Raw genomic sequence first — 72089 nt, forward strand, 5'->3', positions numbered from 1 at the left:
TTACATGCTCACAGATTGGAAGAATCAGTATCATTAAAATGGTCATACTGCCCAAAACAATCTATAGAAGCAACACTATTCCTATCAAACTACCAATGTCATTTTTCACAGAACTAGAAAAACTTCTAAACTTTATATAAAACCAAAAAAAAAAAAAAAGAGCCCAAATAACCAAAGCAATCCTAAGCAAAAAGAACAAAGTTGGAAGCATCACATTACCAGACTTCAAACTATACTGTAAGGCTATAGTGACCAAAACAGCATGGTACTGAAACAACAGCAGGCACATAGATTAATGGAACAGAATAGAGAACCCATAAATAAAGCTGCAAACTTAAAATAATCTGATCTTCAACAAAGTCAACAAAAACAGGCAAGGGGGAAAGGACTCTCTGTTCAATAAGTGGTGCTGGGATAGCAAGTTAGATATATGCACAGAAGAATAAAACTGGACCTGTATCTTTCACCATATACAAAATTAACTCAAAATGGATTAAAAGATTTAAATATTTTCCTTTTTGAAACACCTTCTATGGTTGACTTGCAGGACATCAAATTCACCTGGTTTTATTCCACCCCATAGTTTCTTCAGTCAGATTTCCCGGTTCCTCCTAGTCTTCTTAAACTCTATTGCAGTGTTTGGGCTCAGCATTTAGGGTTTTTCTCTATTACACTCACTTTTTTGATGATCTCTTTAAGTCTCATAGCTTTAAGTATTTATAAGTCTGGACCTCTCCCAAGAACTCTAGGCTCCTACATCCAATATCCTACTAAACTTCTCCACTGGGTGCCAAATAGGCATTAGAATTTAATATATCCTAAAATTAAACATCTATATTTTGCCCCACCCAAACTTTCCTTTTTCACATTCTTCTCCATTTTCAGTACATGTCCATTACACCTTTTCAGTTGTTCAGATTAAAAACACAACAACAAAAACAAAAAAAAACCTGCAGTCATTCTTGACTTCTCTGTTTCTACATCCCTCTCTTCATACTCCATATTTAACCTATTGACGAATTATATCTGCTCTTCCTTCAGATTAAGAGAAACTGGGCTGAGTGTGGTAGCTCATGCCTGTAATCCTAGCACTTTGCGGGGCTGAAGAGGGTGGATGGCTTGAGTCCAGCATTTTGAGTTCAGCCTGGGCAACATGGTGAAATCCTGTCTCTACAAAAAAAAAAAAAAAAAAAAGCCAGATGTGATGGTACGTGCCTGTATTTACCTGTAGTGCGAGCTACTTGGGAGGCTGAGGTAGCAGGATAGCCTGAGCCTGGGAAGTTGAGGCTACAGTGAGCCATGATAGTTCACCTCACTCCAGTCTAGGCCAGACCCTGTTTCGAGAGAGAGAGACAGAGAGAGAGAGAGAGAAATAAAGAGAGAGAGAGAAAAACGGAATAGTTATCGTCATGTCTATAGCTGCCACAGATTCAGATATCTTCCACTAGCCCTCCACCCTTCCTCATGGTGATCTCCATATCCACTCCCTTCCTGACTATCTTTCAGTTAGGTTCAACCATGAGAAGCTCTCCCATTGAGGTAATGGAGAGAGTTAATTCAGAGGAGTTATATTCCTTGCTCCCATCACACAGTCCCCATAGTCCCCTTTATACTGGCATGTCTCCATTGAAACTTCCTAGTCCTCTCAAGTCAGCCTGCTTAACGCAACTTCCTTCTTCTGGATTCTAGGAAATATGACTCACTGTCCCTCTGGCCTAGAGGTGATTAGAAATCCCTTACAGTTCCTCTGTACTTCCTCTACATCTTTGTAAATAGTCACTTTGTACATAAAGCTTGTTTAAATTATGCTGATTTGAATATGAGACCTGTTTCCCGATTGAGAACATAAATGAGAGAAATTGCTACTGAAAGTAACCTCAAAAACCTGACTCTTCAAGTGAAATGCTATGATTGGGTTGCACGTATATCAAACAGAGAAATGGGACAAGAGATATCTCAAGCACACAGTGGCAACATGATTACTCCGCTTAGAACAGGATACAGGGCAAGTACAAGCAAGGTACTGGGACATCAAGTGACTGTGCTACTATGTAATCATGGCAACATTAGTGATTGTAAGGACTGTGAAGTCACCTTTCTTATTATTATGACCCTAGAAAATAAACGCAAGGAAAATAAACATTTTAAATTATGTGCGTAAAATTAAGGAAACATGGAGAATCAGAAGATCTTTACAGCAGATTTGAAAGAGTCCCTTATCTTCTGTAGTCACAAAACAGATATGGTTTAGGATTTAAAGTTTGTAGAGCTGCAGTGCTTTTCAAATATTCAGCCCAACCAGGCATCCTATGCTAAAGTAAGAGCAATATTGGAAGAGAATTGAAACCCTGAGATAGGATATGGGGATATTCGGGTAGTGCACCATCTTGCCTCCGCTCATCCAAACACTCTTGAAATTCTAAATTCCACTGGATTTTCTTTCCAATAAAGGCAAAATAATAGGCCAAAATATTTACCATATTTCTGAGCAAATTATAGAAGTGTGTCCCCATTAGCCTGGGCATGTTGGCTCACATCTGTAATCCCAGCATTTTGGGAGGACAAGGCAGGCAGATCACTTACAACCAGGAATTCGAGACCAGCCTGGCCAACATAGTGGGTGTCTCTACTAAAAATCAAAATAAATAAATAAATAAATAAATAAATAAATAAATAAATAGCTGGGCATGGTGGCACGCCCCTGTAATCCCAGTTAGTTTGGAGGCTGAGACATGAGAATTGCTTGAACCTGGGGAAAGGAGGTTGCAATGAGCCAAGATCATGCCACTGCACTCTAGCCTGGGTGACAGAGGGAAACTCTGTCTCAGAAAATAATAAGTATGGCCCCATTAAAGCCTTGAGAAATACAAGAGAAATCATTTCTGGTACATACTTTTTAATTTACCCCTTTTTGGCATGTGAAAACAATAATAACAAAAGTTGACTCACGCAGAATGACAGTAGATTACCAGAAACTTAATTCTAAGGTATACAGTTAAAGAATAGTCAGTCTCCACTACATAAAGTCAACACAAACTCTATCACCTGGTGTGCAGCTATTGACCTGATAAATATTTCCTTCCCTTTACAATTAAGAAAGAAAACCTTTTTCTCAGGGACAAGTCAACCCTACTGTTGTCTATCATAATAGGGAACATAATCAACTTGAAATTCCATAGAACATAATGTTAGTCTAATTCATTGATGACAATGGACTTGGTAAGCATGAAATATCATGTTCCTTACATACCTTAGTAAGGTATATGCATTCCAGATTGTGAGAGAGAGAGTGTGCAGAAGTTCAACAGCCAGCCACACTGGGGCTTATGGGGACCCAGCAGTGTGGGTTATGCCAGGCTATTCCTTCTAAAGTGAGAGTCCCACTGGAAGGTTGGCTCTTCAATCTGAAGGCTCCTGTGCATACACATTAAATTTGCATGTTTTTTCTCCTATTAAAAAATAAAGAACAAAGTGAGTATGATTTATGCAACTTACACCGCTCATCTCAAAGAGACTCAAATTTGGGAGATCTCTTTGGGTTTTGGAAACAATACATAACACATTTGGGTGTGTTGCTCTGTACCATATATTTGATAACCCATAAGACTGCCAGTTTTGAATGGGATTCAGAGTACAAAAGATATTCTATAGTAGTAGAGGTTTTGGTATAAGCTTCTGTGTCTATGACACAGAAGAATCAATAATGATTGATTTGTCTGTGGTGGGCAGCATTGCTGAATGGCTTGTCTGGCATGCCCCAAGTAGAAAATCATCTACAGATGTCTAGCATTTGGCAGGATATACTCTCCTTTGCTGATAATTATTTTCTATTTGGAATGCTGCATTTGGATTGCTAGTAGGTCCACATACAAATTGAATATGGAGGCTGTGAATCAACAGCATAGTTTTTCTCTCATCAAGGCTGACCTGGCTACTACTATTGCTGTATGCAGCCAACAACAGAAGCAAATGCTGATAATCCCAGATTGTACAATTTCCTGCCAACCCCGGTCAGCCATCTGGTGGCAGTTGACTACATTGAGGAAAGAGATAACAGCCTCAAAATATACTATACTCATATAGACATATATTCAGGATACTGGTTTTACTTTCCTGCCCACAGTGCTTCCCCCTGTGTATATTTTTGTCGACTTTTCTGTAGCAGTATTCAAAAATAGCAAAGTCATGGAATCCAAGTGTCCACCAACAGAGGAGTGGATAAAGAAAATGTGATATATATATATATGTGTGTGTGGAATATTACTCAGTCATAAAAATGAATGAAATCATGTCTTTTGCAGCAACATAGATGGAGCTGGAGGCCATTATCCTAAGTGAAATGAATCAGAAGCAGAAAGTCAAATACCTCATATTCTTGCTTATAAGTGGAAGCTAAACAATGGGTACACGTGGACTTAGAAAAGGGAATAATGGATACTGGAGACTAAAAAATGTGAGAGGTAGGAGTTGAAAAATTACCTGTAGGGTACAATGTTCACTATTTGAGTGATGAGTACACTAAAAACCCAGACTTCCCTGCGATGCTATATATCCATGTAAAAAAACACTGCACTTGTATCCCCTACATCTTTAAAAATAAATAAATCACATATAACATAACACAACACAACATCAATGTGATCACAACACTTGCTTATTAAAACTCTTCCAAAAGCTAAAGGCTTCCTAATTTACTCAGACTAAAGACCAAAGTCCTTTCTGATCACGTAGGCCCATAAGGCCCTACGTGATCCCCCTCCCTTCCTCCTACTCTTCTCACCTTCTTTCACTCTGCCCAGATTGTGGGAGTTCTTGCATATGCCAGCTGCTTTCACATGGAAATCTTGTCCCCCAGAATCTGCATGGCCCCTCCCTCACTTCTTCATGCCCTGACTCAAATACCTGGTTCATTCTTCTCTCTGTGACCTTTCTTGACCACAGTATCTAAAATTGCAATACTTCTCTAATGTGACCTATCCTCTCTTCCCACATTTTCTCCTAATTTATTCTTTTATGGTATTTATTTATCCTATTTATCTGTTTTCCTCTTTCCCTCTAGGATGCAAACATGTAACATGCAAAGAACATTTTTGTGCTCAACATCTGGAAGTGTGCCTGTCACATATTAGGCACTCAGCCAGTATTTGTTGAATTCATTTATTCATTCATTCCCAGTTCACTCAGAGTAAAAGCCAACTTTTTTTGCTCAACTATTGATTGAACACCTAATCAATCTAAATTAGTTTGTCAAGCATCCTAGTTGTGAGCCATGGAAGAAACACACAGACACTTACCTCTTTTTTAAAGAAAATTAGCCTTACCCAATTTGATAACCTACATTAGGGACCAGACTTCACATTCAATCATCTATCTGTTTTTCAAAGGTCAAATCTGCCTCCCAGAAGATGATTTGCGTCAAGTTTAGGCTGAGACAAATAATCACGTTTAGGCTGAGATAAATAATCACACCTGAGACAAAATATGGTTTCATAAAAGGAAGCCAAGATTGTTTTAAGCAATGGCAACATCCTCTACATTTATGTAAAGTCCCTATACCATCAACTTTGAATGAAAACACAAGTTTATAAGTGAAATGAAAAAATAAGACTCATAATTCTACTATAAAGTATTTTAAATACCCAAATCTTATAAGTTAATTTGAAGTATATGTCTTTAATCTATTCTTGAATTAAACTTGAAGTATTTGGAGAGAGATGAAGACTTGTACTGTCATGAAGACTTCCCTTGTTCTATTAAAGAAAAACTGCAAAAAATTCTCACAAAAATAAATTGATTTTCAGAAGATGTGTAGCTAGCAAATATCCAAAACTGAAAGGTTTAATTTAAAAACACCATTTTATAGTCTATTCCTGTTATTAAAAGACCTATCATTAATAAAATATATAATGGCAGCAAAGGTTTATGACATCAAGGTTGTTGAATATTTCATGTTTGCATAAGACTAGCTGCAGAAGGAAAAATATACTTTTGCAAGAACTAGATAGTTGGGCTAGTGATCATGACTTTATGAAAACAATACATGTATAAAGTGAAGGCTGTAATTTTACCCACAACTTTCTCCCTCTTTGACTGAATTCACATCATTGGGAACTTTTTGTTAAAAAAAAGAATAACTTATCTTTATACTCAGAAGAAAACCATGAAGTAAATATATCAGCCCATCAAACACTTCCTGAAAGTGTAATACATTAGAAATAGAGCGCATTTTAAATACTGAACTCATGACATTTACTCTATTATGTGGGCCATATCCTTTTGCTGTTTAGTGTTTTCCTAGCATTATGAGAGAGTTATGTGTATTTTCAATGGCCTTTTTCAACTAAATGGTTTTATTTACAAGGTGACCTTTAGAATAGGGAAATGACCATACCACAGATTGAACTATTCACATGTCACAGATATTCAGTGAGCCTGGGAGAGTTGACAGTTCCAGGGGACTTTAAGAAAGGATTTCAGTCTAACAAATAGAAATATATTCTTTGCTAAAAACACATCACAGCACGTATCAGGAATTTTGTCAGTGTAATATGGAAAGTGCTAATGTCTGAGATATTACATTCAATTCAGTTATAATTCACAGCAAATTGTCAGTTTTAAAAGGTAGCAGTCATCCATGAAGCGTTTGTTAAAAATGGATAAACTTTTGACTTTGTGATTCAGAAATGATAAAAGAATTTTATATAGAGTTGGTTGTATAAGTCCCTGAACCATTAATCAATGCTTTTCAACACAACATCATTGTACTTAAGGTATAGATTTCTAAGACCCCTACAAAGAGGACATAGACATCTAACAGTGCTTTGTTGTTGAAGGCACATTGGATTTTCAATTTGATGTAACAATATGATTATCCTAGACTTTATAGCTGGTGACGCAGTGCCAAATGTAATACAGTGTAAAGATGGGCCAAGTACTAAACATTCTTTCAATTGCCATTAAAGCACTCTACCAGTTAAGTCACATGTCAGTACTCATTACTAGAGCCACTATAATGAGAAAGTTTATTGGCAAGCACTTTGGAAATCTATAGTACTTTAGAAAAATAAGATACTTCACAGGTTTTTAAAAATCCTTTGCCTTAATAATATTGTACATTTACAGTTCTGGATTTTCCTTTTCAGGCACTTTCCAATACTCAACTCAAACCCTTTATAGCTGTCACACGGTGGTAGGTTAGGCTTTGGGATAAGAGGCCCTGGAGGTGTGGGGAGGAGAGGGAGGAGAGATGACTCCCCAGAAGACCCTATGGTGGCATTTGTCCAAAAAAAGGTGGAGAAGAAAAAGAAATGCTTCCTTTGAAAACTAAAGATAAGAAACTTAATGTTGTGACTAAACAGAGCTCTATTTTAAAATATCTACTGTCGATACCTTGTACAAAGATGAAACAATGCTTAGGCGTTCTCAGGAAGTTGGATAAAGGGGTTTTCCCAACTCCTCCCCCATGACCCTGCCCCATATTTAGATATTAACAGTACCTTTGTTTCCCAAATCCAAACTACAGACCTTAATATTTATGCTTTATTTACTATCAATCTCTGGTTCAAAGGTCTTTTTAACTTTCTCACACACATAAAAAAATTCTCAAAGGATTTCACAACTGTTAAATTGATCTTTAAAATGACAATTTTCAATTTAGTGTAAAGAAATCAGAAGCAGATGGATTAATTTTGCCTTCAAATATATATGGTTTAAAATACTCTAGGAAAAAATAACCTATTTGTTCAAATGTATTTACGTTTTGCTAAAAGATGTATACTTGATAAATATTTGAAAACCTGATGTCTTTCCATACCAGATAATTACCCCCTCCCTCTACCACGGAAAATAATTTTTAAAAGAAACTACAGAAAATGCTAATATTTTACAGCTTTTTATGTTTTAAAATTAAAAATATAAGTTTTAATCAAATATATTATATCTACATTGTACAGTAAAAACTGGTAGACATCCATGTTGAACCCAGGTTTAAGAGATATAAATCAAGAGATAAGCACTACACTACTCACTGTATATCAATATGGCTAGAACTCAAATCCTACCTTTGAGGCAATTTTAATTTCACAGATTTTAAAAATACAGTGCATGTCTAAATCTTATCCATCTCTCAACCCCTAACTGTCAGACGCATTTACAAACCAATTACTCCAAAATGTTGATATGATTATGATTGTTAATTATTTCAAATTAGAAAAGTCATTAGAATTACTCAAGGCAACTATTGTCATAGGAAAATAAAGAATTGATGCTCTCTCTGGATAATTCAGTCTAAGAACCACTTTTTAAAATATATATATTCAAGAACTGAGGCAAATATGGTCGTCTCTGTGTAAGTAGGTCTGGGGCTCAGTAAGACTTTGAAGACTGGCTTCAGGGCTCCAACTACATTCAGGTATTCACAATAGCAAAAAAAAAAAAAAAATTAAAATCTGAAAGCACCAAGAGCAGTGGTTCTCCAACTTCCATGAGTAACAGAATTACCTCAAGAGCTACTACAGAAGACAGAGAACCAGGGTCTCTGAAATGAGATGAAACCTAGGTCTTTAAGAATCACTGACCTAGGCCGGGCGCGGTGGCTCAAGCCTGTAATCCCAGCACTTTGGGAGGCCGAGATGGGCGGATCACGAGGTCAGGAGATGGAGACCATCCTGGCTAACCCGGTGAAACCCCGTCTCTACTAAAAAATACAAAAAACTAGCCAGGCGAGGTGGCGGGCGCCTGTAGTCCCAGCTACTCGGGAGGCTGAGGCAGGAGAATGGCGTAAACCTGGGAGGCGGAGCTTGCAGTGAGCTGAGATTCGGCCACTGCACTCCAGCCTGGGCGACAGAGCGAGACGACGTCCCCAAAAAAAAAAAAAAAAAAAAGATTCACTGACCTAGAGCTGAAATTTATCCCCAGGTTTAAATCAGGGTCAAATATTTTATACGTATTATCTGTAATGATATCCATATAAGAATTGAATATAAGAAATGAAAAATTGTATGTATACTGATATCCACATGAGAACTGAATAATTGAAATAATTAATTTAGAAACAACCTGGGGATTTAACTGATCACAAACTTAGCAGGAGGTAATACTGCAGCATCTCTGCTCAGGAGAAGACAAAAATAATGGAGTTGTCTACCACAGTAAAAAACATCCAATGTATATAAGAACTTAAAATCTGATACAGGAAATGGCTCATAACATTAAGGGATAGAATAGTCAATAAACAATCTTGAGGAAACTAGCTTTTAGTGGAAGAAAATATCACTTTAGAGCCACACTTTCCAGTATTACATAACATAAATTCCAGATGTATTTTTTTAAATATATAAAAGAAATAAAGAAAAAAAGTCAAAGGAATAGAAATATGGAAATACATGTGAATAAGATTGCGATGAAAAATAACCGCAAAAACTCAAAAGACATGACGTTGAAAGAATTAAAACTTTAGTGAATTTTTTTAAAAACACCATTAGAAAAATTAAAGACTGTCAATAAATAAAGTAGGTGATGGGTTCCTATGCTTCCTTAATACCACCCCCTCCCCAAACTATCATTTTGTACTTTTTTTTTTTCTGACAAACTTTCTGAAAGGGCAAGCTACTCTTTTTGACTTTATTTCTTTCAAACCCAAGCCTCAGAAAAGCCTTCTTTCTTCTTAGTCACACTCAAGAAGTGGTTCTTAAATATCAGCTTGTATAACAATCTCCAGGAGGGTTTCTACAACAGATCTTGGGCCCCAATTCCTGAATTTTTGACACGGTAAGTCTGGAATGGGCTTAAGATTCTGCATTTTTAACAGGCTTCTGGACGATGTTGACACATGTGTCACACTTTGAAAATCACTGTCTTACAGAATATTCTATCACTATTGTAACAGAGCTTTAGTCACTGATAAATCCTGTGGTCCAATTCCAATTTTCATTTTATTTATTCTCTCAGCATAATTTGTCATACTTTTCTACCCCCTCCTTTTTGAAACTCTCTCCTCCCTGGGTTTCCATGGCACTGATTTTGAATTGTGTTGTATGCACCTCAAAACTCTCACTTATATACCTGGTATAGAATTCCTTCTGGGATCTAAGCCCTGATTATTACATAGCCTTAGCTTTTATCACTTTCGATTCCCAATCTTTATGTTATACCCACACTAGCTTTCCTCCAAAACTCGACAATTGATGTGGTATTATATCTCTGTTCCTTTGGATAGCTTATTTTTCCCCCTTCTCTACCTAACACATTTTTTTATTTACCCTTCAAACTCTGCTTACATGACAGTCCCATTGAGAGGGATCCTGCCAGATGAGGTTTGGTTTCTCTGACTTTTCCCAGCATTTTATAGAAAACTTACAATAACATTCAATGCATTTAAGTCTAATTTTTTGTTGTTGATCAATGCCCTTAAAATATGAACTCATCCCAGCACTATTTCATATGCAAGAGCCTAGCACAGGGTTGACTCAAGGACATGCCAATGTTTATGGAATAAATCAATGGGCCAAAAGCACCAAGGCAGTAGTGGTAAGGATACATTGCTTAGATCCAATGTTTAGGGCAGAACTGTTTTCAGACTTACCCTGTTGCTGTGCTACAAAACACATTTCTGTAAACTGATTATAGGATCTGATCATCAGGCCATGACTGATTAACTCATTTTGCAATGTACCTGACACAGCAATGCCCATAAGAAGGTATTTAATGAATTCATATGAGATGAGAATGAGACAATCTTTTCCTCTTAATTTGTTACCATATTCACACTATTAAATTCACATCAATATTAATTTCTAACAGGCCAAAATGAGAAACTAGGAGGGTAAAATTAAGAGATACTTATAACTCAGATACATTACAGATTTTGGAAAAGAAATTAATCTGATACAATTTTGTAGAAGAGCAATTCTATTTAATTTTACAAAATGTTCAAAAAGTTGTTTTAAACATCCTAACCTTGAAGGAATTGAAGCATATTTAATGGTTCCACAGAAGTATATAAAATAATAATAATTTTAAAATCTCAAATTTCTTCATAACTGATCTGTCTAAATTTTAAAAACATTTCTGGAAGTGTCAGCTTAAAATACATGACATTAATAAGAGAAGTTAATGAAAACTATTATATTGAAAAAATGAAAAAATTTCTGGGAAAACAGTAAAACAACATTTGAAGTTATACTGCAGATATAGAAATGAATAATTGTCTTTTAAAATGCAGACAAAAACTGTCTCCAAAATTTGGTTAGAGGAGTATTCTTGTAAACTATCACTTTTTTCCAAATATTTTTGTGTTTATTGTGTTTTTTTAAAAAATAACTTTATGTATTAGACAAAAATGTTGATTCAAAAGCTCACATTTAAAGCTATTTTCATTTCGGTTAGGATCCAGTTTGTAGCATTTGTTCTTTGGCATTCATTATTTACAAGATTTCAGAAAGATATCAGCATAGATAAATGAGAAAATATTTTCATACCAACATGTTTAGAAGAAGTTAATTTAGTTGGGAAACTTTGGGCTACTTCTATTATCAGGGAAACACATTCCTAATTTCAAAATAAGGATTTGAAAAGAACCCATCAGACAACCAGCAAAGGATAGTTACACTCTGACGAATGACATATGGTCATAGCTACTCACTTTTTTAAATATGGTGACATCTTCAATTTTTAATTCAAACGTTTTGGGTAGGGAGTTCCACACTGACTTCTCACACTGTACAAAATATCTTGCTGTGGTTACCTAGATATAAATGGAGAATACTTCTGTTCCTGTTCTTAATACTTGCTTCTATTTTCACAAGCTTAATGAACTTATTGAACAAAACTGACTTTTCTTAGTTATATTCCAGCATGCGGTAACTGAAGTTTATTTCCTGATTGTTTTTACATTTTTGTGGATCCATGAATCGTTTAGATGCCATAACCCTAATTTTATGTTTGCTTTTAAATTTTTTTATTTATATTTTAAGTTCTGGGATACATGTGAAGAACTTGCAGGTTTGTTACATAGGTATATACGTGCTATGGTGGTTTGCTGCACCCATCAACCCATCATCTACATTAGTTATTTCTCCTAATGCTATCCCTCTCCTATCCCCTCACCCACAAACAGGCCCTGGTGTGTGATGTTCCTCTCCCTGTGTCCATGTGTTCTCATTGTTCCACTCCCAGTTACGAATGAGAACATGTGGTGTTTGGTTTTCTGTTCCTGTGTTAGTTTGCTGAGAATGATGGTTTCCAGCATCATCCTTGTCCCTGCAAAGGACGTGAACTCATCCCTTTTATGGCTGCATAGTATTTCATGGTGTATATGTGCCACATTTTCTTTATCCAGTCTATCATTGATGGATATTTGGGTTGGTTCCAAGTCTTTGCTATTGTGAATAGTGCTGCAATAAACATATGTGTGCATGTGTCTTTATAGTAGAATGATTTATAATCCTTTGGGTATATACCCAGTAATGGGATGGCAGGGTCAAATGGTATTTCTAGTTCTAGATCCTTGAGGAATTACCACACTGTCTTCCACAATGGTTGGACTAATTTATACTCCCACCAACAGTATAAAAGTGTTCCTATTTCTCCACATCCTCTCCAGCATCTGTTGTTTTCTGACTCTTTCATGATAGCCATTCTAACTGGCATGAGCTGGTATCTCATTGTGGTTTTGATTTGCATTTCTCTAATGATCAGTGATGAGGAGCTTGTTTTCATATGTTCATTGGCCACATAAATGTCTTCCTCTGAGAAGTGTCTGTTCTTATCATTCACCTACTTTTTGATGGGGCTGTTTTTTTCTTGTAAATTTGTTAAAGTTCCTTATAGATTCTAGATATTAGCCCTTTGTCAGATGGATAGATTACAAAAATTTTCTCCCATTCTGTAGGTTGCCTGTTCATTCTGATGATAGTTTCTTTTGCTGTGCAGAAGCTCTTTCGTTTAATTAGATCCCATTTGTCAATTTTGGCTTTTGTTGCCATTGCTTTATTCATGAAGTCTTCACCCATGCCTATGTCCTGAATGGTATTGCCTAGGTTTTCTTCTAGGGTTTTTATGGTTTTAGGTCTTAGGTTTAAATCTTTAATCCATTTTGAGTTAATTTTTGTAAAAGGTGTAAGGAAGGGGTTCAGTTTCAGTTTTCTGCATACCGCTAGCCAGTTTTCCCAAAACCATTTATTAAATAGGGAATCCTTTCCCCATTGTTTGTTTTTGTCAGGTTTGTCAAAGATCTTATGGTTGTAGATGTGTGGCATTATTTCTGAGGCCTCTGTTCTGTTCCTTTGGTCTATACAGCTGTTTAAATTCTTTTAGTGTTGTCTTTCTCTCCATTGTATTTTTTTCTTCAGTTCTGTTTATTGATTATCTTTTCTTTTTTTCTTTTTCTTTTTTTTTTTTTAATAAAATTTTTATTTAGTCACAAATGAGCCTAACTTGCTTTCGTGAGATGACTTTTTTTTTTTTTTTTTTTTTATACTTTAAGTTCTAGGGTACATGTGCATAACGTGCAGGTTTGGTACGTATGTATACTTGTGCCATGTTGGTGTGCTGCACCCATCAACTCGTTAGCACCCCTCAATTCATCATTTATATCAGGTATAACCCCCAATGCAATCCCTACCCCTTCCCCCCTCCCCATGATAGGCCCCGGTGTGTGATGTTCCCCTTCTTGAGTCCAAGTGATCTCATTGTTCAGTTCCCACCTATGAGTGAGAACATGCAGTGTTTGGTTTTCTGTTCTTGTGATAGTTTGCTAAGAATGATGGTTTCCAGCTGCATCCATGTCCTTACAAAGGACACAAACTCATCCTTTTTTATGGCTGCATAATATTCCATAGTGTATATGTGCCACATTTTCTTAATCCAGTCTGTCACAGATGGACATTTGGGTTGATTCCAAGTCTTTGCTGTTGTGAATAGTGCCGCAATAAACATACGTGTGCATGTGTCTTTATAGCAGCATAATTTATAATCCTTTGGGTATATACCCAGTAATGGGATGGCTGGGTCATATGGTGCATCTAGTTCTAGATCCTTGAGGAATCGCCATACTGTTTTCCCAATGGTTGAACTAGTTTACAATCCCACCAACAGTGTAAAAGTGTTCCTATTTCTCCACATCCTCTCCAGCACCTGTTTTGCCTGACTTTTGAATGATTGCCATTCTAACTGGTGTGAGATGGTATCTCATTGTGGTTTTGATTTGCATTTCTCTGATGGCCAGTGATGATGAGCATTTTTTCATGTGTCTGTTGGCTGTATGAATGTCTTCTTTTGAGAAATGTCTGTTCATATCCTTTGCCCACTTTTTGATGGGGTTGTTTTCTTCTTGTATATTTGTTTGAGTTCTTTGTAGATTCTGGATATTAGCCCTTTGTCAGATGAGTAGGTTGCAAAAATTTTCTCCCATTCTGTAGGTTGCCTGTTCACTCTGATGGTAGTATCTTTTGCTGTGCAGAAGCTCTTTAGCTTAATTAGATCCCATTTGTCAATTTTGGCTTTTGCTGCCGTTGCTTTTGGTGTTTTAGACATGAAGTCCTTGCCCATGCCTATGTCCTGAATGGTATTACCTAGGTTTTCTTCTAGGGTTTTTATGGTATTAGGTCTAACATTTAAGTCTCTAATCCATCTTGAATTAATCTTCGTATAAGGAGTAAGGAAAGCATCCAGTTTCAGCTTTCTACTTATGGCTAGCCAATTTTCCCAGCACCATTTATTAAATAGGAAGTCCTTTCCCCATTTCTTGTTTCTCTCGGGTTTGTCAAAGATCAGATGGCTGTAGATGTGTGGTATTATTTCTGAGGACTCTGTTCTGTTCCATTGGTCTATATCTCTGTTGTGGTACCAGTACCATGCTGTTTTGGTTACTGTGGCCTTGTAGTATAGTTTGAAGTCAGGTAGCGTGATGCCTCCAGCTTTGTTCTTTTGACTTAGAATTGTCTTGGCAATGTGGGCTCTTTTTTGGTTCCATATGAACTTTAAAGCCGTTTTTTTCCAGTTCTGTGAAGAAACTCATTGGTAGCTTGATGGGGATGGCATTGAATCTATAAATACCCTTGGGCAGTATGGCCATTTTCACGATATTCTTCCTATCCATGAGCATGGTATGTTCTTCCATTTGTTTGTGTCCTCTTTGATTTCACTGAGCAGTGGTTTGTAGTTCTCCTTGAAGAGGTCCTTTACATCCCTTGTAAGTTGGATTCCTATTTTATTCTCTTTGAAGCAATTGTGAATGGAAGTTCATTCATGATTTGGCTCTCTGTTTGTCTGTTACTGATGTATAAGAATGCTTGTGATTTTTGCACATTGATTTTGTATCCTGAGACTTTGCTGAAGTTGCTTATCAGCTTAAGGAGATTTTGGGCTGAGACAATGGGGTTTTCTAAATATACAATCATGTCAGCTGCAAACAGGGACAATTTGACTTCTTCTTTTGCTAACTGGATACCCTTGATTTCTTTCTCTCTTGCCTGATTGCCCTAGCCAGAACTTCCAAGACTATGTTGAATAGGAGTGGTGAGAGAGGGCATCCCTGTCTTGTGCCAGTTTTCAAGGGAATTTTTCCAGTTTTTGCCCATTCAGTATGATATTGGCTGTGGGTTTCATAAATAGCTCTTATTATTTTGAGGTACGTTCCATGAATACCGAATTTATTGTGCGTTTTTAGCATGAAGGGCTGTTGAATTTTGTCAAAAGCCTTTCCTGCATCTATTGAGATAATCATGTGGTTCTTGTCTTTGGTTCTGTTTATATGCTGGATTACGTTTATTGATTTGCGAATGTTGAACCAGCCTTGCATCCCAGGGATGAAGCCCACTTGATCATGGTGGATAAGCTTTTTGATGTGCTGCTGAATCTGGTTTGCCAATATTTGATTGAGGATTTTTGCATCGATGTTCATCAGGGATATTGGTCTAAAATTTTCTTTTTTTGTTGTGTTTCTGCCAGGCTTTGGTATCAGGATGATATTGGCCTCATGAAATGAGTTAGGAAGGATTCCCTCTTTTTCTATTGATTGGAATAGTTTCAGAAGGAATGGTACCAGCTCCTCTTTGTACCTCTGGTAGAATTCAGCTGTGAATCCATCTGGTCCTGGACTTTTTGGTTGGTAGGCTATTAATTATTGCCTCAATTTCAGAGCCTGCTATTGGTCTATTCAGGATTCAACTTCTTCCTGGTTTAGTCTTGGAAGAGTGTAAGTGTCCAGAAATTATCCATTTCTTCTAGATTTTCCATTTATTTGTGTAGAGGTGTTTATAGTATTCTCTGATGGTAGTTGGTATTTCTGTGGGGTCGGTGGTGATGTCCCCTTTATCATTTTTTATTGCATCTATTTGATTCTTCTCTCTTTTCTTTTTTATTAGTCTTGCTAGTGGTCTGTCAATTTTGTTGATCTTTTCAAAAAACCAACTCCTGGATTCATGGATTTTTTGGAGGGTTTTTTGTGTCTCTATCTCCTTCAGTTCTGCTCTGATCTTAGTTATTTCTTGCCTTCTGCTAGCTTTTGAATGTGTTTGCTCTTGCTTCTCCAGTTTTTTTAATTGTGATGTTAGAGTGTCAATTTTAGATCTTTCCAGCTTTCTCTTGTGGGCATTTAGTGCTATAAATTTCCCTCTACACACTGCTTTAATGTGTCCCAGAGATTCTGGTATGTTGTATCTTTGTTCTCATTGGTTTCAAAGAACATCTTTATTTCTGCCTTCATTTCGTTATGTACCCAGTAGTCATTCAGGAGCAGTTGTTCAGTTTCCATGTAGAGCGGTTTTTGATTGAGTTTCTTAGTCCCGAGTTCTAGTTTGATTGCACTGTGGTCTGAGAGACAGTTTGTTATAATTTCTGTTCTTTTACATATCCTAAGTAGTGCTTTACTTCCAATTATGTGGTCAATTTTGGAATAAGTGCGATGTGGTGCTGAGAAGAATGTATATTCTGTTGATTTGGGGTGGAGAGTTCTATAGATGTCTATTAGGTCCGCTTGGTGCAGAGATGAGTTCAATTCCTGGATATCCTTGTTAACTTTCTGTCTCGTTGATCTGTCTAATGTTGACAGTGGAGTGTTGAAGTCTCCCATTATTATTGTATGGGAGTCTAAGTCTCTTTGTAAGTCTCTAAGGCCTTGCTTTATGAATCTGGGTGCTCCTGTATTGGGTGCATATATATTTAGGAGAGTTAGCTCTTCCTGTTGAATTGATCCCTTTATCATTATGTAATGGCCTTCTTTGTCTCTTTTGATCTTTGATGGTTAAAGTCTATTTTATCAGAGACTAAGATTGCAACCCTGCGCTCTTTTTTGTTCTCCATTTACTTGGTAGATCTTCCTCCATCCCTTTATTTTGAGCCTATGTATGTCTCTGCATGTGAGATGGGTCTCCTGAATACAGCAGACTGATGGGTCTTGACTCTTTATCCAGTTTGCCAGTCTGTGTCTTTTAATTGGAGCATTTAGTCCATTAACATTTAAGGTTAATATTGTTATGTGTGAACTTGATCCTGTCATTATGATATTAACTGGTTATTTTGCTCGTTAGTTGATGCAGTTTCTTCCTAGCCTCGATGGTCTTTACATTTTGGCATGTTTTTGCAATGGCTGGTACTGGTTGTTCCTTTCCACGTTTAGGGCTTCCTTCAGGGCCTCTTGTAAGGCAGGCCTGGTGGTGACAAAATCTCGAAGCATTTGCTTATCTGTAAAGGATTTTATTTCTCCTTCACTTATGAAACTTAGTGTGGCTGGATATGAAATTCTGGGTTTAAAATTATTTTCTTTAAGAATGTTGAATATTGGCCCCCACTCTCTTCTGGCTTGTAGAGTTTCTGCCGAGAGGTCTGCTGTTAATCTGATGGGCTTCCCTTTGTGGGTAACCTGACCTTTCTCTCTGGCTGCCCTTAAGATTTTTTCCTTCATTTCAACTTTGGTGAATCTGGCAATTATGTGTCTTGGAGTTGCTCTTCTCGAGGAGTATCTTTGTGGTGTTCTCTGTATTTCCTGAATTTGAATGTTGGCCTGCCCTACTAGGTTGGGGAAGTTCTCCTGGATGATATCCTGAAGAGTGTTTTCCAACTTGGTTCCATTTTCCCCCTCACTTTCAGGCACCCCAATCAGACGTAGATTTGGTCTTTTTACATACTCCCATACTTCTTGCAGGCTTTGTTCATTTCTTTTTCTTCTTTTTTTTCTTTTGGTTTCTCTTCTCGCTTCATTTCATTCATTTGATCCTCAATCGCTGATACTCTTTCTTCCAGTTGATCGAGTCGGTTACTGAAGCTTGTGGATTTGTCACGTATTTCTCGTGTCATGGTTTTTATCTCTGTCATTTCGTTTATGATCTTCTCTGCATTAATTATTCTAGCTATCAATTCTTCCACTCTTTTTTCAAGATTTTTAGTTTCTTTGCGCTGGGTACGTAATTCCTCCTTTAGCTCTGAGAAGTTTGATGGACTGAAGCCTTCTTCTCTCATCTCGTCAAAGTCATTCTCTGACCAGCTTTGATCCGTTGCTGGTGATGAGCTGCGCTCCTTTGCAGGGGGAGATGCGCTCTTATTTTTTGAATTTCCAGCTTTTCTGCCCTGCTTCTTCCCCATCTTTGTGGTTTTATCTGCCTCTGGTCTTTGAAGATGGTGACGTACTGATGGGGTTTTGGTATAGGTGTTCTTCCTGTTTGATAGTTTTCCTTCTAATAGTCAGGACCCTCAGCTGTAGGTCTGTTGGAGATTGCTTGAGGTCCACTCCAGACCCTGTTTGCCTGGGTATCAGCAGCAGAGGTTGCAGAAGATAGAATATTGCTGAACAGCGAGTGTACCTGTCTGATTCTTACTTTGGGAGCTTCCTTTCAGGGGTGTACTCCACCCTGTGAGGTGTGGGGTGTCAGACTGCCCCTAGTGGGGGATGTCTCCCAGTTAGGCTACTCAGGGGTCAGGGACCCACTTGAGCAGGCAGTCTGTCCATTCTCAGATCTCAACCTCCGTGTTGGGAGATCCACTGCTCTCTTCAAAGCTGTCAGACAGAGTCGTTCGGGTCTGCACAGGCCTCTGCTGCTTTCCCTGTTGTTTTTTTAGCTGTGCCCTGTCCCCAGAGGTGGAGTCTACAGAGACAGGCAGGTTTCCTTGAGCTGCACCCAGTTCGAGCTTCCCAGCGGCTTTGTTTACCTACTTAAGCCTCAGCAATGGCGGGCGCCCCTCCCCCAGTCTCGCTGCTGCCTTGCAGTTAGATTGCAGACTGCTGTGCTAGCAATGAGGGAGGCTCCGTGGCCGTGGGACCCTCCCGGCCAGGTGTGGGTATAATCTCCTGGTGTGCCCGTTTGCTTAAAGCGCAGTATTGGGGTGGGAATTACCCGATTTTCCAGGTGTTGTGTGTCTCAGTTCACCTGGCTAGGAAAAGGGATTCCCTTTCCCCTTTTGCTTCCCAGGTGAGGCAATGCCTCGCCCTGCTTCAGCTCTCGCTGGTCGGGCTGCAGCAGCTGACCAGCACCGATTGTCCGGCACTCCCCAGTGAGATGACCCCAGTACCTCAGTTGAAAATGCAGAAATCATCGGTCTTCTGTGTCGCTCGCACCGGGAATTGGAGACTGGAGCTGTTCCTATTCGGCCATCTTGCTCCACCGAGATGATTATCTTTTCTTAATGGTCCTAGTTGTTTTTACTGGTTTCACCCACTGTCTATCCCAGACTCACCCACCTCTGCATGTTTATTTGGTTAGACTCTCAAAAAGACCAAATAATCAAGCAAGAAAACTGAATTCTCTCACTTTCACTTCTTTGAGGGATTGCCATAATTTGGATGTTTGTTCCCCTAAACCTCATGTTTAAATTTGGTCTCCAGTGTTGGAAGTGAGGCTTACATGAGGCGGGGGAGGATTTGGGTCATGGGGGAGGATCCCTCATGAATGGCTTGTTGCTGTCCTCTGGATATTGAGTGAGTTCTCACTCTATTCGTTCCTAAGAGAGTTGGTTGTAAACAAGAGCCTGGCACCTCCCCCTTTCTCTTGCTTTCTCTTTTGTTATGTTATCTCTGCACACACATGGGCTCCCCTGTACCTTCCGCCATGAGTGCAAGCAGCTTGAGGTTCTCATCAGATGTGAGTGCAGGGTGCCATGCTTATTGCATAGTTTGCAGAACCATGAGCCAAATAATCTTCTTTTCTGTATAAATTTCCCAGCTTCAGGTACCCCTTTATAGCAACACCAATGAACTAAGACAATCAGTATCTCTTAAGACATTCACCTATAGAAAACCAAGTCTTTCCATGGGCTTCTTGTTTCCCAAGTAAGAAATTGAGTAAGAGTTCCATTGATTCTGTGGGGAACTTTGTTCTCTGTTAACTCTCTTATGACTCTACAGACCTCAGGATCCCCTTTCTATCCACGTTAGCTGGGAAACACTAGAGATTTGTGTTTGCTCCTTCCCCCCATCACACCCATATTTTATTGATCTGTGGCAGCTAAACCAGAAAAAGGGATTGCCAGAGGGAAAGGCCTGGAGGCTGTGTTCTATCTAGTGACTTTCAATAAGTGCTAATTTGTCAAAAATTACCCCTACCTTTATCTGGCATCGGCTACACACATATTGCCCTGTCTACACTCCAAGACCATCTGCACTGACTTTGATCATTAAGTCACTCTTTAGCCTTGTCTCTTGTCATTCTTAGCAACTGTTCCATGGTAAATTGATAAACAAATATGTCTCATTATTGTCTGTTTAATGATATGAGTGTAAGTGTCAGCCAGCATTACTTTATTTCCTCCAAGAAAATTTTAAATGGCCAGACTTTTAGTGCTTAACAAATTTCTTTTATCTCATTATTTAAATCCTTGCTGCAGCATCAGCTTGTGCTGGTCCCTTGTGCTAACCCAGTAATAGTGCCTACATCCTTTTTTTTTCTGGAAGCCCTTTTAAAATCGTATTTCCCAGAGTGATTTTTTGCTGATTCCAGTATATATTCCTGGCTTCAAATATTTGGCAATGTATTCCCTTTCTCCTGTGGCCTTAGCAGTGCTTCTTAAACTATGCTCCAAATGAACACATATTTAAGGTGCTAATTTAAAATGCATTAGACCATGATGTGGCCCACTGATGTGAGCCGGATTGAGAATCTCTAAAGACAAAGAAAAAGGATCTTTCTTGTAGTAAACAGGGCCAGTAAATCTCATAGACTTCAATGCCAGTTAAAAACTACCATTAGGAAATCAATAGGCAGCATACCTGGAATTGTCTTTCTTGGGCAGTTGCTGTTCTCTTGCTTGCTGATTCTTCCATCCTTTCTCCTTTCCCCATCAACTCACAGGAAATAAACTCACAATGGTTTTCCAAAAATAGTAAATAATAAATAAAGTTGCATCTTTGCTCATTTTCTTCCATGCACCATTCATCCGTTTCTACTTCTTATAGTTTTCCATTTTTCTCTTCTTTTATTACTCTGTTACATACATACTCTGTGAATTTCTCTCTGATCTCCCAGGTTCACATGGCCACAGAGTTTACAATAAGGTCCGTGGCAGCCGGTGAGGATTACCTCATTTCACAGCAAGAGAAAATGGATTCAGGTAGATGAATTGCTGAAAAATCAGCCAATTGACTTTTTTCAAAAGAAAATCTAACTGTACGAACATCTCATTTTGTTTATTTTATATCCTATAAACCTCTGAATCAGGAATATCACCATCACCTGGGAGCTTGTTATAAATGCAGAATCTCTGGCCTCACTCCAGACCCACTGAATTAGACCTAGATTTTAATAAAACTCCCCATGAGAACAATAATTGTGCACATATAAAAGTTTGAGAAGGATTTATAATACATAGCACCATCAAGGTTAACAGAATTAAATCATCTGTTTGTGGACAAATTAACAAAATTTAAACAAAGACAAGGTTTTTATATTTGTATCGGGTTCCAATAATTGAATAAGGATGCAATTATCTTTGATATGCTGTAGCTGAAGCTGCTATGTTTCAATTCAGCAGGTTGAAACATCTTTTTAATTATGTTGAAATATATAGAGAAAATATTTTCACTTTAAAGTGATATTAATCATTTTGATGAGTGCTTTTCCCAGGTCAAACTCTCGAATTGACTGAATCTATAATGAAAGGCAGTTATGGTAATTTGGAGTTAGTATATTAATTATTAAACTTAATAATAAAAGGATCTTAACAGTTGTACAAATCTAGATTCCTCTTTTTTTTTTTTTTGAGACAGAGTCTCACTCTGTCACTCAGCCTGGAGCGCAGTGGCACGATCTCAGCTCACTGTAACCTCTGCCTCCTGGGTTCAAGTGATTCTCGTGCCTCAGCCTTCCAAGTAGCTGGGATTACAGGCACCCGCCACCACTCCCAGCTAATTTTTGTATTTTTAGTAGAGAGAGCATTTTACCATGTTAGGTAGTCTGGTTTTGAATTCCTGGTCTCAGGTGATCCACCTGCCTTGGCCTCCCAAAGTGTTGGAATTGCAGGCATGAGCCAACCCAGATTCCTCATTTTTTAATGTGGGAACTCTTTATTGGATTCCTGATACCTCTATTCAACCCTCTAGTAGCAATATGTTCCTAGATAGTCTCTGACAGGTCACACCAAACCTCTTACCCTGAGCTCATCATATGGTCCCACCTCGCCTTTCTTCTGCCCTTTGGTGCCATTATAAACCAGGTCACTCAAGTCAAAATAGGAGGCTTATCCTTCAGTTTCTTCTTTCACCCTCTAGCAATCAAATCAGCTACCAGCCCCTTTATACTTCAGCCCATACATATCTGTAGATTTTGTCCCGTTGATACATTTCCACTGTTCACGTGGATTATCACAACCTCTTCCTAAGAGGTCTCCCAGTCTGCAGCCTCTTATTCCTGCAAAACACCATCACCACACTGCTGTCCAAACCTTTCACCTTTCCTCTCCTCCTCCTCCTTCTTCTTCTCCTTCTTTTCTTCCTCTTCCTCTTCCCCTTCCCTTTCTCCTCCTCCTCTTCCTCCTCCTCCTGCTCCTCCTCCTCCTCCTGCTTCTTCTTCTCCTCCTCCTCCCTCTTCTTCCTCGTTAGAGAAAATTCTTTCTCTGTCACTGGCTGGAGTGAAGTCATGCCATTATGTCTCACTGTAACCTTGAATTTCTGTGCTCAAGTTATCTTCCCATCTAAGCCCCCCTCATAGCTGAGACAACAGGCGTGAGTCACCATGCCTGGCTAACTTTTAAATTTTTTGCACAAATGGAAGTCTCATTATGTTGCCCAGGCTGGCCTTGAACTCCTCAACTCAAGTTGTCCTCCTGCCTTGGCCTCCCAAAGTGCTAAGTTTACAAGATAGCTTGGGTCTGCTGGGACCGGGTGCAGTGGGTCACACCTCAACCTACCATATGTCTCTTCTAAGATACCTCCTTCACTTAGAATACTGATGAAGCTCGTAGTTGATGCTAGTGATGCTCCACCCCACATCCATCTGATCCATCTCTGTTTTTATCTGAGTGTGGGAGAGTACCCACAACAAGCTGACACCTCTCCTCTCTGCAGGCACTGTGTCCTCTACTTGCTGCCTGAAGGCTTTCCCCAAGTCTCTCTTTCCAGTGGGTAGAGGAATCTTGAACAGCCTCACGTAGCAGAAGCTTGGAAAAGCCAGTGATTACTTAGTGATTAAATGCTTCATGGGTAAACCAATAAGGGAAATGAGTCAGTGCAAAGTAACCCAATGGTTTACTAGCGCTTAGTGAGCAATTCTGGGATGCATTCTACATGGTTCTTTCAATAGTCTCCAATAGGATCAAGCGCTTCTTGCCCACTGTGCCCACACTCTTTATGGACATTTCCCTCTTCCCTGTCTCACTTCCTCACTCTCTCATACGTCCTTCCTGAAATCACCTCTCAAAGTATAAAAACAAATGTATATGTGTGTATGTGTAGACCTGTCTATGTATATGTGTGTTTGTTTATAAATTATATACAAATACTAGCATATCATACATATGTATCACATAGTCTTCTTGATCATTTCTAATTTTCTGCTTTTTTGGACCTACTTCTTGCCATACTTGTTAATTTCATTGTTTATACCATCATGATATGATTAATGAAGAAATTACCCTAAGAGTAGGATAAAAGTCAGTGTACTGGCACTGCTGTTTTCTCATCATTGCTTCATTGGTATTCTCTTCATGATCATGGTTCTTTGCAGAAATCCTTTTCAAAGCATTTGTCCAATTTGTGAGAAGAAGTTCAATGAAAACCAATCATTAAATCAAAGTTTCCACCTAACCAAGTGCACTTAACCAACAACCCATCAAAATAGGCTCTGTGGGTGAATACAGAGGGTGTTTCTCATGGCCACATCACCCTGGGATTCTCCCACCCTTTCCACAAGCTCCCTGTTAGTCATATGTGGCACCTAACTCTGGGGTGCCTCAACTGAAGAAAAGTACTGTAGTTCAGCCATATATTACATAGTTGTCAGACTCAATTTCTTTCCTTTTAAGATCAAAAATAGATATTGAAGAAATTCCACTTAGGATAACATTGACTTAGACTCTGAGTTCCAGAAAAATAAAACTTAAACTCCACAGAATGACTCTGAGGCTATTCACGATTTATCTTCTGCTTATGATATACACCTTTATCTGGACTCCCCAGTTTACCCATCCTGTGCTCCAACATCACAGACTTGCTTAAATTTATAAAGTCACCCTTGCTCTTTCATGTCATTGAGCCTTTGTAAATGCTCTTCTCTGTGTCCATTTCAATCTTTTGTCTACCAGCGGTCACAGGATTTGCCACCCTCTACAGCAAATGCATCTGGTGCTTCTGCCCCTACCCATGGCTCAACGCCCAGGGCAGCTGAATATGCATTGAAGATTTCCAAGTGAATTCAGACCTACCTATTCCCCACGTGGTCCAACCTCAAGAATGCAAGCATGTGTCTTTTATCTCTCTGCCCCAGGATATTCCCTAATGCTGGCTTTCAGGTATATGCACAGCCCCTAGAGGAAACTCTCCAACAGTGGGGATGGCAGCCAGTGGAAAGCACTCCAGTTTTCTGTCTTTCAAGTGAACAGTTCTGGAAGGAATTATGTCCATTTCTCAGGAAGTCCTGGTGCAATCAAGTCCCACTGCCTACAGAGGAAACCTAGGCAATACACCTTTACATTGTCCTTTTCTTTTCCCTGTCTTACCTGCAGTCATTAATATTTGGGGCCCACTGCCAAATAAATCAACTTGCACTCAAATCCTTTCCTTGGTTCTGCTTTCAGTAGAACACAAACTGAGAAACTGAATTGCCTTTCTTTTGTAAAACTATCCCTGGGACCTTCAAATTCCCTTCTTCCATCCTCGCAAATAGACTGAGGTATTTTGGGGGATTTTTTGCTACCATCCCAACTTTGTGTATGTCTTAACTTGATCAGTCACTACAAACAGACACAAGTGTTGGTTATCACATGCATTCTCAGGCCTCTTATCCAGCCCCCTACAAAGCTGACCATGTAGAATATCACACGTGCTTGCCCATTTCTGTTCCCCTTGGCTCCTTTGCCACTCATCTGATGTTGCATGCTGGGGACCTTGATGTCACTGTGCGTCCTGGGCACTGTGGGTTCCGCTGACACTGACATTGACCCAAGTCTACCCCTCCAGCTGCACTGCCAGGCTTAGTGCTCTTTCACATTGCTTGCCAGGCAGAGCAGTCCTGGCTGGTACCCATGGCTGGTCCCCAAAGCATCTTCCTCACTCAATGGACCTACAGGATGCCACAGCACCAAGACAGGGGATTGCTTAAGCCCCATAAGTTCTTCCCATTTGGCAAAACAGTTGCTCAGCTTTAATTTCTCTAACACATTCTCATTTGTTCTAAGAGTTAGACAAGGGCTGTGTTTCTTCAATAGCTACTCTTCTCTGTTTACAATCACAACTCTCCTTAATGTCCTTAAATGACATACTTTCTCACAAAGATAAATTCAGTATTGCCCCAACCCACCTTCACCCCCAATAACCTGTGTAGCTCAGTCAAGTCACTTAACTTCTCCAAACCTTGGGATTCATTTGTAAAATGAGAAGTTACCTGCTTACTAGAAGACAATGGACACAATTAGATTGTCTCTTGAATTTTCTTAGAACTCTTGGCTAAGGTATATGATTATCATCACTTAACTGTATAGCTTCAAGCTATTATTCTAGTGTTATATCACACACATGCAATCTTCTATTGAATAATTCAAGAGAAGATAGACTTCCCTTGTCTAATTCCCATTCTTAACTAGTGCTGCCATTCTTTGAAGGATATTTCAGCTAAATGCCTAAGATAGATGCATGAATATAATTGCTGACATCGATTTATTCCCCAAAAAAACCTATCACAATGGTGCAAGTACCTAGCTCCTAATAAAGGATGTGACAATTACGGATATAAATGCAGGCCTTGGCAGGCATGCCAGAGTTAGAGCATCCTCGTATTTAGACATCAAACAAGACTTCCCCGTTGTACAAAGCAAAGGAAGAGGAAAACATAGACCACTCAGCATGACTGCACTGGCTCCAGCGGGTCAGGAGGCTGCTTCTTCAGAGGATGAAAATACTCTGTGCTTCCTGTGTTTCAGGAAGAACCTGGATCCATCTTGGCAGCATAAAGCTCTGTGGTGCTTAAAAACAAGCATGTCTCATATCCACATCATCAGTTCTGAGACTGGGGAAAAGACAAAATCCTTGGATTCGAATAGGAAAAAGAGATATCAAGAAAATTAAATCCTGACTATTAAAACATTAAAAGTTAGGGAGCAGGAATTAAGGTATTTCATTTATTGATCCTGGTTTATTTACTCTTCCTGGTTCATTTACTCGTCTGGGTTTATTTACTCTTCCTCATTCCTTTACTCATTCATGTTTTGGGATCCTTTTGCTCTCAAATCATGGGGAAAAGAAAGGCTTATTCTAAACTTGAATTCAGGGCTAGAACTTTGGTTTAACAGAATGGTTTTGTGTTCAGTTTACTTTGAAGGAGATGGTCAGCATATAACAATAAAGCACAAAAGAAATTCTAAAATAATAAACAGGGATTTGATAGGGTAGAATAATAATTATTTACTTACACATTTTTACTGCAAACATTTCAAATATACCAAATAAATGTAAAATGAACCACCACGCTCTATGTCTTCACAGCCTCAACAATTATCGGCCCAGTGTGAATTGTAGATAGTTAGGCCATACATAGCTTAGCCAAGCCTGACAGAAACGTCTTTGGTATTTTTTAGCTTATGACTTTTTTTCCTGCCCTTTGTAGCCACTATAAATGCACTAAAGGGAAAAATGGGCCAAAGTTATGTGAGTGTGTGGGTGTTTTCCCATGCACTCTATTTGTTTATTCACATAGTCCGGTCCCCAGGGAAATTAAAAAAAAATAATAATAAATTAGTTTCACTGTAGAAGATCCAAAGAACTCAACATTTTACAAGCTTTGGGTCATTAATCCTTATAGCTATTTCCCTATTATGTCAATAAGTGGGAAGTGTTATTATCCCCATTTCACAGATGAAGAAACTGAGGACTTTCATAATTACATGTCTCATTCAGAGCCAAACTGTGCTGGCAAGAAAATCAAGGACTTCCAATAAAGTCCATTTATTTCACCTTTAGAACCAGCACTGTCCAATACAAATATGACATTAACAACATATGTGATTTTCCAGTAGATATATAATAATAATAATAATAATAAAAAACAGGTGAATGCTTATTAATAATATGCCTGAAAACAATATATCAGAAAGATTATTGCAATGAGTAAGAATTTTTAAAAATGATTCATTATTGAGATAGTTTATGTTTTTTTCCATACCAAATCTTCAAAATCAGTGCGTATTTGACACTTACAGCATATCTCAATTTGGACTTGCCACAGTTCAAGTGTCCTATAGCCAGGTGTGGCTAGTGGCTCCCATCATGGGCAGCACAGCCATAGATTACATGTTCTCTTCTCATAAGGCCATACTTTCTCCCACTAGATAGTGTTGCCAAGACATGCCCCTGCCTTTTGCTACCTGTTTGAGATGCCTTTGATTTTGCTTTAATATTATTTTGATTTGGGCTAATGAAACAAGCCCAAATTACAGATATGGATTAAAGTCATTGGAAAGTAACGTAAAGTCCAACTCTAGGAAAAAAAGGACAAAACAATTGAACAAATGGAAACAACTCACACATATACAAAAAGAATATAAGGCAAATCGAATTCAACTTTTTCCAGTTGAAAGAGTTTTGTAAAACTGGGAATGAACCTCTGATTAGCAAGCAAATAAACTTGTTCTTGTATGAAAGTTATGAAGCTATGATTTTTGGCATCAGTTAATAGGCTAATATTAAAAAACCTTTTTCTGTTGACAGTTCAATAAATTACACAAGTTATAAAAGAGACATAGTTACAGAATAACATGATGGGGGGAGGGTAACTTACATTTGTCTCAGTCCTTAATGTCTATACAAACAGGGAGATATTTGCCTTTTATGTAATTAGAGCATACTTGAATTCCTCCATGGACTGTGGAGAGTTGACTTTCATGTACCACACAAAACCAAAATCAGATTCATCTGAATCTCTAATTTATGTCACTGGAGGTTCCTACATTTGCTGGTGCCGTCAAACAAAAGATCTAAAGTCTCAAAGTATTTCACCAAACCCCAAATCCATGACAATCTAAATAAGGCTGAACATCCAGGTTAGAGGTGGATAGTGCCACATTTCCACAATAAAAAATATGTGAGTACAGCCTGCATTCCACAAGTGTGAGGAGCCATGGCTTGAAGTGAGACAAATCAAGTTTGCAATAATCAAAAACATATGACTTACTAGTGAGTGAATGTAGGGTTAAGGAAACCATTACACAACAAGAAATTAAAGGCTTACAAGGTAAAGCCAATCACACGTTTAGAACTAACTATGTGTGATGGCAAGCCATCAAAGTAACTAAATATTAGGACATACATTAAAATCTTCAATTATTTCAGAGAACTTTCTGATAGGGGAAAGAGTCTGAACCAAAGACATGTGATTGATGTTTGCTATGGTTTAAATATTTGTCCCCTCTGAAGCTCATGTTGAAACTTAATCCTCAATGTGGCAGTACTGAGAAGTGTGCCCTTTAACAGGGGATTGCGTCATGAGGCCTCTGCTTTATAGAATGGGTTAATCCATTCATGAATTAATGGGTTAATGGATTAATGGGATATCCCAGGGGTAGGACAGGTAGCTTTGTAAGAAGAGAAAGAGAGACCTGAGCTAACACACTCCATCACCTTACCATGTGATGCTCTGTACCACTTCAGACTTCTGCAGCGAGTCCCCACCAGCAAGAAGGACCTAATCAAATGCAGTCCCTCAGTTTCAGACTTCTCAGCCTCCATAACTGTAAGAAATAAATTCCTCTTTAAAACTACATTACCCAGTTTAAGATATTATGTTATAAGCAAGAGAAAATGAACTAAGGCAATATGATATGTGAAAGAGGTGGCCAATTTAGAAGCATTGCTCCTATAAATGTATTATAATAAAACTCAGTAAAGGTATTTCACTATATTTATATATCTATCTATCAATCCATTTTATCTACCTATGAATGTTTATTCCCAAGGAAATAAATCATAAAAATAAACTAGAAGGCAAATGAATAGTAAAGGAAAAATAACAATATACATTAGTAAAAACAAACAAACAAAAAATGCCCCATTTGTTGAATAAAGGCCCATTTGAGAGACAAATATTCAAAAGAGCCTTATTTGGGAGAAGACTATTTTTTTTAATTGTTCATACACTCCTTTTATTAAAAATACTTTTGGAAAAATAGCTCCAGAAATTTATAAATCTATATGAAAGTTCTGGTAGTGAACTATATAACTACACACTTACTTGAAAGTTCCCATCAAAGGCTGAAGCAAGGATTTTACAAGTTTGTTTACAGGATTCAATCACATATCATCGCTTTGGTTCTAATTCCTCAGATTGCTCCCAAAAACCTTCTTCCTAAGTGAAGAACTTCTTGTTCCAAACAAATTTTTTTGGAATTTACAAGAATTCTAGCATGCAGTGGAACACATATACATACCCAAAAGAAGCATGAAAAACATGCATTTGCCCACACTGTCCATGAACCTGAATAGATCATTAAGCCAAGTAGTGAATGCCAGTGAAAACATAAACTCTCCTAGGAGAGCATCAGCCAGTGAGACAAAGAATAAATGATTTTTACCTATGTCATTCTTGCTTTCCTCTCAGAAAATTAGATCATCCAAGCTTTAAAACGATCTCTGTGGGAATTTCTTTGACTCTCATTTGGACCAACTCTGGCACCTCAGTGACTATCTTAGAAAGCACTTGATAAATAACTTCACAATTAAAGATTGCTCCTTTCCAGATTAACACACTAGGAAGAGTAATAAATTACCACATCATCAGGTTATGTATTTAACATTTAACAGGTTATGTTTGATTGTGCCTTGTTAAAAAAAAAAAGAAAGAAACATGTAATATTTATTTAGCATTTTGTCATTGTAAACCAATTCATTGTTTTCTTTGGGCACAGATGTAAGTATAAGGGTTTGCGCATTTTAAAGCATTCTGTACTTACTAGGTATATGGAATCTGACAGCGACAAATTAAAGATTTCTAAATGGTAAAGAAATTTTCCACCAATGAAAATTTTGCTTTCATAGGAGCTTCCTTTTTTTCCAAAGACATTTCATAATCTGAGGATGAGAAGTAAAGGGGTCATTTGATGAGGTCAGGATATCAAACAGACAGGCTCTCTAACCCTTAGGCAGTTTGCTTGGTGGCCCAACATCACATCTGGGATGCAAATCTCCCTCCAGCAAAACCCATATTCGGGCCACCAGGTTTACACAAAGAGACCGCCCAGCTGCTAGCTGGTAAAAGGCTCCCAGGGTCTCACACAGCCCCTGAGAGCTGCGTAATTCAGTACAGAACCCGTCTATGCAATTACATGTCCCTGTAGATTACAGTGTAATTACACTGAGGAGACAGAAAAATAATTGCTTGTAACTTACACTGTGGTTGAGAAGGCATAAAAAATCACGTATGCACGATGTAATGATGTGTGATCACTTAGCCACTACTGTGTCACAGCTACCACATGTTTAGAAGACCAGCAGTGACCATAGAAGAAAAAAGCACTAGTGGGTTATTTGCAAACTGAAATGTAAAGGCAGCTACACCTTGCTTTTCCAGAGGACTGCCTTGGGAAAAATTTTATAAGACTCCCAGCCTGCATTCTCATCAGGAATAAAAAGTGAGTACTGTGTGAAGTGTTGCTTGATTTGCACATTTTAATTTGGCTTGTGTCATCTGACCCTTATTTCCCACTCCCTGATATTTGATCTCTAGAAAGATATAGATAAAACTATGCAAGCTGTTAAAAATTCAACCTGATGCAGAATTGATATCTGAGAGATTATTCTTAATTTTTAAACCATTTACATGCTTAATTCATAGTGTCTTAGATATTATTTGCTATGATTAAATCTTAATTCATGGCAGCAGCAATTCCTTAGACTCATTTATTTGTTTAAATAAAGAAAAGAAATATTCTATTTCCAAACAACAACATATAGTTTTAAGGTGCCTTGTTTTATATATATATGGATATTATGCATAATTCACAAACAACTACATGTAAGAGTAAAGTTAAAAAAAAAGTACATATTTGTATATTTTTTTTCCAGATTTAAGAGTAATCTCTTTGCATCAGCAAATCTTGACCAATAATTGATGATGTTTGGGAATAATTCCAGCATTAAATTAGGAAAAGCTTTAGAATTTTAAAGTACATTTTGAAAAGATATTAAATTTATTCTTTAAAAAATAATGACCTTTCCTTTCCATTGGAGAAAACAACTTTTTTTTTTTTTTTTTTTTTTTGAGACAGCATCTCACTCTGTGGCAGGGCTAGAATGCAGTGGTGTGATTGTAGCTCACTGCAGCCTCAGTCTCCCAGGTTCAAGAGATCCTCTTGCCTCAGCTTTGTTAGCAGCTGGCACTACAAGCACGTGCTACCATGCCTAGCAGATTGTTTCCATTTTTAGTAGAGACAAGGTCTCATATATTGCCCAGGCTAGTCTTGAACTCCTAAGCTCAGGCTATTCTCCCAACTCAGCCTTCCAAAGCGCTGGGATTACAGGCATAAGCCACCATGCCTGGACAAAAACAACATTCTAATATTTTAGAAGTGATAATAAAAATGTCTACAAAAAAATAAGCTCTCTTTCTAATGGAGGCTGGTAGAGAAAACAAATGTCAATGAGAATAATAGCTTGAATTAAGAAGAAAACACTGTCAAAACTAGTTTCAAAGGTGCATAGTTGGAAAGAATTTTTTTTAAATAGCCATAAACAAAAGCCAAACATCTTAAGGTATTATTTAATGTAGAAATCTGTGTCCTTTTTTATGCCATAAGTCTTTTGGCAAACTGTTGAAGCCTAAGACCCTTCATGAAAATAATATTTTCTCAAGCATAAGATAAAATACATAGGAATTCTAAGAAGGTCTATTCTTTAAATGCAATTTTAAAAAACATATTTGTGTGATGTAGTAAAAAGAATATCTTATATTAGTAAATTAATGAGTACCTAATAAGTTTAAGTGAATCTGTTAACTACCATGCTATTGCAACAACTGTCATTCAATATGAAGATATCTCTGTCCTGGTACTGCGGTTTGTGCTCACTTTCATTACTGAAAGAAATGTTCTATTTGGGATGAACATTATGAAATAAAATTTATAAGAGGGCATTGGTTTGGACTGAGCTGCTAAGCACACCAGACCAAACCAAAATGGAGCTACTATGCTAAAGTTCCACTCCACCCAACCAAAACAATGTTGTTTATCTGTCCTTACAAAAAATCAGGAGAAAGAGAGATCATTGCCAAGTCCCCCAATAGGCCAGCTTTAGCAGGCATAATAATGAAGTCCTGTCTGCTTTAACCTGCACAAGGAAAGTAATTTTGAAATGACCAATCCACTTTTTGTTCTCTGTTTCTGCTTTCCTGTACAAAGCCAGCCTCCTCTGTTTAACTCCTAGAAGTACTCCTTCTATTTTATAGAATAAGGTGTTGCTTGATTCTAGAATCAGAAAAAGAAAACAATTGAAATCTTTAAACTAAATTTGTTGTAATTTTGTCTTTTGGCAGAATAAAAGTGTAATTTTTTCCCATCTTAATCCACAGATCCCCTGGATTCTATTCATAGATTCTGGGAAGGTGGGCACTGGGAAGCGGGGTTGGGAGAGTGAGGCAGTTGTTGCTAGGTTAAAGGCCCCTGATTTCATACTGGCTTCTAAAAGATATTAAATGCATAATTGTTTATGGTGTCATTTCATTCTTACCATCTCTGGGATTGAAAGAAAGGGCAAAACTACTTATTTGTTTAAGAAAGATATTAGGCATGAAAAAAACATGACTAAATGATCAATCAATAGAACTCTTCTGTGATTCAAAGAAAAGTGTTATCTGACATAGAAAGCCTATTTTTCACTATCATAAGTTGTAGATTAGGTGACAAAGTAATGACTTACTTTTTTCATCACACTTCCATTCTCCTGTTTACAAAACAAGGAAGTTGGGCTAGATGACCCTTATTTGACAAACTAATCTTAAATCTATGCTAATTTGAAACTAAGACTGCCATGAAATCATTCCCCAATTCCTACCTTCCCTGTACCATCAGTCTGTTTCTTTAAACACATTTGTGGGTTTTTTCCTACTTTCCAACAGTTTATAAAATAGTTACAGATATTCCTAATCTAGTTTTCATCATTGCAGGCATACAACTGCAATGCCAATATTTGAGCTTTCCACACCTGCTGAAAGATATAAAATATTGTCTGCTCATGTAGCCAAGTTTGTTGGCAGGTAAGGGAAAATTCCTATTCTCATGTATAAATACCCCCTCCCAGGGGATATTTTCTCCTGAAACTTCTAAGTGCCCATCTCTCAATTATGATGCTATTATTATTTATTGAGTTGAGAGAAGTGGTTTTCAGTACACACAGCAAAGAGGAACAAGCTTGCAACTTTAATAAGGTCCACAAGATAATTAAGACATACAATTTTTTCTTCTAATGCTAGGCCAGGAGGGCTTTTCAGCCTGTAATATGAATGACTAAATGCTTTCATGTTTGAATTTATATGTGGCTATAAAATATATTTTGACTTTTTATTAACTCAGCCCTTTCATTTGTCTTTATTTCTTCAGGCACATGAATGAAACATCTCGCATCATGTTCCATTAAAAAATTGGGAAGTTCAAGCTGGCTGCAGCTTCATCTATTTCTTTTTTCAAATGTGCCCTGAACACTATGTGCCTAGTCATTCATCTGCTCAGGAAAAAATAAAACTAAATGGCATCCCAGAATAGCTCCATAAATTTAGGTAATCCTGCCTCCAAATAAGGCATACCCATGTCCCTGTGAGGTAAGCAAGGGTAAGAATAACTAATGTCGTTTTATAACTTCAGTCTTGTAGTCAACATAATTTTGGAGATCCTACAATGATGGGCTCACTGAGAAACCTATAATCTTGATAGAAACCCCCTTTTCTCAAGGAAGATGCATCCAGCTTGGGACCTAACATTCACATAGAAATGAATGTGATGCAAGTGGCTCTGTTAAAAAGGAACTGATCTTATTTATTTATTTATTTATTTATATTTATTTATTTATTTATCTATTTATTTTTGAGACGGAATCTCGCTCTGTCGCCCAGGCTGGAGTGCAGTGGCCGAATCTCAGCTTACTGCAAGCTCTGCCTCCCGGGTTTACGCCATTCTCCTGCCTCAGCCTCCCGAGTAGCTGGGACTACAGCTGCCCGCCACCTCGCCCGGTTAGATTTTTTTTTTTGATATTTTTTAGTAGAGACGGGGTTTCACCATATTAGCCCGGATGGTCTTGATCTCCTGACCTCGTGATTCGCTGGTCTCGGCCTCCCAAAGTGCTGGGATTACAGGCTTGAGCCACTGTGCCCGGCCTTTTTTTTTTTTTCTTTTTTGTCAGAGTCTCACACCCTGTACCCCAGGCTGGAGTGCAGTGGCGCGATCTCGGCTCACTGCAACCTCCGCCTCCGGGGTTCACGCCATTCTCCTGCCTCAGCCTCCCGAGTAGCTGGGACTACAGTCTCATGCCACCAAGCCCGGCTAATTTTTTGTAGTTTTAGTAGAGACGGGGTTTCACCGTGTTGGCCAGGATGGTCTCAATCTCCTGAACTCGTGATACGCCCGCCTCGGCCTCCCAAAATGCTGGGATTACAGGCGTGAGCGACCACGCCCGGTGGAACTGATCTTAAGAAGTGCTAGGAGGAAGCATGGGAAGGGAGATACAACTTCCGTTTTGAGGCATTAAAAACACTCCATGGAGATCATTAAACTTGAAGAAGTCTTTGAAAATAAGGAGAACTTCATGAGGCAGATACTGGGAATGGGCATTTCAAGAATGGGGAGTTGCATAAGCCAGATTGGAGAGGGGAAAAGGCAATTTGCATTTGAAGAGTTTAAAGTTATCTAGTTAAGTTTAGCCTTATTATTCACTAGTCGCATTTGCTTAGATCATGGAGGAACTTAAGTACTAGAATTACGAGTTTGAAGTTTAGTCGTAAGGTCTTAGAGAGTCGTTGAATATCTTAGAGCCAGAGAAAGTTGTGCCTTGGTGGGTTTCAGTGAGACTTCTGAAAGCAGGGAAGTCTGTTGGGAGCGGACCTAACTCTAGCTCTAAAGAGGAGATGAGGCCTTGGAAAGTGGTATTGGGAGTGGAAAGGAATGAATACTCTCAAAATACACAAAAGACATAAAAAAGGAGTCCAAAAGATATTAAAGGAAATGGATAAGGTTACATAGCTGTGATTGACCCAAGAATTACACTTAGAGACCTTGAACCAGTGATTTTCATTGACCCTTTTAGTGGACCATTTCCCTGCATATGGAATCAAGATAACTAAATAATAATCAAAATGTTGATCTCATTTAGAAGCTGCATTATCAACAGATGCAAATTAACACTCATAGCAAACTTAAAACTGTTGTAAACCTTAGAGTGGAAGAAAGGACTGGTAGCACAAAAGGCAAAAAAAAAAAAAAAAAAAAAAGTTTCTCAAGAGTTTCCATTACAGCAACTACCTGAGGAAATGTAAAATATAATTTCGAAAAATAAAAGTATCTAGTGTTATCATAATCAATATACAAATTTATAATACTAACCACAGAGACAGTTAGTTTGTACCAGAATAAATGGCCTCAGTGAAGTCACAGTGTGCATCTTCCATGGATAAAATAGGTTTTAATTTTAGTCTTCAAGAAGATTGGGTGATAGGGTGTATAATTCTCTCAATGAGAAAAATCAAAGGCAAGTAATAACTACAGGAGAAAAAGAAAATATTTATCTAAACAGAAAAGCAAACCAAATGTTTTTCATGGGACAGCATAGGCTACAGCCTTCAGTTTAGACTTAAAAGGGAAATTGTATTTGCTCTTGGCACTAGACACTTCCTCCAAATAGCAATTCCAAATGAGTTTAAGATCTTGTACCAGTAGAAAACAACTGTAATTATAACTCACTACTTGACTCTACAATGAACAATAATTACATTATAATCATGTGTTATTAGTTTTCACCTGTGAGACTCAACTTACAGAAAGGGCAGGAAAGATTTGACTATAGTAAGAGAACAGAATATAAATGTTATCAAAGTTGACAACTATCACCCAGGAGATAGACAGTAGAAATGGGGAAAAGAGGTGTCAGAAAGAGTAAGGATGAAAGGTAACATAATATACATAGAGAGAATCAAAGAAATATTCAAATGATTAAAAGAAAGAACTTTAAAAATATAAATGAAAGATATACGCAGTAATTCAATAGAATAAAATAAAAATTAAAAACCTATTAAAATTGGGAATAAGTGGGGTGGCAAGAGTCAGGTGTTGTATAGGAGTTATCCTTCATCTTTCATACAAAAATGTAGTATGACAATATTATTTAAAATTATGGAGGTAACCACCAGAAACCCTTGAACAGAAATCTTAAAAGAGATAGTCTATAAGGGAATGGAACTAGTAGAGCTCATTGTGGGGGTGGGAGCCAATTATTTTCATGATGAAGTCTCCTACTTGCTTATCACTATGAAATATGTTAAAATTAATTATAAATTAATTCTAATAACAGTTTTAAATTAAGGAATGAGGAAGGATGAAGGAAAGAACTCCAAAGAGATAAAAATAACCATTCAGCTAGAGGCATAAGGGATTATGTGGGAAGAGGGTGAAGAAAAGATATATAAGAAGATGTGATAATTTTTTGTCAACAGAATGACCTTTTCTGCCAAGGGAAAAAAACTAAAGTGAGGCCAAGGAATGACGTGGTGGAAGGGAAAAATATAATGAGAATTACCTAAGTATGAATCTGAGAGAAAGCACTTGAAATTACAAGGTTTGTAAATCTAAAATTATTTGGTTAAAGATATAAATATATTCCCGATGACAGCATAGGATTTAAAAACACAAAACATGATGCTTAGAGGGGTCTCAGAAGGTTGACATATTACTACATAGATATCCTAATAAGCATTTATCGTGTTCTTTTAAGTCTTCGGATTATATTTCCTCATATAAATAGAGTGCAAGAACTAAAGCAGGAATCTTTTTCTGATTTTTTTTTTTTTTTTTTTTTTTGGGATGGAGTCTAGCTCTGTCGCCCAGGCTGGAGTGCAGTGGCGCGATCTCAGCTTACTGCAAGCTCCGCTTCCTGTGTTCACGCCATTCTCCTGCCTCAGCCTCCAGAGTAGCTGGGACTACAGGCGCCCGCCACCTCGCCCGGCTAATTTTTGTATTTTTTTTGGTAGAGACAAGGTTTCACCGTGTAAGCCAGGATGGTCTCCATCTCCTGACCTCATGATCTGCCCACCTCGGCCTCCCAAAGTGCTGGGATTACATGCGTGAGCCACCGTGCTCCGCCCTTTTTCCGATTTTTTTTTTTTAAATCATTTATTAGATCAACAAAATTGGGTGGTGGCAGGGGGGCCAAAGGCTTCTTAAGAGAAATTAATCTCAGTTCCAAGCCTCAACTTGAAATGTACCAAACTGTCAGGTAGTAGATTTATTTGATAGAAAGCAAAAAGAGAATATATATTGAAAAAATGATTCCAAATAAAATAAAAATAATCTCTAGCAAAGATTAATATTATTGCTCTTAGAACTTAAGGTATGGGAAATTTTTTAAAAAACAGATTTCATACTCAGAAATATTCTCATAGCAAGAAATTTTTCTAGAATCATATTAGAAAATTTCCTGAATATTATAGTAGTGAGTAACTTCATTTTCTTTTTTTTTTTTTTTTTTTTTTAAATTTTACTTTAAGTTCTAGGGTACATGTGCATAATGTGCGGGTTTGTTACTTATGTATATTTGTGCCATGTTGGTGTGCTGCATCCATCAGCTCGTCAGCACCCATCAACTCGTCATTTACATCAGGTATAACTCCCAAGGCAATCCCTCCCCCCTCCCCACTCTCCATAATAGGCCCCGGTGTGTGATGTTCCCCTTCCCGAGTCCAAGTGATCTCATTGTTCAGTTCCCACCTATGAGTGAGAACATGTGGTGTTTGGTTTTCTGTTCTTGCGATAGTTTGCTGAGAATGATGGTTGCTAGCTGCATCCATGTCCCTACAAAGGACACAAACTCATCCTTTTTATGGCTGCATAGTATTCCATGGTGTATATGTGCCACATTTTCTTAGTCCAGTCTGTCACTGATGGACATTTGGGTTGATTCCAAGTCTTTGCTATTGTGAATAGTGCCGCAATGAACATATGTGTGCATGTATCTTTATAGCAGCATGATTTATAATCCTTTGGGTATATACCCAGTAATGGGATGGCTGGGTCATATGGTACTTGTAGTTCTAGATCCTTGAGGAATCGCCATACTGTTTTCCATAATGGTTGAACTAGTTTACAATCCCACCAACAGTGTAAAAGTGTTCCTATTTCTCCACATCTTCTCCAGCACCTGTTGTTGCCTGACTTTTTAATGATTGCCATTCTAACTGGCATGAGATGGTATCTCATTGTGGTTTTGATTTGCATTTCTCTGATGGCCAGTGATGATGAGCATTTTTTCATGTGTCTGTTGGCTGTATGAATGTCTTCTTTTGAGAAATGTCTGTTCATATCCCTTGCCCACTTTTTGATGGGGTTGTTTGTTTTTTTCTTGTAAATTTGTTTGAGTTCCTTGTAGGTTCTGGATATTAGCCCTTTGTCAGATGAGTAGATTGCAAAAATTTTCTCCCATTCTGTAGGTTGCCTGTTCACTCTGATGGTAGTTTCTTTTGCTGTGCAGAAGCTCTTTAGTTAGGAGCAAGATGGCCTCTTTCCGATTTGTAACCCAAACACCATTGAAACCTGTAGGGAAAAGAGAATCTCTACCCAGAAGTGGATTTCTTGGGTTAAGGAGAACCAGCATTTGTAATTTGGATATCTATTGCCAAATGTATCTCCATACAACAATTTACAATTCCTCTTTCAAGGCAAAAACAACAACAACAACAACAAGAAAAACGGCGCTTATCAGTTTTATCAATACACATTTTGATTTTTGGAGACTATTCATTTCCACATTGTAATTTAGAAATGTTACAGGCATTCTAAATGTTCACTAATATGAAAATGGTAAAAATGGTAATATACCATATAATGGAATGATATACAACTATAAAAAAATGACGAATTTTTATATCTACTGAGGTGGAATGTTCTTGAGACTATATTGCTAATGAGAAAGCAAGGTGCGGGAAATTTGCATGCTCTTCTATCTGTTGTGTAAAAGGGAGAATCTTTATTCATATTTGTCTGTACACGTGTATACACATGGGAAGGTTATACAAAAACTGAAAGCAGCGGTACCTATGAAAAGGCCAAGAGTGAGCTCTGAAAAGACAGGGCAGAGGAGGAAATGAGACTTTCATTATGTATCTTTAATTTTTTTAATTTTTGAATCTTATAAATGTACTAAAAATAACATAAAAAAGAAAAATAAAAAAGCAACAATATTTTATAAAGCTACATTATTTTTATACAGTAAATAATGTAGTTGATGTTTCTGTTGATAAAATATTCACTCAAAAAAATGATTTTGCTACAACTTAATAAAAATGTCATCCAAAATGACTTGGTACAGATTTTGTCAAGCACAGGCAAGTTTTCAGAAGTCAAATACTGTGAGTTAATATTATATATAATTATATTCCAACTTTTAAAAAGAAGTCACTAATTTTAATAAATGTATAATGAATATAATTCACCATACTAATAGTTCTAAAAATAAAAAAAACTACATTAAAAATCAACACAACTTAAAATCTCTTCTGATAAATGCATTCAACAAGATAGCAATAGGTAGATACTTTTCTAACCTAATAAAATATATTATCTCAGCATTATGCTTAATACAGTATCATTGGAGACATTCCCAAAAATGCTAGAAAAAAATACAGTGATGTCTGCTATTATCACCAGAGTTAACATTCTACTAGAGGTACTAGCCAATATAATTAGACAAGAGAAAAATGAGCAGTATAAAAATTCAGACAAAAGGGAGAGAAAGTTATCACAATTATCAAATATTGTGACATTTGAAAGATTCCCCAATGATTCAACAGAAAATTCAATTTTCTGTTGAGTAATTGAGTAAGACAATTGCTTGTTATTTGGAACATGATACTTCCGTATTCATAAATAACAACCATATAGGAAATACAATGGAAAAATTCTATGGAAAACAACAATAGAAAGGCAAGTTACTTAGGAAAAAAGTTTAAGAAATTTAAGAAACATGGTTTTAAAAAATTATGAAGAATTTATTTTTACATTCATTTTTATAATTTTTAAGATTCTATTATTTATTTTATTTACAAATGAGAACCAATCATATGCATATGAGTTTGGCAAATAAAATCAATACACAGATAAGAGTTATTATTTGGCATAAAGGGTACCGCTGATATTACAGCAACAAAAAAAAAAATAGATTTTGATGGAATGACCTTATTTAAGAAAGTAAAAATTATTTAAAACCAATAGGGAGAGCTGAGAAATATTCTTGAAATTTGAATGGAATGGATGGAAATTGGAAAGAACATAATTGTTCTTATCCATGAAGTTTCAAGCTTTTTGAATGCAACTTTGTCTTATCTGTCTTATGAACACATAAGAGTTTATATTTAACTAGATGAAATTGATAAATAGCAATATTAGCATCTACTATCAACTATTGGGCAATGTCATATACCAAGACCAAGTGTTCCTAAAGATTCTATGTACATTTTCTCATAAGATATTTACAATACCCAATGTAAATACCACAAACTATTATTTCCGCTTTGCAGATGAAACCTAAGAAAGAGATTCTGAAAGATAAATCAATCTCTTGGCTAAAACCATAAACCTGATACAAGGCACAGTCTGTTTCCCAATCCCAGTCTCAGCCGCAGACAGGACACTTGTGTTCCTTCCACATTAGTATGCTGCTTTCCATTTTAAGCAACATCTAATCACTCCTTCACACATCCACTTTTTTTTTTTTTTTTTTAACCCAGATAGATGTTTAAAAGTAAAGAGAGTCAATTTAAGGTTTTCTCATAGCCTTCTAGGAAATGTTGTTAACAAGTGTAAGACCCTGCAAACATACGAAAGGCCTGGAAACTGTGTAACCATGAGAGTAATTCCCACTGACAGTAATAGTAATAATATTTCCTACATCTTCTCACATTAACAATAAAAATGAAGGAAATCACACACACATTGATTGCTTTCATCTTACAAAAAAATTGGGGAACCCTTTGTAGCCTGTTGGTTCCATGAACTAGGTGCATCTTTGTTGGTAATAATATTTTTTGCCTAATTACTTGTTCTTGGGAAATGTTATTTATGTTGAAAGAACTCATCTTTATCCTAAATAGAAAAAGTGATCTAAAAATCACTCTATTTTTCTTTTGTGAAAGAAAGAATCCCCATGATATCAACAGCATGACAGGCATATCTTAAACCAAAGGAAGCCTTTTGGATGAAAGCCAAACATACCTTTCCAAGAAAACTTCTTTGATCATTAGGAAATGAAAATTTGCGCTTTAATATTTTTCTTATATAAAATTGTACTGGATTGAGCTGAACTCTGTAAAGCATTTACTGACTATGTTTATAGGTAGTGTGTTTAATATGCAATAATATTTGATTTGCTTTCTACCCTCCTCAGCCCCTTTAACCTCTAGACTATAATGACTTCCATATGACTAGCCAAGTCTATTTTTAGACTGTTAATTATATGTCCCTATTTTTAGCCTTCTTTTGCCTTTGGGTTGAGGATTATTGTAAGGCCTAAAGTGCCTTCTCAAATTTTAATGATGTTGTTGTTCTGTCAGATTGGAGACCAATTCTGTCATTGAATACTAGACTTTCTCTCCTGATACCCATCTCTTCCACTTTTCTTTTTCTCCCAGCAAATCAGCTGGGACAATAAGATTCAATGTATTTGTCAAAGAGCTCTAAGTCATATAATATGTTAGATAAATATCAAGCATGATACCCATTTTCAAAAGGATTTCAGCCATGTGGCTACCATTAAGTTGAAGAATAGAAAATTTGCCTGTTAAAATACTTTTGAAATTTCAATTGAAAAATTAAGTTTTGCACATGTAAAGCAACTTGTTTAGAACTTCCACTCCTTACCCTAGACAGATTTTTCTTATTTTAGCATACAAATGTGTAATAAGAGATGCATTTAATATCAAAAAGATGCTCCAATTTCAGTCTTTAGAGACCTTGGCTCTTTCCTTTAAAAATTCCCAAGTATAATAACATCACAAATTGGCTAGCTTTAATCTGTTCTTCATCATAAGAAATTGTCAGGTTTTTTTTTTTTTCCTTTCTTGCTGAGCTTTTGTGTTTATATATTTGTGTATGTATTTAAAGAACAATGTAGACTAAAACACTTAGAAATTTTTGCAAATAGTTAAAGTTAAAATCCAGCATTTCTTCTTTTGTGTGCCTACTACATATAGAAAATTTAAAGAGAGCAAAATTTTAAGAGCTATGTCATAGCTTAATCAATTATATTTTTGTGTTTGTTTGTTTGTTTGTTTGTTTTTTAGAAGTTAGTCTATACTCAAACAGGAAAATGGCAAGGAAATAGATCCCACCCTAAACCCATGCTACGTTACATTGCAACCTTAAATTTCTCTCGTCAAACCTAACTCCAAATGTCTAGAAGTGACATTCTCTCTGTTGGAAAGGATGAAGGAGGGGTTAGAGGACATTACGGAAACAACTGTGAAAGTGGGGAATTAGGCATCGCTGCGGTTTATGTGAAACACTTGTGTTGACTTTTTTGGTTATTGCATTTAATGTTTTTAAGCTAAATATCATATTCCCTAAAATGTGAAAGTAATTCACCAAACACCTTAACAAAGGTCAAGTGAATGAAAATGCTTCATAAACTCTAAAATAACTCACAAATAGGAGTTACTTTTTGTCCCTTCAGTGTTATAAGAATTAGAAATTACGGTACATTGACAAAGAGTATTTAAACATAAAGACATACTGATGGCCAAATTTTGAAATAAGAATGTGTTCGTTCCTGCAGTTGTCTAATTCATTCTTGGACTCTTGGAGAAATATGTTTCAATGGACCAAAATAACCATGAGGCTCTGTGTCCTTTTTATAAAATATTCATCCCAAGAGAGGATATCCCTTCAAGAAAGGTACTGAGTGATTACGTGGTCAAACATGCCTATGAGGCACAATTCAGGTTGCATGGACTACAATATAAATTGTGTGTTTCTTTTAAAAACATTCTCCAAATAAGTCTTCATATGAAAAATCACATAACACACATCAAGATCACAACTTGCATGTCTCCTGGCAAAACGGTCTTTCCAAGCCTGGTCTATAGTAAAGCCTGACAAGGCATTAATGCAAAAAAAGAAGAAAAAAAAGGTTTTGGAATTCTGTCTTTGTTGTTTGACATTGATATGGGAGACAGAGTCCTTATTTTGTAAATTTAAGACTTCTCGTAAGAAATATTTTAGAATAAAAAATTTTATTACAATATATTATACAAAGGAAAAGTTAAATCTGCCTCTCAATAAAAACCCTAAGAGATGATTCAGATTTAAAACAGGAAAGTTTATTACTGGATTCCCACCCTATGTGTCTGTTAAAAAATAATTAACGTAAGAAACATTGCATTTGGGTCTAAAACAAAATGCAGAGATGAGTCTTTTTTCTATTTTAATTTCTCTGTCTATACAACAAGGATAAAATATACTGATTTTTATTTTCATGGCACAGAATATGATCTCACTGTCAGTTATATGTCAGTTATATCTTCTTTGGTGTCTCACTGTCTGACATCCCCAGTTAGAAGACTATTAACTCATGCATTTATTTATTTAGCAAATTCATACAGTTTCAGAAGGAGATTGAGGAAGGTTTCAGAGCAATATTCTGTTACTAATAAGAAGTGGAGGAGTACTGTAGAGTAACAATAATTATACCAGCAACTATTTCTTGAACAGTTTCCCTGTCCTTGACATTTTATCATGATCTTTGATGTGTACAATAACTCTGTAAGATATACATTATTATTCAGTTTTTATAGTAGTAACACTGATGTAAAGTATTTAGTAAGCCCAATAAAGTACAGTGACAGGATTTAAATTTGGGACTGACTGTCCCTAAGTTTGTGCCTTTGCCGTCACACAATACTATTCCTCTAAAAATAAATGTGCTCTGCTTTCTCAGTCACATGCTCTGTGTTAGACATTCTACTAAGTGCTTTAGTTATTGCATCTTGTCTAATTCTTCCAACAACTCTGTGAGTTAGGTGCCATTATCACCATGCCCATAATTGTTAAGTGATGAAACAGAAGCATGGAGACGTTAAGAAACCAAGGTCATAAGGAAGCAAGGAAGTTAAGATTTAAACACAGGCATCAGTCTACAAAATCCCTCTTTATGCTGCTTTTTCAACAATGGAAGTGATAAATCTAACAGCGCTATGAAAATGCCAGTATAAACTTGGAAGAGTGATTTTGACTTGCTAAATTCTCCTACAAGAAATAGGGGTTTTTCTGTGCCTTCTCCTGGAGTGACATAGTAGCATCTAATTGCTTGACATGTCAAACTCAAATACATCTATGTAGTATGTGACGTTCTCCCCCATTCCCATGCTCCATCCCCAGTCCTTGCTAAATTTTGCAGGACTGCTTGCTGTCTTCCAGAATTTTCTAAAATCCACTTTCTAGAATACCAATGTGCCTCAAGATGATTGAACAACATCCCAATGCAAAAGATGTCATAGTCTCAATAGTTCTGAAAATGCTCACTTCCAAAGACTTTGTTTTCTGGGGATTTATTTTTTTCATGGCAGTACTTCTCAGGGATATTTAATGTGGCAACGTCTGCTGAGAATCTCTGAATTCTGAATGTAATATGCAACTGTTCTCAAATTTATTTTATTCCAAAACTTTATTTTTTGTGGAACAATTATCCATTGTCAACCATTCATAGGATGCAACTTCCTGTAGGACCTGAGTCAGGGAAGAGTGGCTGTATGCATCCATACTTAGGTATCCACAGTCTAGAATTGAAAGCCTTCTCTCTCCCTATTCTCTGTCCATGCAATGCCTTTCTCTTTTTCCTCTGTCAGTCCAGGCCTTTTGCTTCATGTTAAATCTCATTCAAAACATCTGGAGAAACCCTGCCCTGGTGGGCTTTAACTTTTGGCTTCCTTTTTGATTCCCGCAGCACCAAATTGCTTTCTATAAAAGGTTATTTATAGTGTCCTGTGACAAACACAGGTATAACATCTTTAACCAAAGGAATTATATGTGAATTTAAGATATATCGTTTGGCTGCTTTTGAAAACAATTTGTTGGGCTTCTATAATGAAATATCCAAAGAGGATAAACACTAGACAGCAGTGGCCTCTTCTCTTCCAACATTGTATCCCTCGGTCCCAGCAGAGAGTTTGCCATAAAGCAGTGGCTGACTATATTTTTCCCCAACGTTAAGAACCAAACTTTTTCTTAGGAAAGATAAACCTATACTTAATTACCATAATATGAGGCAGCAAATCACATTAGAAGGAAGATTACTTAGGGTTTCATTTTTCTTCATTTTGTTTTAGATCAAGTTCTCCTGGAAAGCAGAGTCTGAGACTAGAGCTTTGGGCAAATTGTGCATTGAGGAAATGATACCAAGAATAGGAACAGAAGACTGGGAAATCCTGATTCACAGTGCATTTAGACCACAACTCTGACCAACTGGGACTCAACACCATTGGGAAATGTTGAATAGTCCTATAGAATAAGCTCCAGAATCATCTGCCCAAATGATGCTCTAACTCCTGTCTGCCACTGGTTAAGCATTGCTCTGGTGATTCTAATGCTTTGGCATTTCCAGGCTATGCATATTTTAAATGCCCTGAGATTATTGCCCAAAGGCAGGAAGCAAGATTTACAGAATACAGCTGAGGTTAGCACCATCAGATTAAACCTGTACAAAGCCAGACGCTTCAGAAATGAACAGTGAAAAAAGTGAACAGAGGATGAGACAGAGCCCAAGAGGTGGCTGGACTTATTTCAAGTACATTTTCACTCAACAAGGTGTTGTTGCCTTTTTGAAAGCCCTCCCTTCCGTATGGCCCAGGTAGCAGGAAGAGTCAAGAGGTGGAAGAGCACTGAATGCCAAACCTCTGAGAAAGAGAAACAGGATTTCAGGGTGACATTTGGCAAACAATTTCAGCAAAGTGATTGACAGAGGCAAAGACTTATGTATCATTGATTCCACTTTGTGTAACAGCCAATCTATTTTGGAAAAAGTACATGATCACATGAAGATCTTTTGTGCTCAAGAAAAATCCTAAAAGCAAATACAGCCCTCATGGCTATTTGCACAAAATTATACATCAATTAATTTAAAAATAAGGTTTTCTACCAAAGGACCCGAGCAAATAGAGAAATTACCATGAACTTGATTGCATAATGTAGATGCTAGTAACTTACCTAACAAAGAAAGAAATGGCAGAGACTCCTAAGTTTAGACTCTCTCTGCATATCAGAAAATATATAGTACTATTGTAAAATTCTCAGTCTGAATACCATTTTGCTCTCTATATTTTGTCCCCTATTTCATATCTCCAAGTGGGGGAATGGTGAAAAAAACACAAACAATTTCCATATAAAAGGCCAAAGAGAATGAAAGCAAGAAATATACAAGAAGAAGAGAAACACGAGAGAAATAGATGCAAGTAAAAGTCTCAAAAGTGAGAGAGAAAAAAAAGACAACTTGCTGCTTATCCTTAATCACAAGTGACTTATTTAAATAGACAAAATGACAGGCTGACCTCCATCTATTTTAACTGCCAGATCCTATCAGCGGGGTGTGATTACCGCCCAAGACCACCTTGCGGGGAGGGGGCTGATTTTCAACCTGCCCTGAGAATCCCTGACATTCTTTCCTCCATCCAGAAATCCGGAATTCTTCTAAGGAAACATTTGTGGCCATTAAACCAATTGGAGTTGAACTCATGTCCTAGACGGTGACAGGACAATTTATGAATGCACTCTATAACCAAGTCTGGATTAAAAAAGAAAATCATGCACAATTTTTTTCTTCTTTCTTCTTTTTCTAAAGTTTTACAAATTAGTATCCTTAGATCTATATCAGAGGAAAACTAGCAGTTTCTGGCCTAAAATTTCCTATTCCTAATTTAAAGAAATTAATCTTTTATATCAAAAACAAAAGTGAGAAAGACTTAAGCCTCAGGAAAAGTTAACTAAAATTGTGTGTCATGAGTTAAAAAGAGAGCTAGAAACAATCTAAAATATTAGACATAGTTTCTGCAGCTATATAACCAAAAAGAGATAAACAAAACAATTCCTTCAAATTAAAAAAATAAGGACACGAAAGGCCACAATCTTATGTGCCAGCCATTTAGGAACAGATATGTAAATAAACTTTTGAGTGTGTTTGTTTTCTTGCTTACTTAATGGAATATGTTTCCAGGTAAAATGAACTAACTTGTGTGTGTGTGTGTGTGTGTGTGTGTGTGTGTGTATTTTCTTACCTGGAAGAATAAAGTTTAATGTAATTCACTTTTACTTTTTTCCAAAAATTAGATTGGGATGACAAACATAAATATCTATGGAGAATTAAAATTAAATAAAACTGATACTCACTAAATACATAAAATTTTGTTCTATGCATTCAGCCTCAGCAACTTCCACTACAAAATTCAAACCAAGACAAATAATTTTATATATTAATGCACATTTATAGAGACTTACATATGGATCTTAGAGGCGTTTTGAGTTAAATTTCCAAAATGTTTGCTCTGAAAATCAGAAATTCATTTTCTTAACATCAAACCTTAGTGCCTAAATTTCTCTGTAAATCCAATGCTAGTATTCCCAGACATTAACTGGATAATTGAAATCTCTTAAGTCGGTGACTTAAGCTACCTTTATGTTTACAGCTGTTCTCCAGAGGGGAAAATCTCTTAGACTATGATAGAATGCCACTCTGTTGCTTTAGTCCCACCTAAAATATATTACCCATGGACCATCATGATTTTTCCCTTAAGTACACATTTTAGCATTCCAAGCATTAATCTCTGTTGGATTAACAAAGAAAACAATCCATGTTAAAGCAATGAAAAGTTGTTTTTGTTCAAAATGATGAAAAGGAAATTTTTCAATATTTTAACTTTTCATGTCCCTGGTTGGAAAAGAAAACATCCAGGATAAAATGACATTTCAATTATCATAAGTAAAAAAAGAAGAAGGGAACACACACACACACACACACACACACACACACAAACACACGGGAAACCACGATATAGTCTATGTAGATCTGATGGTGTTTTCTTTGTTCTTTTTAGTTCAAGATGAAACAGCTGTTCATTGTTTAAAATAGCATCTCACATTTAGATCTTTTTCGCGTCAAAAGGAAGCCATCTTATCCTTCCAGTTTGCTAACATTAGAGAGGGGTAAACACTCATTTCCTACTTATATTATTTATAATGCAGACTCGTGAACTTTCGCATCCAGTGTCAGACTGACCCCTCTCCTACGAGGTTTTGAACCTTCCTTCCCCTGACCCCATCAACAGACCAGAGTAACCTGAAGGTCATATTTTCCTTTAATTCATCTTTTAAACACACATTTCCTTATTACAATCCAGCAGCTCTGGCTAATCCAAGGGCTGCTCTTATAAAAGGTGGGGATGGCAGTTATTTTATGACATTTTATCAGTGGACTGATACCAGCGTCTTGAAAGAAACTTCTTAATGGTGGTGAGATCTTTATAAGAGTCTCATGTTTCCACTCCTTTGCTCAGAGCCATGGTTCTGTAAGTACCTGCCAATTTGGTTTGAAAACCACATCTTAGTTCTTGACAAAAAAAAAAAAAAAACTTTTATAACTAGAAGTTCTCAAGCTGTTTAATCTAAGTAGCTTGAAGCATGCCTGCAGGCCCATAAGGCAGAAAAGCAGAAAGATATATCTCTTTCAAAGGAGTCCTTTAAAATAAATCCTCTGCCTTTAATTTAGGGGACATTTTGGAACCTGTCACACTAAAACTGATGGGTGCACTCAGGTTCAATGCCAGGTCCACCCTGCTCAATTCCTTTCCTGATAAAAAAGTAAGCTGCCGTTACATTAAAATGTTAAAAACTCCGGAAACTCTAAATAGAGTTAGCAGCTAATGAGAAACCCAGGAATTTTTCTTCTCACACATGCTTAGATAGTATTGCCAAAAGATTATAATGGGACTATTTTACATATAATTTTTAGAAATACAAATAGTTCCAAGACCTGCATTCAAATTATAAAACCCCTTTACTGAAATACTGAAGATGGAAAACGTTACATAATTCAAGGAACAAAATTTGGAAATCAAATAGTCACACATCATTAATTTGTAGATAAGGAAACTGAGGTCCCGAGAGACTAAAGGTCTGGTTTATCGTAGATTAATAAGATTTTGTTTGTATTCATCAAATGAAGTGCATGATTGCTCTATCACTCTCTTGCATAAGAGAGAACCTGGGACACTGGCAATAAGCCTGCCCATCACAAATGTCAATTCAACTATTAAAAAAGTAATACTGAGACTGAACTGGTCATTTATCCTAACCTAGTTAAAACTGTAACTGCTAGATGATAAGTTTTTTATTTGTTTTTCAATTAGTTATTTTGAATTCTTGTAGGAGGTCCTCAAACTTCATGCAATTCTCCACAGTATTAAAGAAATGCTTGTCCATTATTCAACGTTTATTGCCCGCCTTTGAGTATTTATTCATTCAAATGTAGCTTTCATGTCCTCTAAGCTCCTCTAAAAAGCCATTTCTTTTTATAACAAATGATCTGAATTTTATCTCCAGACAGTTTTGGAGCTTATGAAACATGAATATGACAATAGTCAAAAGAGAATGGGAAATTCATTTCACAAATGATTTGTAACCTTTCCCTCTTTCTCATCTGTAAATACCACTGTTCTCTTCTTGCTACTGGTGCCGAGTATTTATTCTCTGTTTCTCATTTTGCCCACTAAGAAAATGGTGAAGAATCTAAAAGAATGGACCATGTCTGAGATCTGGCTGGTTCCCACCCTATCGAGACCTTGTCTCGCCCACGCAAGTGGCACTCCATAACCTTATTTCCAATGACATTTTTTTTTTTTTTTGCATCTTAGAAAAACTGGGCACTAGGAAGTGTGTACACCCCCAGGATCTTGAATTTACCCAATCAGACCTTACTCAGCAGCTCAGTGTCTTAATGACTCTGGCAAAATGACATGGGTCATATTTTCACATGGATGAACTATTCCTGAACAATTTCTCCAGTGTGTAAGGCACAAATAGGCTTTTCTTCAACATCAGGCATGCATGTCTTCCCCGCCTCTTGCTTTTTAACAAACATATGTATTGTGGACAGTGCAAGAGAAATTCTATTCCCCATTAATGTTAGAGTTTCTCTCCTACCCACCCGCTTTTTCTGTGCCTTTCAGATGTTTCTCTCTTTCTTGACATTTCAAGATATTTAAAAGGTGGAGGACCTCTATCATTTTTTTTTTTTTTTTTGCCTGTGGAGATAGATAAAATTGTGTGGCCAATGTATCTCCCACTTTACTCTTTCTACATTGGAATCTGGGGCAAAGAGTATCAATTATCATAGTCATCTTGACACTCCAGAATCTGTACTTTCCTCCTCCCTGGAAATGGTATTCATTCATTCTATTTCATGAGATGCCAAGTTTGGGACTGGAAGTGGGAGCCATTGCAAATTAAAACCCTGTATGTAACTGTCAGTTCATTTGTGCTGCTATAATAAAATACCTAACACTCGGTGATTTTTGACTAATAGAACTTTATTTCTCACAATTCTAGGGTATATAAAGTTCAAGATAAAGGTAACATCAGGCTCAGTGTCTTGTGAGGGCTCTGGTCTCCGATTCCAAGATGCTGCCTCGTTGCTACCTCCTCCAGAGGGGCACACACTGTGTCCTCACATGGCTAAAGGCAGAAGAGCAAAAGGAGCAGAAGAGGTAAATAGCTCCCTTACACTTCTTTTATAATAGCACGATTTCATTCATAAGGGCTCTGCCCTCATGACTTAATCACCTTCCAAAGGCCCTATCTTTTATTATTGTCACATTGGCAATTATGTTTCAATATATGAATCTGGGGGATACATTCAGACCATAGCAATAACTATACCACAATTGTTGCTAGTTCTACTTCCACAACAGAATGGAATCATCATACAACATCTGCATCCACTACTTGTTATCTAATTAAGATAATATCCTATATTGCACTTTAACATAGTAGACAATCAATAAATATTGTTGAATGAATGAATAAATGAATGAAGAATCAGAGTAGAAGGAATTTCATTTTTCTTATTTTTTTCCAATCATATCCTCTGATTATTCCTCATAAAATCAAATGACTGTAAAGCAGTATTTTCAGGGGGAAAAAAAGTGCTTCTTTATAGAAAAAGATGGTGCAAAATATTTCCCAAGGAATCAGGTTGTTTACTCCTAAAAGCAATAAAAATGAAAATTTTCCCATGATGTCACACAATGTGTTGCAAAACATCATCAATCAGGCACTGACCGAGTGCACATTCTTGATGTTATGACTTGGCTGTAATTCAGTAGCTCTGTTCACAAACTTTTCTCCCATCTTTAGAGTCCTTCTAATGTCAACATGATCAATAATAGGAAATGGGTCTACAGAATCATTCATCTGAATGAAATGGAAAAAATCATTGTCAACTATATGAAATAAGTTATCAATTCCTTCTCCAAAGTCACTTCTGTCTCTCAAAAGAAATAACCAAAGTGCAAAATTCAAGTGATGATATCAGGAAAACAATTTTAAGAAATATGCTTTCTCTCTTTTGAGGTTATACTACACTTATCAGTGTGTCCTGTGTGAACTGTGTCTGGGGTTTATCTTCCGAATACAGACATATGCCTCTGTTTTAAAATAATTCCCAGTTTGGTTTCCCAGCATTACTTTAATGACAGAAATTGTATGACTCTCTGGGGACCTGGAATATTGGGTGGTGCTTTAATATAAGTTATGAAAAAAGAAGAAAATATCACACTTTTGTTGGCTTAAAACAAACTAAAAAACGCCTTAATGGGACATCCTTTTTTCTCAATACCAGGCCTACCAATGAGAGACTTTCTGACTTCTCCAGAATGAGTGTGAGCACAATCTGATTCTTTCCTAATGATAAAAACAAAATAATTGTTGGAAGACAAGATAGTGACTGGACCACTCAAAAAGCCAACAAGTTATTTACCACACTTTTCACAGCAAAGGGGTACAGGCTATCTGGGGAACCATGTGAAAGAATTTAAGAACATTTCAGGTGTCTGTCCTGAAATATACAGATCAGAGAAAAGTTAACTTCAATATTCATTTTAGTTCTAATTGTTGGTTAGATGCTTTCTTTTATTAATAACATGAATTTGGGGCTTGACTTCACTCAACCAGACAGTTATAGATTGTCACAGGAGTTAGAGGTTTTGTGATTGTAATAACTGCATGATTATATCTCTGAACTAGACATCTCATAACCAAGTTGGTCAGAACATTGACATTGAATCAATGAAAGCATGCAGCAGTAGTTTTTATAAGAGCAGCTAAAGTCATAAAGAAAGGTACCACAGGTGCTTTGTGTCACTGTGCCTTTCTCCATTAACCTCAAAATGTCCCCAGAGGACTGCTTGCTACGTGAAAGGGAAACTGCTCACTGCTTGAGATCACTGCTCTCCAATTCTCCAACACAGTCACACAGGCCATCGTGTAGTGGCTTTCTATAGTTTTGCACATTGTTGGCGAAATTGCCAACAATGACTTCTCATGGCAAGGCAGAGTAAACAGGTGCTTGGGCCTTTCTTCCATAATGTCTGCAGCAAGCACTCACTGGGATGCCAGAATAACACAGAAGCATCTCTTGAGAAAGTCACTCTGCAGTCCTATCTCCTGATCTGTAAGATGATGTCCCGATGTAAAATAATGTAAAATGATGCCAGGTTATAAATGCAGAGTAGCTTTTGTGTAGCATCACTAGCAGCAGGAATTTATGTACCATACAGTTTTATTTCCTCTAAAAAGTCACAAATTCGTATATACCAAGCAAGTCTGGAAAATAATCTGGCTGGCGTCTTAAAACCATTGACAACCTTAAATATTTTAGCAAGAGATTTATTTAAAGGTATCAGTCTGGGAGATTACAACATAATATGTCTGTTAATACAAAAACTTGGGAAATTCCTGTTCAGGTGTTGGGACACTTTCTTCTATATTCTGTGTATTAGTCAGTCTGTGAGTATGGATTTGGCTTTTGGAAGTGACCAGTCATCATTAAGTATCAATTGTATAAATGAGATGGGTGATGAAAGTGGGCAGTGTGAATTTAGATCAAAAATGAAGTGTGACTATAAATATAACAAGACTGATTTTCCTCCACCAGTCACAAGCCATGCCTGAGGGCAATTCCAAGGCTGAAGCTATGGATGAAAGGGTGATGTGACAGGGACAGCTGTCATCAGTCATCCTGTTGACCTTCGAGGTTAATTCACCTGATCTGGCTGGCTGACTGAGGGTCATCTCCATCCGCCCTCACCACCTCATGGGCATACCTTTTGAAACTCTTTGAATGATAATAAAAATAAGGAGAAGAGAGACCTTCTTTTACCAGGAATGGCTATCCTTTCTTTCAAAAAGTGTTTATCGAGCTTCTTTTAAATATCGAACATTGTCTGGGATATGCTGGAAAACAAGACAGATCAGACTCCTATGCTCAGAGTTAGGACATACAGAATTTTTAAGATAAAATCAATGATAATTGTAAATGCTGATAAATATAATGAAGAAAAAAATGGGGCCATCAGACAAAGAAAGCCATTACATCAGGAGGTTGGAGCAAGTCTCACTCTGAGAAGGTATTGTTTCTGCTGAGACCTGAATGATGAAAAGTTGCCAGCCATGAGGAAATCATGGGGAGAATTTGCAGGCTGAGGGAGGAGCAAGCCTAAGAGTTCTACTACAGGATGAGCCAGGTAGTTTATAGCACTTGGTGGAGTCAAGTGCCCTGTTCTTGAGTATAATATGAGCAAGGTCCACTACATATTCAAGCGGTTGTATTCTACCACAAGCATCAAATTTAGGAGTCCCTAAAATGTTTTGGACAAAGCAGCATCCAAGCAGCAATAGGTATGGATTTTCCCATGGTGACTCCTTGGAAAGGGACAACACTCCCATGGTCACAAACATTCTCAGGTGTTAGAATGAAAATGAGGTATTTCTTAAGAGTTATACCAATGGAAATTTCACACATTTTTAAAGATGATTTAGACCAGTATTTAATTTGGGATTTTTTTTTTCTAGGTCTAAACATTTGCTTCCTGCTCAGGCAAGCTTGAGGAGACAGGATCAAGGGAGTTTTGTGGTCCAGTGAGCAAAGGATGGGAAAATCAGAAAGATTTTGAGTTATAATCCCAGTTGAGCTACCAGGTGACCTTTAGGCAAGTCATTCGACCTCCCTGTGCCTCATGCTCCCAGCTGGAAAATTGGATAAGACCAGCAGGATATCAGTGAAAACCAGATGCTACACCGAACTCAAGCTTTCCCAGCTCAATAAATTACCACCAAAGGGGCGGGGGTGGGGAGGGGCAACCTATCAGCCCATGTGAAATGCCCAATTAATGACATTAGGTTACTCTTTATATTTAAAAGTTATTAATTTCTCCCATATTCATCAAAACAAACTAACAAAATGAGTAATTCAAACAGGAGTACTATTTCCTGAGATATTTAGAAGTGTCACTCTGGCTTGCCTTGACTTTGCCATAGCTTATTTGTAGGTTAATAATTGTTACAATCCCAGTCTTGCCTCATTACACCTTCCCATGGCAAGTCACGCCAGTGTCAATGACACACAGCTAGAACAACAAAGAGAAGGTCAAAACAGGAGTTTATTTCCCCATGTTTCAAACAAAATAAACTTGCAGTTTCTGTATGAAACAGGACAATAATGTTTTGTGATAGATATTAACATGATATTTAGATGAAGAGTAAAAATTCCATCGCTCATTAGAATGTTTTGTCTCTGTCAATAATGAACAATTTCTTGCCTACAAAGACTAATTCAGAAAACAAAAAAGAAAAACAAAACCGGAGTTTTTTTTTAGTTTAAATTAAAATATCTTTATCAACCTCATGGAAAAAAGTATACTAATTCAAGTTAAATAATCTACCTGACCAACTAGAATGATGTTCATGATGAAACTGACATTGCTTTTCCCCATGATAAAGTTAACCTGTGAGTATATTTGAGAAGTAGCAGCTTTTTAATTTTTTATTAACAAATTTTTAATTTACAAATAATTATTTATATCTATTGGGTACAATGTGATGTTTTGATCTATGTATACATTATAGAAAGATTCATTAAAGCTAATTAACATATCCATCACATCACCAACATACTTTTTTGTGGTGAGGACATTGGAAATCTCTTCTTTTAGCAATTTTGAAATATATGATACAATGTTATTAGCTGTGGTCCTCATGCAGTGCTATCCATCACTACAACTTATTCCTCCAGTCTGACAGAAACTTTGTACCCTTTGATCAATATCTCCCCTTACCCCTTCTCTTCCTCTACTCCCCAGCCTCTACTACCTTTACTACTCTCTGCTTCTATGAGATGAACTTATTTACATTCCACATATAAATGAGATCATATTTAAAACTGAGTCACAGATAGTATCACAAGACTACAAACACAGTTGACAGGTAGATGGGCTCCAAATAGGTTTAAGTCCATCTATGTGTACTAAATATCTGGATATTCAACAATATCCTGGTGTCTGGCTTAGTGGAACATTTTTAATGTTATATTAGTGTTTATTAGTAGATATTGATGTGCAACATGTATTTTCAACATATGTTGAAAGAAAATTAATTAAGCAAGCCGAAGACATTAAAATATTACTGTGGGTGCCAGTATATGCCTAACATTACTCCAAAGGATTTTGCACAGAGAATGCCTGTGGCATGAAAATTCACTTATGAAAATTTCGTTAAGTGCTCTCTTCTCTACTCACAAAAGTAACACACAACAGTTTCTTTCCTCTGAGCGACTTGGGTGGAAGCATGGATGCCTTCTTGTAGTGCAATACCTGTGAATAAGTCAGCTTTTGCGTGGCCGATTTTCTTTTTAGCTCAGTGAAGTGATGCTCCAGGCAGATATGATGATTGTTTTTTGTTTGTTTTTTAATTAAATGTTGCCAGCAGTTTTTTGGCCTTAACTCTCATAAAAGTATTTCTGCCTAAGCGAAAGTTTTTATTTTCTTAAAGATTCATTGACAGTATAGATAGGGAATGGGTGGCTGATGTATATGCAATTGAGTGATCTTGGTAACAGCTATGTAACTAATGACTCAGGAACTCACTCTCACTCACCTGTAAAATAGAGAAGGTAATAATACCTATCTTGAAAGACTATGATATGCTGGGTGCGGTGGCCCACGCCTGTGATCCCAGCACTTTGGAAGGTCGAGGCGGGTGGATCATGAGGTCAGGAGATCAAGACCATCCTGGCTAACACAGTGAAACCCTGTCTCTACTGAAAATACAAAAAATTAGCCAGGCGTGGTGGCGGGCGCCTGTAGTCCCAGCTACTCGGGAGGCTGAGGCAGGAGAATGGTGTGAACCCAGGAGGGAGAGCTTGCAGTGAGCCGAGATCCTGCCACTGCACTCCAGCCTGGGCAACAAAGAGAGACATAGTCTCCAAAAAAAAAAAGAAAGAAAGACTATGATAATGATCAACAAAATAAAGATGTTTTGTCAATTACATGATGCTATAGGAATGTAACTTATGGTTCGAGACAGTTGGTTATCCTCATGAGTGTGTCTTAGGGAGTTACCCATCCAGGTAGCCTTCATCCCTTTCTATGGATAACCAAGTAGTTACCTGACTGGACCTGAATCAGTTACTCCAGGTGAGCCATTTCCTAAGATGCCTCAGTCTTGGACAGCCAACTGAGGGACCACAGGGACCACATGGAGTCACAGCAGCCCATGCATGTGTTAGCCACATCCCCTCTCTCCTCAATCTGTAATTATCAATTCCCTAAGTGGGAATCATCCTCCGTTCAGGAAACATAGCAATAAGTAATTGGTATTATTTACCACGTGCAAAAGCAAGTTGTGCCACTTTTCCCTTACTTCTTTTCAGCTGGATATCATCTGTTTGGTTCTTAAGCATGGATAAAGATTTGGAACAAATCTGTGCCCCTCCTGCCAAAAAATAATGATAATAATAAGGGAGAAGGCGACAAAGAGACGTTGAGAGAGTGTGATAATTTTTGGAAGAAGAAAGTGGAGGGAAAGAGAAAAGCTCACCTCAGCAAAATCATGAACATGTATGCAAAGGGCACATTTGGAAGCATAAATGGAAATACATCAATATTAATCATCTTCAGAAATCAAAGACACTAACTGTCATCATTGTCATTAATTGTCTATTAATGGTGCTTTAGGATAGAGAAGCATTACAATGTAACCAACACTCTTTATAGAAAGATAAGTTTTTTCAAGATCTTTTGAATGGAGACTATAAAGGAAAAAGTACATGTTGCACATCAATATCTACTAATAAACACTAATATAAGTTTTTAACAACCAGAAATTTAGTTACGGCCGCAAAGGAGAAAAACATGTGTATGTTCTACTTAATCATTAAGTTACATGATCTTTTACATCATTTTTCTTCTTTTATATTAAGGTTTTTTAAAAATTTTTTTATAGTTTATTCTCTTGGGGCTAAACTCATTATTGTCATGCAGTTGTGTATGTTAGCCAGGCTTAGAGCTATGGTAAATAATGCTAAACACATAATTTACTTTTAATGGATGATTGTTAAAGTAAGGGGACTATGGGAATGTCATTATAATGGAAATTTCTGTATAACACATGGTTTTTAAAATCTCAGTCTGGCAACATTTGATAGATTATAGCTTCAGTAGAGTGAAGAGATGTGGATATTTCTTTGAAACATGTCAGTGTGGATACTGGTGTGCAACACGTATTTTTTTCAGGTATTATGTTCATATGCTGCTTAAATAACTGGCTTAAAACCTCATTAAACCAGGTTTTTAACATCACTTACAGGATTAAATCAATCTTTTCTTTCTCTTTTATAACGAATAATTCTTAAAACTAGTTTGCACATATGGACAGCCCTAGTCATAGGGTTCCCCATAAAAAGATATGATAGAATTTAGAAAATTCCCATCACACTTTGTTCAGTTAGTTTCAAAAGCCCTTAAGGGTTTCTCCCATCCCCTACTCACTCCCATGGGGTGGTGATAAAGAATAATGTTTTCCAGTTGGCATGTCTACAAACTTCTGGCATTTAGCTGAGAGTACATCACATTTTTTACTACATAAAACGATTTTGATGAGACAGTACGAAGTATTTCAATGTTGCTCATAACAGCTTCTTAGGTTAATAACACGCATTTAAGGCCTTCCAAAATAATAATTGACATTTTATGCAATAGACAATCATGGCTGTAAAAGCCTGCACCGATTGAATTAATATGAAGGATATTTGCAAAAAAAAAGCAACTGATTTTCTTTAGTAAAAATTTGTATTAGCTGGTTTATGTCTAATATATCCTTAATTATTAATGTAAGCCTACAATGCCAAGTTGATCACTTATTAATTCAAAATAAGTATTCAAATAAGTCAAATAAAGTCATAAATGCAAGGCACCTAGAATTAGAATGTGTGATGAAGATAAATGGAAAGAATCACAGCTTTAGCCTGTAAAACTTGGACAGCTTTAATGGCAAAACTTCTAAAACTACTTTATTTCACAGGCAGACTACTAACTAGGTAACCAGAATCAGCAGTATCTATTAGCTGATATCATGATACTCAAAACACAGCCTCCAATTTTGCCTATGATATAGTACAGCATCTTGCATTTTCTAAAGCAATTCATTTAATATTTGGGTGCTCGCCAAGTTCTCTGAACTTTACTTAGTACTTAAATGTGGCTTTTAACCATGACTTACATTCCTTAATACAATTTCAAAATTTACTTTTTTGGCTTCTGCTCTCTCTGGTAATAACTGCTCATTTGAGCTGACTCATATTCAATATTTGGTGCATAGTGGCTAATATTATTTTCTTACTTAAAAGAAGACCATTTATTCGTCATGGTATATTTGTCTATTTGTTTATTAAAATGTTTCCCTAATTTCTAAAATTATTTAAGGTAATACGTTTTTCTAGATTTTCATCTTCACTTCATTTCTGGTCCCATTTGCCAAGAAGAGGAAATCTGCCCTTTTTCGCCCATCACATCCCCTGGCTCCCCTATGCACAACTTCTGACAAAAGCAACTAGAGAGCTTTCTATTTGTGGTGAAAGGGAATTGGCCTGGATTCTGCCATTACCAAGAGATTCATTATATATTTCAAGCTTATGATACCATTAATTTCAGCCATTCAGGGCAGCAATGAAAATGCAGTCCACTGTGCAATCCATATCCCCAATCTCGTCTCCAGACCCAGTTATTTAACAACCTGGATGTCTCCACTGGATGTCCCAATGGAACTTCAAACTTAAACGTCTGAAACTGATCCTTCACATCCTCAGCAAACTTGCCCACTTGCCATTTGCCACTCCTCAGCAAAAGACACCACCAGCTACTGGTTGTATCAGATGGTGTAAAGCTTTAGAGTCACAACTTCACTTTCCAAATCTGAAACTTTGGAATCAGTTGCACGATAGAAGAAATAGGCAGGAGCCTCTAGTACATTATTTAAAGGAGTCTGTCAAAGTTTCCACCTGTTGACAAATGTCCAAGTGCTAATTATCTTCTGTTTGCCCCTAAAGACTTAGATTCCACCCTTCTCCATGCTGTGATATGTATAGTCCTTTGTCCACCAACTTCCATCTGGGTTCACCCAGTGGGAACCCCAAGAAGAAAGGGAAGGGAAGAGGGAACACAAGACAAGGTATTTTGTCTTCAGGCTGCCTCCCTGCAAAGTCACCTGAGGTAGGCTGTTTCTTTAAGATGAAGATTTATGCCCCTATCAAGACAGCCTCTTCCATATGGTCCACTCCTTGTGGGATCGTCTGATAATGACTCTTTTTCCCAATTCCTTCAAGCGTAAGGGTAGCTATGATATAATAACAGATCACTAACCCCAGGTTACTTCACTTTACCTGGTGGTTATCCTCCACCCACCCACAGCTTTGTAAATGTCCCTCTGTAAATACAACTTCTTCAAACTCTTGTTCATTTGATTAAGTGTTCTGTCTTCTGTTTCCCACTGGGAGTCTGACTGATGGACCACCCTTCTTCTTAGTCTTTAAATGATTCTTTATTTTATTAATGACATCATATGAATTATGCTTCTAGATTAAGGCAATAATGCTGAGGGGAAGAAGGCAAAATGTGAGGGGTGGGGGTGTGTATTAACTCACTAGGATCCACTGATTGTATTAATAGATGTGCTATATTTCCTGGGAAAAATCCGATTATTTACAATGAAGAAGGAAGCATACAGATTGCTCCTGCCTTAGGTAGAAGGTACTAGAGAATTGAGTGGCTGCAGAGGGGTACTGGGAATTTAGGATGGAAGAGGATTATAGGAGAAGCAGACAAATTAAAAGAGTGTGTGTGTGTGTGTGTGTGTGTGTACTGAGCAGTTACCAACCTGTGCCTGAGTTGACTACTGCGTACATACTATGTAAGCTTTCTCCACCCCAAGTCTGCAGCTGGTGCAGCCATTTCTGTGTCCCTGGTGTTCTGCACACTCCGTGAGTCTCCTTGAGACCTCAGATGGTTTATCTACCCTCAAAGGGACAGCCCTGGCCTGGGGTGAAAGATAGAGTTTTCCAGATTGTAGAAACTTCAGTTTGCTTTGGCCGGACAGAGCAGTTGAAGTGTGAACTTCTACCTCTGTCCTACTTTCAAGAATAAAATCCGGTCTGATCTCACTCTAGACTTGATTGGAAGCTCCTTGTGGCAAGAATCAGGCTGTGTATAGCGTCATGTTTCCAACAAAACACCTTCGGGCTGATCCTCAAGAACATTTAGCCAAATGAATTATGATCTAAATGGTTTAATTGTTTAAAATTTTGCTTTTCATCTAAGAAAATTGTCCTTATTTTTAATTGGGGAAGAAAGGAAAGAAGGGAAAGAGAGTGGTTGCGGGAGGGAAGGAAGAATGCTTAATAGGAGGATTTTATTTTATTTTATTTTATTTTATTTATTTATTTTTTTTTTGAGACGGAGTCTCGCTGTGTCGCCCAGGCTGGAGTGCAGTGGCGCGATCTCGGCTCACTGCAAGCTCCGCCTCCCGGGTTCCCGCCATTCTCCCTCCTCAGCCTCCGAGTAGCTGGGACTACAGGCGCCCGCCACCGCGCCCGGCTAGTTTTTTGTATTTTTAGTAGAGACGGGGTTTCACCGTGTTAGCCAGGAGGGTCTCGATCTCCTGACCTCGTGATCCACCCGCCTCGACCTCCCAAAGTGCTGGGATTACAGGCTTGAGCCACCGCGCCCGGCCGATTTTAAAAACTGAATTCTAGACCTAATTCTGTTTATTATTTGATATTAGTCAAATGTACTTAAACTCTTCTTTTGTAAAATAAAATAATAACCCCCTTATAGGAGTTGTTTTATTAAATGTTGATGCCTTCCTTTCTATTTTAAGCATTCTTCTAACTCTAAAATTCAAAGTACCCTTTTTTTTCTTTTCAAAGTACCCTTTTTAAGAAAGTTTATTTCTCATTGTTTCTTCAGTACTAGATGTCTGCTTATACAGAAACCTGCAGTTTTATTTGCTCCACTTCACCCCCAATATGTGATCATCTATAAAAACCAAAGCATTATATGGTTGTGTAAAACTCAGCTCCGTGTATAGTCTGCTGGTAGAAATAAGTAGAGGAGTTGCTTTATAAAGCATCTTTGGTTTAATGGAGCCCTTCTGACAAATGACACTGTGGAAGTGAGCATTTTCATTTCTTCTGAGCAGAAACCTTAGTCATCCAAATAGCATGTTTTCTTCTCTAAGCTTCACAAGAAATACCAGAGTAGAAAATGATCATTCAGTCATTCAACATTAAGTTGCTCTCTGAAGATACTGCCAACAAGGGAATGAATTGTACCGGTGGTTTTTGTGAATTGGACTCTGGTCAACTGAGCTCTTGATTTAAACCACCAACTCATTTCACATAAATCACTGCACAGCCCTCTGTCTGCAACACCATTTTTCTGGGACTTACCTCTTAGGTATAGGCGGGAACTGAATCAGTGCCCTCAGGGCAATAGGCTTCAAAGTACATCATTATTAACTTCTACATTCCATTTACACTAGATAAGGCCTCACGGGCTAGGGAAAAATTCACAGGTTCTAGCTATCTGGGTTGGCACCGTCATTCAGCCAAGCTTAGACTAGCCAGTTCAATTCATCCCAAGCCACAAGTTTACCTTTGGGAGAAATTTTTGGAAGGGGAAGTTTTACATATAAGAAAGCCACAAGTATCCTGGAAAAGACAAAAGTGAATACAGAAAGAACTTCTAGAAGAATCTTTCATTGTTTTAATAGTTGGGGTCAATTGGGTCTATGAAATCATCTCTATAATGAATTTATTAGACTATTACTTATTTATTCAAAAGCAATACAACAATTGATCAGATCATTTTTCTTCCTTTAATATATGGATGATTTTAGAGGAATAAGATCACAGTACACATCTGAGTAGGTTAAATGCATTTTATGATAGTATATAAGAATTAATCCAGCAACATCAAAGGTCTGCTACTATTGACAAAAGAGGAAGTCATTATTATTTTTGACAGTATCAAGTCCTTCAGCAATTCCCAGTGTTCTGAAACACACAAAAAAATCAATCTTAAAGGACAAAATCTTGTTTATTATTAAATATTTTATATGTTTATATGATTTAAGTTAATGAGTTTTCTTTTTGCATTTTGAACACTGACAGTAGTCAATACTTAAGTAAGTTTTGGATGTTTCCTTGATGAATCTTTGGTCTGTCCTCAACTTGGATATAATTTCATGTGCAGCTCTACTATAAACAAGTACAGATAGCCAAACAGCTTTTATGAGTCTCTTTTTTAAAAACTGTCATCAAAAAACATACAAAACTATAATTAAAACAGATTTTGTTGTGTTTCGATGATTGAAGTGTCTTCTCAGTAACTGTCCATGGATTAAGGCAATCCATGACTCATTTTTTTTAAGTCACCCTGAATTTTTCCAGAAAAAAAAGTAATAAGAGAAAAATCTTGCTTTTAAATGAGCTCATATTAAGTAAAAATGAGAACATCAAAAAAGTGACCAAAAATAAAAAGAATTTTATTAAAAACACTTATTTTAATAATATTTTCAACAGTCTATTCTGTTAACTTCATTTTCTCCTTGGCTTTGAAGACATCAATTATTTACCATCCACTGCTCGCTTGATTTTCAAAGCTGGTATTTTTGCCTTGTTAATCCAAATCTTGAATAAACTGTCCGTGTTTTCTACTCTTAGAATATTCAACTGGTAATATTCCTACAAAATGTTCCATTGCTAAGAAAAAAAGAAACAGGCTTGATTCTATCCCCCTTGCCTACTATATGAATTTTGACTTATAAATTTTAATGCACTTAAAATTATTAACTAACTTTATGATACTGGACTATGGTGTTTTTAGTTACATAATGAAATGCTCAACTCGAAACTTGTCATTAGACTAATCAAACTGTGATGCCTTAAGATTAGGTTAGGAAAATGTCAGCACATATTAATTTATTTAATTTGAAAATTACATATCAGAGACCAAAGCAATTTTCGGGGTTAAATTATCTCTCTGCTTATCAGATTCATGATCTTCTGGGTTCACAGATCAAGTTCCCTTCTTCTCATGTGCCATGTGAAAACCACCAAACACTGTTTAGCTTACACAATGTGTTATACACAGCAAGGCCTGCTCCTTCAGTGGGTACAAAGAAGGTAATTCAATCTTAAAGTTCTACTGCTGTCATAAGTGTTTATGACATCACCAAGACCTAGCAGCTGAATTGTAGCTTTGTCTTCCCTCTCCTAACATGCATTATTAGAGATAGACTGTCAACGTCTAAGCAGTCATTTTAACCCCTGCTTTACAAAAATCGCTGCTTATAAAAATTCCCTGAATTGTCAGGATAGTAGAACAAATGACTGCTAGTCTTCTAGTAACTCTATCAACAGAGAAAGGGACAGTCCTTACTATTAATTCTCTGAGTTCACGTACAATCATGCTTTTCGTTTGTAGACTTCAAAAACTCTTACAAGTTAGTGAACATTTTACGATCACCTCCCTTTGCCAAACCCTGAAGGTCCAGCACAAGTCTCACTTCCTGGATGAAGACAGTGTAGGCATAAGGGAAAGAATGTGGGTGGAGTTGGAGATAAAATGGTTCAAAGGCTATTTTCACCACCTACTAGACAAGGTGGATATTAATGGCCTTTGTTTCTTTCCTCTGCTATTGAGTGGGAGCTAAGGACTCTAGATGGAAATGACCTAGGTAATATACTTGATCATTTAAAATAGTCAGTATAGCCAGTATAGCCTGGTTTGGTGGTGTTTGCCTTTTGACTAGTTGGGAGTCTGAGGTGGGAGGATACTTTGAGTCCAGAAGTTCGAGACCAGCCTGTGCAACATAGGGCGACCTCATCTTTAAAACAAAAACAAAAACTAATCAGTATAAAGTCATTGCTATCCTATCGTTTAAAGGTGAACACAACCAAGGCCTAAGCCAATGAGAGTATGGTTTTCTACAGCCACAGCAATCGATGCGGAAGTGGACATGTGACCTAAGTTTGCTTGGTCTTAGTGAAGCTGAAGCCTTTTATACATTATTTCTTTAATTCTACATGATATGTACAGTTCAGAAGCTTGGACCTGCTGCAGCTACCACAAACTAAGTCGCTAGAATACAAAACCAAAACAAGGAGAAAGACTAAGCTAAAACAATCTCAGAACAAATGATTGGAAGCCCTGATCAAACCATAACTGAAACTCTGCCTAATTCACCTTTTTGCAATTACATGAACTGGTCTCTTGTATTATTTAAGACAGTTGGAGTTGCTCTTTCTGTTGTTTGTGATCAAAGTACCCAAACTGACTGACTAGCTCGTAATCTTTAGCTTTAGTGTGCTTATCTATAAATGAAGATAACAGGAATCACCTTGTAAAGCATTTTTGAGGATTAAATGAAATGGCACACATGAAATATCTGGCACAGGGTCCTCATAAATTACACCTCTTTTTCTACCAGTGGCCCAAGAGAGGTACAGTCTAAATCCTTAAAGCACTTGTCCACATTCTACATATCTATCATTCTGCATTCACACTTGGAATTTTTCTGTTTATCTTTCAGGGATTCTTGACCTGGGATAAGAGTTGGCTTTTGGTAATCGTAATCCCTTGGAGAACCAAAAGAGAGCTACAAGCTCTCTCCACCAGGAAAACAAAAATACAAGTATGCCACACATCTATTAATGAAGAAAATAGCTGACATCATACACAGGAAGGCATTTCCTATAGTCAGAGAGAAGCTTAAAAGACCAAATTGATGCAACTCTTTCATTTGATATTCATTCCAAACAAATGTTATAGCCCTTTTAAGCAGGTTATCGTCTCCTTTTACATAGCACTGAAATTTACTAAATTAATGCTATGGTCTCTGCTCTCCTGTTCAGTACTACAAGTTTTTTGTTACCTATGTGACCCAGGTCCCCCTCCTTGTGAATCACAAAACTTTCCCTCCTTTCCTGACAAAAATAATTTTCATGAAAAATTTTAGTTGATTACATGTATTTTTAAAAAGCCTTTGATTTTGAGATGTTAAGTTGTCAAAGGAGTTAATGCTGTCTGATTTCAGGCACTGTACACTCACACTCTCTTCTTCCTACATTCAGTTTTTAGTAAACCACTAAGTCTTATGTTAACTCTCACCAGTTCAGGTTAAGAATACATGGATTAATTTTATTTCATCTGTATCAGTTAGGCTTTGCTACCTTATGAACTATGCAGAATTTAGTGACTTAAAACAATATCTATTTAGCTCATGGTTCTGTTGGTCAGCAATTTGGGCTACATCCAACTGGTTGGTTCTTCGGGTTTCAGGTAGGCTCCTTCATGTACCCATGTTAGCTGTTGGATTGATTTGGGTTGCAAATCTAGAATGGCCACAGCTGGGACTTAGGTCTCCTCCATGTTGGTCTCTCATCTTTCAGGAGTCTAGCTTGAGCTAGTTCTCAAAACAGCAGTGAGTTTCCAAGAGAGAACCTAGACGTAGATGAAGTTTCTTGAAGCCTGGTCCAAGAACTGGCACAGTGTTACTTCTGCCACATGCTATTGATATAGCCAGCCCAGACTCAAGGATTGGGAAATAATTTTGACCTTTTCATGGAAGAAGTATCAGAATCACATTACAAAGAAGTATGGATACAAGGAGGTAAATAACTGTGGCCATTTTTTCAATTAATCTGCCACACCCTCCTTCTTTCCTACACTTCATATCCTCAAGTACTCTGTCATGTTACTTGTAGCCATAGTTACAGGTAGTGTTTACCACTATACTTTCTAGCAGTATTCTTCATACACACTTTACTCCAAGTCCCCTACAGGACTTGGTGATGTTAACTTTAACTGACGTGTTCCTTTATAACAAATCTGGTCAGCCAGAAAATCTATTCATTCATGTAGAAATAGAACCGCAGCCATTGTAAGTGGTTAGGTTAATTGGTTACAAAACAGTATTTATCTCAGTCATCGCACAACCCTGGCTGTACCATAAAATCAATTGCAGTGCTTTGAAAAGTACAAATGCCCACCCAGGACAATCAAATCAGAATATCTGAGGTTGCGGGGGCTGTACATATTTAACAGTTTCCCAGGTGATTTTACTACACAGCTATATTTGAGAATGACTGATTTAACTATCAAGCCATCTATCCACTTTATATTGAGTAGTGATTCTCAGGATCGAGTGGGCATCAGAATCACTTGAAAAGCTTGTTAAATAGATTTCTGGGCTCCAAACCCAAGTCACTGATTCAGTAGGTCTGTCTGGCATGAGGCCCATGTATGATGAAGATGCTAGTTCAGGTATCATGCTTTGAGAACCACGGTCCTGAAGAAATACAGTCCACTGGCATTTTTAAAAAGGCACCATCTCAGAGATGTATTTGTCCCTAATACTGCCAATAAGGCAGAAGTTCCTTTATTACAGACCTGTGGTAATTCCAGGAGAAGAAAATGATGGTTTCCTTTACACCTACCAATGTTTGTGTCCCACACCCAGAGTTTCTGATTAAATCCGTCTGGATTGAGGTGCAGGCATTACAGCCATTAAAAGATTCCTCTGGTGAGTCCAGTGAGCTATCAGGATTGAGAGCCATCCAGTGGTTTTCAAAGCATGGTCCCAGAATCAGCAGGGTCAGTATCACCTAAGAACATGTTAAAAATGCAAATGTTTAGACTCCTTTCGACACCTACTATATCAAAAATTATGGGACTAGGGCCCAAAAATGTTTAACAAACTTTCCAGGTGATTCCAGTCAACACTGAGCTTGAGAAGCTCTGCACTCACGTATACTAACAATACAAGGAGGCAATTAGTTTCTGCCAAGAGATTGAGACAGATTCCAACCACAGGTGTTCTAAGAAAGTTGTGAGCTAGAGATTTCAGACCACAGAGAAGGGGTAAAATCGAAGAGAAGATGAACCTCCAATTCATCTAGCCCAAAGAAGCATGCAATCAAGTACACATGGGGTCAGAATCCACCAGTGTCCCTCGGACAGTGAGTTGACCAAACTGAAGACTGCAGGCGGTTTGTGTAGTGAAGTAGAAGGTAATCATCGTTCAATATCAGATCACAGTCTGTTCTATAGTCTAAGAATTTCAAGAAGAGCTGGAAGGATGCATGATGAGATTTTTCCAAATTCCAGGTGAGGCAGCAAATGACCTTCAGAACCCCAGTTGTTACCTCCAGGGAGTTAGAAATAAAAGGATCATTGGTGGACAGGTGAATTCTCCTGCCATAATAAAAAGGAGAAAGAAATGGCTCCTTGTAAGAATATGATATTTTCCCCTTTCCAATAAAACAGATGATGCCAGGGTCACTATCTCCTTTCCTCATCCAACAAGCCTTATTGAGTGCTTCCCATGTACTAAGAATCATGTTAGTCACTGGGAGTACATCTGTGAACAAAACATAATCCCTGCCCCAAAGGAACTAGTCTAGTCAGGGAGGAAGAGTCAAAGCCATCTACAAAGCCTGCATTGCTTCAAGGTGTTTCATCATATTCAGGAAACCACATGTTTACTAGCAGCGTCTTTAGAAGAAGGATTCTGCTCAGATTTCGGCACCTAAAGCCTGTTCCTCATCTCTCTTCCTCTCTGAGGTTTCCCCAGGGAGCAACACATGTGGACAATTACTAAAATGGGTAAAAGTGCTATGAGCATACAGCCAGTGCTGCCCGAAGCACAGTTCTCTGCTGGGAAAAATGAATTGAAGGGTCTGGATTCTTGGCCAATATGAGTGTTCCTATTCCATTTCCTTAAATCCAGAAATGATTATTTTTTCAAAGGAAACACCAAGACAGTTACCCAACCAGCTGTGGGACAAAAGGAGCTGAACGCCTGCACCACCCAGGGTGGAATGCTGGAAAATGAAACATCACCAGACTGGTCTAGACCACCCTTCTGAAGGTTAAGTCACTCTCTGTAGGCCAGGCTGCCACATGGGAAAAGAGCATAGAGGAAGTAGAAAAATGGCCTGTCAAGTCCAAGGAGTAAGACCATTTTTCTAAATCCACTGTTTGGAAGAGTAGTGGTAGAAGAGAATATTGAACTATGAGTGCATGCCTTTGAAAGCACAGTGACTCTGCCCTATAGTGACAAGTATTTCAATGAATATCTGGGGATATGAAAACTCACCTTTACTCCTCCTCCTCCTTAGAAAGGAGGTAGTAAGAGTATCAAGGGAGCTGGATTTTACTCAAGGTATGAGGGTGGTGATAGTTCTCATTTTAAATGACTGAGCCCAGTGATATAAAGCTGTATCAAGCCATACATAGATTATTAGCTCAGAGCTCTTATCAAGAACTGGTAAACATCTTTATTTAATTACTTCATTGTTTAATTAATTATATCCAATCTCTTGGTTTTAGTTGCTATTTTCACACTGCTGACTCACAAATGTTTGTTTCCAGCCCATATCTCTACCCTAAACAACAACCTTCCATAACAAATCGCCTCTTCAATGCTTCAGTTGAATGTGTAATAGGCACCTTAAACCTATGCAGTCTTGTTGTGAGCTTGGGATTCCTTCACCCGGAGCCTGCTCCCTGATAAATACTAGTTCTGATCATCCCGTTGGCCTAGTGACTTCCCATGACATTTACCAAAGAATCCTAGGAGGTTCCACATGAGTGAATCCCATGACCTCAAGGATCTTAACCTCTAACGGTCTTCTCCTTTCTGAATCCCGCCCAGCCACGGTAAAGTCTTTCCTGTTTCTGGAACATGTCAACATACCCACCTTAGATCTTTGGTTCTTCCTTTTCCTCTTCTCCCACAGATGCACATCATTTCCTCCTTCACTACATTAAGTCTCAGCTCAAATGTCACCTCATTAGAAAAAGCCTTTCCTGAACATCCTATCTAAAATATCTCTTCCCTCAGTCTTCAGCCCCTCATTCTGATTCAGTTTATTCTTTATACTCATCAGCATATGACACATTGTATGTACTTTTAAAATTGACTTATAGAGTGTTTCACTTACCAGAAGATAAACTCCATGACAAGGGAGCTTTTCTGCTTTGTTCTTGTATCCCCAAGTGCCTCAAAGAGTGGCTAATATTTAACAGATATTCAGTAAATACTTGCTAAGTAATGTGGTGATTGGTGTACCCATTACTTTGAAAACTTTATTTGTGGCATCTGAGAATGAGTCTTGAATGGAAGCAGGTCTCCTGTATGCACACATCCTCCAGTTTCACATAGTAGGGAACACATAATGATTGAGGAGCCCTTTGGTTCTAGGGCTTTTACACATTTTCAGCTCAGCCTATCATTATCATTTGCTCCATTTTTCACTACACACTCAGCTTCTTCCTGCCTCCCCTGTCTAAGAATGGTACCCATGTCTTTCAGTCTCCTGCCCCCTAATGAGACATGTGGTCTGGGAAATTACTGCCCTGTTACTTCCAGATGTGAGGTTCAGACTCTTCCACACATGGGAGACAGCATGAATGAGAAAATATTAGATTATCTGGGACATTTTTATGGTCAGTGGGAAAACCATAACACAATAGTTAAATTTGGAACTGCCAAGGGAATACAGGTTGAATAATCATCATGACTCTAAGGAATAAATGTTTATTTCTACTGAAAGAGAATTGAATAAACTATTTTAAAACAACACTGCTAAAGACAGCAAATAAACTTGAGAAATCACGGATTTAAATAAAAATTTCTAACAATGGTTGACTGAAGGATATACAATTTTGGTCCATATGGCTGCTTATTTAGGGCCTATTTTAGCTTCTCATTGGAAAAGTTGACTGATCTAATCAAACTTCTTCAGAATTTCAGGGGATCTGCAATGTATTCAACTCTGATTTGACAATTCAGGTTTCTATTTATACTGGAAAAGTGTTTGTAAACCACTGGAAATAGGTTTACAGGCTGCCCATGGGAATGAACCTCTCCAGGAATAAACAAAAAATAATAAATTCAAAAGCACTTTCTTTTTGCCATACCCTCTCAATGCTTATCTTGTCACCCTCCCTGAGGTGACTCCAACCTCACTTTTAAGACTGTACCCTTCATGCACTTCTGTCATTTGCTCAGTCTTCCATGCATAAAGAATGAGTACCAATGACACTAATCTCTGTAAGAAAGAAAAAATAATCCTATAGGCCTTCATTAGGGCCCCCTTTCCTTTAGACCGTCAAATCTAATCACCTCTCCCCTTCATTACTGCCTGTCAGAACAGTAAGTGATAACAAGTTTGATTTTCACCAAATACATTTAAATTTCACTCTCTGACATTTTTAGTAGCAAGGGTCTGGGCAAAGGCCAGTTTTATCTACTAACACTTCCATCAAAGCAAGAAGGCTTATCTCCAGTAAGAACTGAAGACGTACATGCTTTACTGCCTTTTCCCTGATATAAACACACCTGCTTTCTCACCTGAATTGTTTTTAGCAGGTCACAGACATGAAAAAGTCAATCTTTACCTGAGCTCTACATGGAAGTTTCGTGAAGTCTTTTCCATGTCATTCTTTGCTTCCAACTCCAAAACCTAAAAGCTTTTTCGGGGATTTTTTTTTTTTCCACCAAAATAATAGCTACTTTTCCAGCACATTATGTCATGATCTACTGGAGCCTTTGAATTTATAGACTCTATG

The 72089-nt window shown here is 37.4% G+C and overlaps 1 long non-coding RNA gene across 7 annotated transcripts; it reads left to right on the forward strand.

The window, feature by feature from the left end:
- Window positions 1-31032: 31032 nt before the first annotated feature.
- On the forward strand, window positions 31033-55738 carry LOC117068457. Of its 7 annotated transcripts, XR_004431135.1 has the most exons (6): window positions 31033-31254; window positions 34216-34433; window positions 37314-37435; window positions 51454-51611; window positions 52745-52784; window positions 54059-54271. It is a non-coding gene; the product is annotated as an uncharacterized LOC117068457 (long non-coding RNA). The 7 variants fall into 7 exon arrangements; XR_004431136.1 differs by lacking the exons at window positions 52745-52784; window positions 54059-54271 and adding an exon at window positions 54976-55738; XR_004431132.1 differs by lacking the exon at window positions 52745-52784.
- Window positions 55739-72089: the final 16351 nt, after the last annotated feature.

This window comes from Trachypithecus francoisi, unplaced genomic scaffold, assembly GCF_009764315.1.
Source record: "Trachypithecus francoisi isolate TF-2019V2 unplaced genomic scaffold, Tfra_2.0 Lachesis_group21, whole genome shotgun sequence".
Classification (NCBI taxonomy): domain Eukaryota; kingdom Metazoa; phylum Chordata; class Mammalia; order Primates; family Cercopithecidae; genus Trachypithecus; species Trachypithecus francoisi.